The sequence below is a fragment of the Ixodes scapularis genome, unplaced genomic scaffold (assembly GCF_016920785.2).
Source record: "Ixodes scapularis isolate PalLabHiFi unplaced genomic scaffold, ASM1692078v2 PGA_scaffold4__175_contigs__length_147842914, whole genome shotgun sequence".
Lineage (NCBI taxonomy): Eukaryota > Metazoa > Arthropoda > Arachnida > Ixodida > Ixodidae > Ixodes > Ixodes scapularis.
In genome coordinates, this window is record NW_024609879.1 from 51,520,256 (window position 1) to 51,592,344 (window position 72,089).

General features: G+C 46.5%; 1 protein-coding gene, 1 long non-coding RNA gene and 1 other non-coding gene across 3 annotated transcripts; 2 read left to right on the plus strand and 1 right to left on the minus strand.

Moving 5' to 3' along the window:
* The first annotated feature begins 35,261 nt into the window (after nt 1-35,261).
* Nucleotides 35,262-36,073, plus strand: LOC115324379. Its single transcript, XR_005715615.1, has 4 exons — nt 35,262-35,322; nt 35,446-35,658; nt 35,795-35,853; nt 35,975-36,073. It is a non-coding gene; the product is annotated as an uncharacterized LOC115324379 (long non-coding RNA).
* Nucleotides 36,074-59,367: 23,294 nt separating this feature from the next.
* On the plus strand, nt 59,368-59,901 carry LOC121837759 (the record flags this gene model as incomplete). The annotated part of the gene is made up of 2 exons (XM_042293561.1): nt 59,368-59,601; nt 59,848-59,901. Coding segments are annotated over exons 1-2 (288 nt in total), but the record flags the coding sequence as incomplete, so codon positions are not given.
* Nucleotides 59,902-63,765: 3,864 nt separating this feature from the next.
* On the minus strand, nt 63,766-63,838 carry Trnak-cuu. Its single transcript has one exon. It is a non-coding gene; the product is annotated as a tRNA-Lys (tRNA).
* Between the last annotated feature and the right edge of the window lie 8,251 nt (nt 63,839-72,089).

Genomic DNA, 72,089 nt, shown 5'->3' on the forward strand with positions numbered 1-72,089 from the left:
TATTCCAGGCAAAAATATTTTTTTCTTGGGTCCGCATTACTCGTGGAGGTGGACGTCAGAAAATGCGCGATACTTATTAATTAGTTCGCTTAGTAATTGAAAATTACTCATTAAAGGGATAGTGAACCGAACTTTGGATTTCAAAAAAACAATGCAGGAGATGTAAGCGGCGCGCTACAATCCCTACAACACTACTCTTAAGGCGATATCTCGAATGGACTGCCGTATTTTTGGAAAAAGAGGTCGAGATTGAACGAGGCCGACGAGGCGCGCAACGTCAATGTATCTCATTCCCTCCTCCCTTCGCTTCGCCCCCTCAAGGCGGCGAAGCGGAGAAGACGCAAGGCCGTTCCCCTTCCTTCTTGGAAAAAAAAAAAAGACGAAAACATATCTGTCATATGCGCCTCCTTTTTTTAAAAAAATACGGTCATCCTTTCGCGATATCGCTGTATGAGTGACGTTTTCCTGTTTGTAGTACCCCGTTGCTCGTTTTTTCCCGCGGTACTTTGTGGAATCCCGATTTCGGTTCAGCATCCCTTTAACTTTTGAAAGAATGAAAATAAACATATCGTTCCAAGTACAAACTTGCTGAGCGTCATTCAAAACCACTAACTCAATAATTTACAGAAGAACTCTGAGCTCATGAGACGCGTAGTAGTGCACTGAAGCTACCACTCGTGGAACAGCTACAAGAATAGCGGTTGTTGTAAGTCCCACGCGCTATTTTTTCTTCCCTAATGAGAGTTGCAGGCTTGTATGTGCTCCACAAGTGGTAACTTTAGTGCATTACTTCGTTTCTAACGCGCTCAAAGTCTTTATAGAAATGACTGATTTAGTGGTTTTGTGACGCCCAGCAAGTCTCTAATTGGAACCATGTCGATTTCACTAATTAAAAAGTTAATAAGTCCTTTTTCTAATATTTAGCGAAGAAATTAGTAAGTATCTCGCATATTATGACGTCCGCTACCACGAGTTATCTGGTCCCGAGAAAATTATCCTTTTACCTCGAACACACTATTTTTAGGAATTTTTGTCACTTTTACGGGAAACACCCTGTATATATTCTGAAGAACATGAATCCACTTTTCTTTTATCCACCGTTTTTTTCTATACATTTTATAACGCTTAGTGAAAAATTTGATACAAATTTATGAAAATCAAATATGTAACAAACATATAGAGATTATTACAACGTTTCTGTATACCTCTTCCTTAGCAATTATTCCAGTCTCTAAAAAAATCTTTGAACAAAAATTTTGGATTTTTCACTTTGCATTTATGGTAGCATGCGCTCACCACTTTCCTCAAGCACATACGCGGACATCACAAAATACACACGCCACGGAGCACTCGTAACACTAGCAGTTCAGTGGTGTCAATTTTTCCACAGCCATACGTACGCTACACTAACAAATAGGTTGCTTTTTCTCGCCAATAATATATACTCTATGCGCCTTCAAAGGGTGGGTGAACTTTATGTACAACTATCAATCACTGCAAGAAGCGTTAATTATTTAACTCAGTCGGAAATTTCTGCTCCCACAAGAAGGTTACAACTAATTGCAACGACGCTTCTCCAGACTGCATCGTATTATTCTATCGAGCCTAGTCTATATAAATTGTATAATATATGGTGAAAGAAGGTCTATTGCGACGTGGCTATAGAAATAATATAACATTTCTTTCGACTGTGGTTTATAGACTTAATCCCGGGAGCTTCGTCACGACCGTCACGGCTGATACCACGATGTTTTCCTTGTTACAGCTCCCGGTTGCGTGCATTTTTCTAGGCTTCCCATCGCCGTCTAGAGCACTCCACAACACCAAGGATTGCTACACTGTCATCTCGACATCTGCAAGTTATCTACGGGTGCCATTTCTACCGCCAGCGATATGGGCAAGCTATCAGCGCCGCACAATCATGGGTCCTGAAAGGGATATGACGTCAACGGGCTACGCAGTCACGCTCCCTTCTTCTTGCGTACAAATCCCGGCGCTTGCCTGATTCATAGGAGCACCGGCCTCCCTGAATAAAGAAGGTCTCGTGTTAGGGGGCGACTTGCGAGCCTCGACCAGCTCGGGCGCGCGAGCCACCCGGTGGTGAATTGATACTGCGATTGACACTTCGATCGCGGCGCAAGACTCAGGGAGAAGAAAAATCCCCGCCTGGCCACAATTCTTTATTATTCCGGCATTTTTTTTCTGATTCGGTTTTAATTTGGATTAATATTAGGTTTTTCAACAGGGCTTCTTGGGGGTGCTTGAGACTGGTGCATTTGGTGACGGCCTACTGTTACGATCGACATTGCATTCCGGTGCGGAGGACGACCAAGCGAACGTCGAGACGGTTGGCGTGCGATCCGAACCCTTTTCGCACGTTCGACCGAAACCGGAGAAGCGTTTCTCTTGGGCCTCGGCTCAAGGGCATCAGAACCGACGTTCTCGTCGCTGTGCTTTGTCTACGGCGCCTGCCTTGCGTATGCCTTCCCCGAGAACATTGCCGTCGGTGTGTTCTGTCTACGGCGTCTGCATTCCACGGAGGCGTCTGCATTCTACGGGAACGCCAGACAGAACCCGACCCTGAACAGATGGGCAGTCTGTTGTGTCTGCGTCTACCGCATGCAAGACAATCCCCCTCGAGGCGCCTTCGATTCGGAGAAGAACAACGACCGAGCATCGGGGCCGAGAGGAGGAGGCTGACGTCGAGGCCAACTTTGGAATGCGGCACTAACCAACCAATGGCACGGCAGCTCCAGAACACCGATTTTATTATATAAGGACCTATTCGCTGCCCATTCGGTGCTTTCCGACGATGTAGAAACTTCTTTATATATGTAATTAAACAGAGTTAATTGAGAGAGACCCTCACGTCTCCTGCTGATGTCCCTGCCTGGAGTCAGTTTGCAATCCCTGTCTTCGCCTGGCCCTGCCTGAGGCTGCCTCGGGAACCCCTCGGTCACAACACTACTAAGAAGATTTTAAAGAAGACTTTAGCTCAACTTATGCGAAGAATTGACCTCTCCCCGATCACTTCACTGGCCGCTCTGTTCGGCCGGGGGGGGGGGGGGGGGGGGGGTCTTTTTCGTTCGGCTGGCGTGGCGCGGCGGCGGGAGTTGGCGGCGCGACTCTGGGGCAACCACCCTCCTTCTCCATATATCTTTCGCTCCCCCTCCCCACCCCAAAACAAAGGTGACATAACGAGCCCCGGCTCAGCAACACTTCATTTTACTTCCTTCCTCTCAAAACTCTGACTCACTGCCGGCGCGTCAGTGCGCACGGGAGCTTGGTCACGACCGTCATGGCTTATACCACGATGTTTTCCTTGTTACAGGTTTGTAAAGGCTATTCTTTAGATTCTAAGAGGTCTAACAACCTGTACCTCGTAGTCCTCTCGTGCCCAAGGGCGCTTTATTGCATGGCGTGCGAGTTCGCCAGAGTTATTTTATTTTGTCTTTGTTAATGCAATCTGGTGATTTTGAGTCTAACCCTAGCCCGGACACTGTCCCGGACACTGTACCGGAGTTTCAGTGTGAGAAAATGTGGGCCTTTCTAGTGAAAATTGAACACATTGCCAAGAGACTTAGGGAGGGTCAGATGAAAATCAAGTCAGATATTAGAACTCTTCTTGATAAACAAACCCAGTTGGAAAACTCCTTATCAACCATCAATACTATGATTGCCGGAATGGAGAACCGGCTCCAGTCACTTTCTGAAACTAAAGCTGAAGTGTTTAGCATTCGTGGGGCTCTTCCCGATCAGGCAACAGTAACCGCCTCTTTTGAATTCACAGAAGAAAAGTTTGGCACGTCTTTAGCGAGTTCTGATATCGAACGTGCTCATAGAATTGGCAACTTTCAAGACGAAACAAACGACCAATCATGACTTGTTTACGTCATTTAAAACCAAAAGCCAAATACTACAAAGCAGTTTTCGTCTGAAGGGTAGCTCGTTTTCCCTTTCGGAAGATAGTGATGGAGAAAGTGATGGAGAAGCAAAAGGCAATTTCAAACCACGTACGCTACGATGTCAGTATTCTCTGGAAGAAGTCGATTGTGCACGTGCAAATGTGACGCTATTCTTAAAACTAACAAAAACGGAGCTGCAAAACAAAAAAACAAAAAAAGAATTGTTGGATGGTCGTGCACCTTCTACCATTTTCTTTCTTTTTATGTTTGAGGATACGCTACGCCGCCGCGGTCTTTCTTCCTCCTGCGTTTATGTTGCTTTTTTTTTTTTTTCTTGTGTTTACTTGACGTTCGCGTATTTTGCTTAGCCTTGTTTAGCTTAGTTTTTACTTTCCTTCGCTTCGTCGTCTACTACCACCGGTTCGTCTGCTACGCTATGCCCGGACATCTGGATTACCAAAATGATTTTAAAATCGAGTTTCATCCACCGCACTTTGTAAAAGGTGTGAAAAGAAACACAAAAATAGGGAGCCAACAAAAATTATTTGCTATAGAACTTTTAAAAGAAAACTGGACTCTTTTGCGCCTTCTTTCCTTCGCCTTTTCACTACGATGCATCCGCGGAAACGGAGCACGTCAACCGAATCCACTTCGCCTATTGGGTAAGAGCCTACCTCACCAGCTGTGGCGGTAGCGCATGTGACGCCGCTCGGTGTATCGCGGTCACGTGCCTGACTGTTATAAAAGTGATGACGCTGGAATAAACGGGGCTCTTTTGGCTTCTACCCCGAGTTGGAGAAGATCGACGTCATTCCTGCGGCTGCCCACGCGCGCGGCGCAAGCCATAACGCGACATGGTGTCAGAAGTGGTCGGGGCGTTTTTCTAACTCGCTTCTTATCGTCGCCGGCTGGCTGCTCGTCTTCGCCAAGGACTTCGGGATGGCGGAAAGCGAAGGCTGCAAGAGCGGTTACGGAATGTTCGCTGTTCAACCGCCGCCGAACTTCTACTTCGACCGTACGTCTGAATGGCCGACCTGGAGTCAACAGTTCGACGATTACCGCCTCGTGTCGGGCCTCAACGAACGGGGTGAAGAAACACAGGTACGAACCTTGCTCTACACTATGGGAAAGCAAGCGCGCCAGATTTTCCAGACTTTCGCTTTGTCCGACGACGACGCGAAGAAGTACGAAGTCGTCAAACAGCGATTCGACAATCACCGTGTAGCCGCACGGAACCTGGTCTACGAAAGCGCGTGTTTTCATCGCCGCGTTCAAGAACCAGGGGAGTCTGTCGACCAGTTTGTAACGGCGCTTCATACCCTAGCTGACCGTTGCGAGTACCACAAGTTTAAAGAACGCATGGTTCGCGACCGCTTCATTGTTGGTCTCAGCGATTCCAAGCTTTCAGAGACCCTACAAATGGACGCGAGCTTGACACTTGCCAGTGCCCTGGCAAAAGCTCGTTTGAAAGAGACTGTCCATCGGCAGCAGCAGCAACTACGAGACGCGAGCAACGAAACGACAGCTGCCGGTAACCTCGACGCCGTCAGGAAACAAGGCCAGCCGACGGAAAGAGACGGTCCTCCTCGGCGCTTCACCAGCCAAGCCACCGGCCGAGACGGCTGCAAGTGCTCCTTCTGCGGAAAGGATCCTCACGCCAGGACAGCCTGCCCGGCAAGGTCAACGAAGTGCAGCTACTGTCGTAGCGCCGGACATTTCGCCGCAGTCTGCCGCAAGAAAGCTGCCGCCTACCCCAGAAAGGTACGACTTTCGTGTCTCCAAAAGAACAACGATGCGTACTTTGTTGGGTCGGTGAGCGGGGCAGGGTCTAACGCCCGATTCATTCAAGCCTTCATTAACGAAACGCCAGTGTTTGCAAAGGTAGACTCGGGGGCGGAGGTCTCTGTTGTACCGTCAACCTTTCCCGGACTGCCTTCTAGGTTACAGAAGTCCGATATCACGCTGACCGGTCCCAGTAACGAGTGCTTGAAAGTTCTGGGCAAGTTTACTGCCACGATACAGTGGAAACGCCGAACCGTACAGCAAACCGTGTATGTAGTCTCTCGGTTGTACTTCGTTCTTCTCGGGCTCCCTGCTATCGAGGCACTGGGCGTGATAAAGTTCGTCGACTTGGTCACGTCAAAACAATCTGTTGAGGCGTGCTACCCGCATCTGTTCCGTGGCTTGGGTGCCATGGCGGGAGAGTACCAAATCAACTTAAAGCCCAACTCGGTTCCGTTCGCGATCCATACGGCGCTTCGGGTGCCTCTCCCATTACGGAACGCGGTTAAGCAAGAACTGGAGCGAATGGAGCGGAATGGAGCGATACGAAAAGTAAACGAACCGACGGACTGGTGCGCGGGCATAGTACCCGTTTTGAAGCCGTCTGGTGCGGTACGAATTTGCGTCGACTTAACGCATTTAAATAAATGCGTGCGTAGGGAGCGCTACGTTTTACCCACTGTAGATGACAGCATGGGAATGTTAAGTGGAGCAACGGTTTTCTCCGAAATTGACGCAAACTCGGGCTTCCGTCAAGTCAAGCTGTCACGCGACAGCGAACTTTTGACTACGTTTATTACACCTTTCGGAAGGTTCTGTTTCCAAAGACTGCCGTTCGGAATAACCTCGGCTCCCGAGTACTTCCAAAAAAGAATGGCGCAAATACTGGAGGGAATACCAGGGGTAATAAACTTGCTGGATGACATTTTAATTTTCGGCAAAGACAGAGCCCAGCATGATGACCGTTTGCGTCAAACCTTGGACAGACTCGGGCGAGCTGGCGTCACTCTGAACAAAGATAAATGTTGCTTCGGAGTAACAGAAATTTCTTTTCTAGGCTTTCAGCTGAGTCATGAGGGCATTAAGCCAGACCCAGAGAAAGTTCGCGCCATAAAGGAGCTTAAGACTCCTAAGAATGTCTCTGAGGTGCGACGGCTATTGGGAATGGCAAATCATCTTGCCAGATTCATTCCGAACTTGGCTTCGAAGACAGCCATTACGTCAGTTGCTTTTGGAAGATTCCGAGTGTGTCTGGGGGCCTGCTCAGGAACAGTCGCTGGCGTATATCAAGGACGTTATCTGCTCGCCAAGGGTCATGGCAAACTACGATGTTCGATACCCAACGATTCTTTCCGCTGACGCGTAGTCTTTCGGGTTGGGGGCGGTTCTGTTGCAGATTCACCCAAAGAGCGACGTCCGGTTGCTTTTGCATCCAGATCGTTAACTCCAGCCGAGTCGCGATATGCCCAGAGAGAAAAGGAAGCCTTAGCTTTTTCATGGGCGGCGGAACGTTTCGAAGGGTACATCACGGGACTTGATGTTGTGTTCGAGACCGATCACAAACCACTAGTCACGCTTTCGGGGAAGTCGCCTATTGACTTATTAGCTCCGCGCATCCAGCGCTTCCGGATGAGGTTAATGCGTTTCAATTTTGTGGTTGAATATGTAGCCGGAACGAGTGTCATAACTGCCGATGTTTTGTCAAGGGCTCCCCTGCGGGGAACGCCAGCCTGTTCTAATTCGCTTACTGTTAGCGAAGTCACGAAACACGTGGAAGGCTGCGTACCCGGCATCATCGAACATAACCGTTTTGAACGGGTTAAGAAAGCTCAGGAAAAGAATGAAGTCTGTCGGAGCTAGATTGACTTGAGCCGTAAAGGATGGCCGAAGTTTTCGTCAGTGCCAATGGTCTTGAGGCCGTAATGGCAGGAGAGGTCTGCATTAACTGTATGCGAAGGAGTGCTGCTAAAAGGGAGAAGGTTGGTAATCCCTCAAGAGCTCCGAAACGAGGTCCTCCAGCAGTTACACGAGGGTCATCAAGGCATTGGTAAATGCAGAGCTAGGGCTCAAGAGTCAGTGTGGTGGCCCGGGTTAAGCTCTCAGCTTGGAACTTTGATAGCCAATTGTACAGCATGCGCTGAACACCGAGAGCAGAACTCGGAACCCATGATTCCGACGGAAACGCCACAAAGGCCGTGGCAGAAAGTAGGTGTTGATCTGTGCCAGATCAAGGGATCTCACTATTTGGTTGCCGTTGACTACCTCTCTAGATACCCCGAGGTCGCTCTGTTGACATCGTTGACAAGTGCCAGTGTCATATTGCACCTGAAGAGTTTTTTTTCAAGGCATGGCATACCGGAGATTGTAGTTTCCGATAATGGCTCACAGTTTGTATCTGTGGAGTTTAAGATGTTTGCTCGCGAGTACGGCTTCCGTAGCGTGACATCGAGCCCGAGGTATCCGCAGGCAAACGGAGAGGTAGAAAGGATGGTGAAAACGATTAAAACCTTGATTATAAAGGCCCGTGACCCCTATATTTCGTTGCTAGCTTACAGGGACACCCCAGGGCCACTTGGGAAAAGCCCGGCGGAACTTTTGATGGGCAGGCGCCTGCGTACGACGCTTCCGCTGCACCCACGAAGTTTGTAGCCCCGAGAGCTCAACCTGAACAAGGTCCGCAGGCGGGACCAGGCCTTTCGAGAGAAGCAGCGCCTACAATTCAATCGTCGGCATGCCGCACGAGAGTTGCCACCCCTGAGGCCGGGTGTATTAGTATGGGTAAAGGACTATAAGCAAAAGGCAACAGTCCTCCATCCGGCCAAAGGCCAAGGTCGTTCGTGGTAGAGACTCACGCGGGGGTGCTTTTAGAAAGGAACCGCAAGATGGTGGTTCTTTTGTCCCCTCAGCAGACCAGGTCGGGAGGCACACAGGGAAGCTATGAGTTACCAGAGAACCGCGAGCCTAGCGGCGAAGACCGCAGCGCCACTGAAGTTCTGGGAGGGGATAGCACAGGGAGTGATCTATCTGAAATCGGTAGGATTCAACCTCCGTTTCCTACCTCGCCTTACTTGTCACGATACGGTCGCCAAGTGAGAAAACCGGAACGCTACGAAGCAAAGTAGCTGTTGCTCGAGTTGCCCGTTTCTTTGTGACTAAGTTCGCTGTCATATACGTCTGCTGTGTGGGTTTATTGTCAAATATGGTGGCTGTGCGGATTTGTTGTCAATTATGATCCTTGAATGTGTTCAGTGAAAGACCCATTGTAAATAAAAAGAACAAAAGGGGAGATGGGGCGGTAGCGCATGTGACGCCGCTCGGTGTATCGCGGTCACGTGCCTGACTGTTATAAAAGTGATGACGCTGGAATAAACGAGGCTCTTTTGGCTTCTACCCCGAGTTGGAGAAGATCGGCGTCATTCCTGCGGCTGCCCACGCGCGCGGCGCATGCGATAACGCGACACCAGCACCGCGATCGTAAACAATAAATAGCCGGTGAATGTTTTCTAAAAGATTTGTTAAATAATATTCAGATCCACATTTTGTAGCATAATTAGAGATGTGTGGCGAAAATTGCCAAATTTGATAATGCTGAGAGCCAAGCGCCATCTATCGTGTGGTAAACGACGCAACTACTGCGCGTGTGCAGTAGGGCAGGGCCGACAGTTACTTGGGTGGCGGCGACGGACGAACTTTTATTTTCTTTGTTTTCCTTCCTCTCAAAACTCTGACTGACTGAACGTTTCTTTTTCTACGTGTTCTTCTAGCGCGTGCCGACTTCACGCAGCAAGAAAACAGTACTTAAAACAGACCACGACGAACAAGAACGCTGGATTCACCGACTCCGACGAAGCGAGCTGCTCAGAATATAGGCCTAGCAGGCATTCCGACTCGGCGCTGCCTTGCTTCGTCGCAAGACCGTCTGCCTACGACCGACTGGCGTGCTAAATGGAATATGCCCGCGCGACCCTTGTGGACCCTTCCCGTATTATAGTTTGATCGCTGACCTCAATTTTAGATTAAGAGGTGAGGTCAATCTCTTCCCTTGTTTTCCGAGGCACACTCTAAAAAAAAAGGTGTCAAGGGAGAGTAAGTGCCCTAACTTACTCTCCTTTAACTCTATCCGCATGGAAGTTACTCTTTCCCGACCGCTTCTTTCGATACTACTCTCCCTTAACCCTCCCTCGACCTCGAGAGTAACTGTAACGAGGGTTAGTTTCTCCTCGCAATATCACGGGCTGTCGATAGATGGCGCCGCTATGGGTTCGGCGAATGGGTAGATTGCGAGGGCATACTGGGCGAATTACAGAACGGGTTTCGAAAACAAAGAAGGTTGGAGGACAATTTATTTTCTCTAACACAGTGTATAGAAATAGCGCAAAAAGAAAACAGACAGCTCTGGCTGGCATTTCTGGATATCAAGGGTGCCTATGACAATGTGAACCAAAGAAACCTGTGGGACATAATGGAGAACTTAAACCTAGATGAAGGACTAACAGCACTATTAAGGAACATTTACAAAGATAACAAGGTGATTATAACATGGGAAGGAAAGGCGACAGGGAAAATAGAGATAAGCCGAGGCCTTAGGCAGGGGTGCCCGTTATCGCCTTTGCTGTTTATGTTGTATCTGAGAGGATTGGAGGATAGACTAGAGAAGAGTGGGCTTGGGTTCAACCTTTCTTACAGTAAGCTAGGCCAAAAAATTCAGCAATCCTTACCGGGATTGATGTATGCGGATGATATTGTACTAATGGCTAACAACAGGACAGAGTTGCAGGAATTAATGAGCATCTGTGGTAGGGAAGGAGAGGAATTAGGTTTAGAATTCAGTAGCGAAAAATCGGCAGTCATGATTTTTAACGAGGATGAGGTTGAGAGGCTGAAGATACAGAATATTACAGTTGAGAGAGCTAGTAAATACAAGTATCTAGGAGTATGGATATGTGATGGTGCAGAATATCTCAGAGACCATGAAAAGTATATAATAGGTAAGGGCAACAGAAATGCAGCTGTAATGAAAAATAGAGCACTTTGGAATTACAACAGGTATGAGGTGGTGAGAGAGATTTGGAAAGGGGTCATGGTGCCTGGCTTGACTTTTGGAAACGCAGTGCTATGCATGAAATCCGAAGTGCATGCGAGACTAGAAATAAAACAGCGCGGAGTAGGTAGACTGGCTTTGGGGGCACATTGCAAAACGCCAAACCAGGGAGTACAAGGAGACATGGGATGGGCATCATTTGAGAGCAGGGAAGCGGTGAGCAAGGTAGAATTTGAGGATAGGTTGAGGCAAATGGACGGGGAGCAATGGGCACGAAAGGTTTTCAGCTATTTATACATGAGGAGTGTAGACACAAAGTGGAGACAGCGCACTAGGAAATTAAGAGGAAAGTTTTTGGGCTATAGCGAAGATACGGAAGAGCAAGTCTCAGTTAAGAAGAAAGTTAAGGCCACAGAAAGAGATTGGTGGCTAGAGGGAATGCAGACAAAGACGGCTCTGGAAAGCTATAGATTAAACAAAAGAGTTATTGCCAAAGAAAGCATTTATGACAATTCTAGGGGAAGCTCATTGCTGTTTGAGGCCAGAACGGGTGTTCTGCGAACCAGAACATACAGAGTGAAGTACCAGGAAATTGATACAGTGTGCACTGCTTGTGGAGAGGAGGACGAGACGGCTGAACACTTGATACTCTACTGTAAAGGGCTTCACCCTATGCCTACCGAAGACAACATAGATTTAATAAAGTCATTGGGTTTTAGAGACAGCGAAGGGAGAGTGGATTTCAAGACTGTAGAGATTACCAAGCAAAGATTAAGTGAATGGTGGCAGAAATCGAGAGAAAACTAGGTATTTTCTTATCCACTGATGGCAAGGGGGTTTCATAGCCTCACTTTCTTTGCACTGCGGAGTGAATAGATTTCACATTTAAATATTCTAAGCTTAAATGGTAAAACAAAATGGCTAGGTGGCGTAAGCTACCGCCCGATCCAAAGGGCTCAGCCGTATTCATCCATCCATCCATCCATCCGCAAGTTCGACGCTGTTCGGCGCAGGTATTTTTTTCGTTTTCTCGGGGAAACCTTTTTTTCCTATCCGCTTTTCTATTTTTCTTTTTTTTCTTCTTCTTCTTTTTTTTTTTTTGGGGGGGGGGGGGAGATGGGCAAGGATGTTTTAATAAATGAGTTGGTACAGCCTGCCTTGACGGGTTTATATTTCAGTATTTATTAACTTAATTATTACCTGCGGCCGGAAGATCATTTAAGCGGGGGACACTCCTTTATCCAAGCAATAGGAAATTAATGTTTTTGCTACAGATTTATTAAACAATAAACATATAGATCGGTGTGTAAACGGGTGTATGAGCGGATGCTGACGCGCGTGTGCGATTATGTTTCGTTACATAAGTGCCTAGGGTTGTTATATAGCCCAGGGATGTTTTTGGGGCATTGTTATATTTTTGGGGGGTCGTTTCAAGTTACTTCTGAGCCCGACCTCACTGATCGTAGGAACAGGTATATGTATAAAAAAAGTATTTTTTCCACATTCGCATTAAAAGCAAGCAAAGAGGAAAACCTCCCTCCGTGACAGAAGAGGTCGGCTTCGCGCGGTCTATTGCATACGCCACGTGACGACCATTTCATAAAGCGTCGCCCTAAACACGGCGTTCGTTTCGAAGCCATGTATAGGTTCAAAAAACCTATACATGGCGGCAAGCCAGGTTTATGGTACGTGACACTAGGGGCTCCCATATTTTCACCGCCGTGGAGAAAATAAACGACGGAGCCAGAGAGTTTGGAAAGGTTGTTAGCGATGATTTCCAAACTTGTTATGCGGTCTTTGTTTTGAGTCATTAAATAAACCTGGCTTGACTACTACCTTTTTTCAATCTTTACATCTTACTTTCCGATGCTCGGGAGTCGGGCAGTCTTCTGCTCTGTTCAAGAAAAGCTCTGGGGGGTTGAACCTTTTAACTGTGCACAGGTTGCTACATCCTTAGCTGTTTCAACCTCGCCCTCCGAAGCTCCCTTGACAAGAAGGTTTTCGATATAAGGGAACATTCAAGATCGCTGCTCTTTTCCGCTGTTCATCAAACAGTTCCTAATGTACAGCGGAAGCACAGTGTAGCATTCCGGATATCGATATTTGTGGTACGGATCTCACTGGCTTTAAATATAGATACCTTAGTGTGTATTACAGAAGTCTTGTTTCGCTGTCCAACAGAGCCACAATTAAACTGCCATTGACGGGTTCACCTTAATTTCAGTTGATTCTACACAGCAAGCGATAGCTCAATTATTTTGAGAAGAACGTAGACTGGCTCTATGTCGCCCTACGATATGTTAAAAATTATGCTAAGCTTCTTATGTTCAATGTTCCCGAGGTACGAAACACGGACGACAGAAGCTCAGTTAAAATGAATGAGCGAAAATGTCTATATGTTCTGTAACTAGCGGTAGCTTCCTCCATCTAGCATGGCCTTTGAAAAAGCCTGTGTCTAGAGTGCCGTGGTACTCTTGCCAAGCGTTCAAGTGCCCACGTCCGATGGCACTCTAAGCACGCATTGGAGTGCCGTCCGAATGCCCTAAATGGGCTGTACAGAAGACGTGGGTCAGCGCGTCCCGAGAAGCATAGCCTGCCGCATCCGTGAGCTAAAGAAATCCGATTCACAAAAAATATTTCACCATCGAAGTGCTTCGGAAGTGAGAGAAGTGTCGCAAACGAAAATTAAGAGGACCCAGAGGAAATTAGAGAGTAAATAAATTTAGAGGAATTTAGAAGATAAATAAATCTGTCTTTTAGCGACAGCCAAATTTACTGATAAGCTTGGTCTTGGTACCAATCCAGCCAGTTGAAAGTCATGATGTGGAAAGATTGTGAACTTTAATTTGGTCTCCTGTGTTTGTTAGTTACCGAATCGACAACAAACCAGCACCGACCAACCAGCTCTTTTACGACGCAAATATTTTCACGAAAAAACTTAAAAAAAAACTTCGAAAAAACAAATAAATAAACACAAAAAAGATAGTGTGGAATGGGCATGCTGCGGACACTAAAGTTCGTTAATATTTTTTTCCTTTTTTTTTTGTTTTGTTTGTATGGAGCATTAGTGCAAGCTGGGTGCAAGGTGCGCAAGGAACGAGCGAGGCGCCCGTTGAGTCCGGATTCCCTGGATTACCGCCTTCGGAAGCGCACGCTGTCCTCAGTTGCCACACAAAGCCTTTAGTTATGGATCGGGGACTTTATCCCCTGTAAGCTGACAGCGCGGTGGAAACTACGTGCTTGTTAGAGCGTTTGACTGTCAGTCTCGCACCACGTGATCAGCCCTTCCCCGCATACACACGCGAGGCGAGCGAAATCAAGCGATAGGAGTCAGGCCACTGAATGGCTTCACCGCATTGTCAACTTAGAGATGAACGAAATAAGAGCTCACCTCTACAATCAATTTCCGGCCTGTTATCGCCTGACATCACTTTCTGCGCGCGAAACCTCCAACCTTGAAAGCAACAACCCAGGTAGCACACCATGTCGGCCGATACTGGGATTACGTCGGCCAGTACCGGGAGCTGTACGGCGGATCCCGGCCAGGGACGCCGGTGAGAAACCGACGCCGGCCGATATCGGGGACTCGTTGTCTAAACTGGCCAGCACCAGCCGGAAAGTTCCCGATACCGGCCGAAATCGTTTTCTTGCTGTAGTCACCGGCCAGTCTAGCCATGGAGTTTCCGGTGACTGGCCGACATCGTTTTCTTGCTGTAGTCACCGGCCAGTCTAGCCATGGAGTTTCCGGTGACTGGCCGATATCGTTTTCTTGCTGTAGTCACTGGCCAGTCTAGCCATGAAGTTTCCGGTGACTGGCCGACATCGTTTTCTTGCTGTAGTCAGCGGCCAGTCCAGCCGTCGAGTCTCCGCTGACTGGCCGACATCGTTTTCTTTCTGTTATCACCGGCCAGTTCAGCCACTGAGTTTTCGGTGACTGGCCGACATCGTTTTTTCGCTGCTTTCACAGGCCATTCGAGCCATGCAAGTTTTGATATGTAACCGACATTGCTTTTTCGCTGATATGGAAACTATATGATGGTTACAAATGACCGTTAGGTTGGGTATGTCTTCAATATGCTAAAAGGTGACACCTAATATTATCCTTGGCCTAGTATTAACGCCGCGTCATCCTTAAACCACTTAACAAAGGCTTATTTCAGTTTTGTTAAAAAAGACGGGATCAAACATGGCTGTGGAATGAAAATTTAATTTGGTTTACATCTATTAATTTTTTAGAGAGCAGCTCTCAGGCGCCCGTTTCCGGCTTGAGCGGCATCGCCGTCGCAGTCGCCGTCGGCGTAACCGCGCGTTGCATTATGGGAAACGTCCCATAATGACGGCGTGTGTGACGTCACGAGGGTCCCGCGCGTTGCATTATGGGAAGCGCCCCATGATGCAACGCGCGGTCGGCGACGGCGACGCCAACATCGCCGTTGGCGTAACCGTGCGTTGGGTTACGGGAAACGTCCCATAATGCAACGCGCCGTCTCATTTGTGACCCGTGCATTGCATTATGGGAAGCGTCTCATGATGCAACGCGCGGGCCGGCGACGCCAACGTCGCCGTCGGCGTAACTACGCGTTGAGTCATGGGAAACGTCCTATAATGCAATGTGCAGTCGCATTCGTGACCCGCGCATTGCATTATGGGACGTTTCCTATAATGACGTCACAATTGACGTCACGTGTGACGTCACAAGGGTCCCGCACGTTGCATTATGAAAAAAGTCCAATGATGCAACGCGCGGGTCACTCGTGACCTGCGCGTTGCGTCGTGGCGGCGAAACTTGCTTTCGATGAGTTGGGCATTTTTACTGCGGCACTGCGCTTCCACATGTTCTCAACGACAAGTCTCGGGGCTTACACCGGGTTTTAAAGAGCTTCTTCGAGGAATGACTACGAACGAGTAGAAAACGTGTCTTCAGCATGTTGCCGCCAGCCTCCGCAACGCTCCAAAAACGCGATTTTTCAACATGCAAAATCGCCGATCGGTGGCTTCACTCTCGCGCTGCAGCTGCAGCGACCAAGCGGGGATGCGCGATCCAGCCCTTCGCCCAGGCAGATGCCGAGCGCTCCGCGCAAGCGGTCGTTGAGCGGTCGGCCTCAGTAAGCGATCCTCCCAGTTGCACGCGCTGCCACCGCTTTCATAGCGTCTGCCCTCGCTTTTTAACAGTTTCGGTTCCCATTGCTATCTTGCTGAAAGCATGAAGTTGTGATCGGAACTTCATGCTTTGACAAAAAATGTTGATTGTTACTACTTTATTAACAGTGACCCCGACGTTGAGGCAGTATTTATTTTACCTTACAGTTATATAAAGCCGATGAAGACAACTACAAGTATTTTTGTACGAGCCGCAGGATGCAATAGACCCTTTGCAAAAATCCCAAAAGCCCGCGCGCGCCGCGCTTCAAATAATAGGAGTCCTCGGTACGCCCCTCCTCCGGCTACCACGTGGCATACGCGAGCAGGCACAGGTTACCACGGCAACAAAGCAGCCGAGTTGGGCCGTTGGTTGGGCGAGTGACGATCCGACGGCTGCCCCTTTCGTATCTCTCTCCTTTGTACCGGTTCTGTCGTCTGCTGCACCAACGCTTTGTCGAACTTGGTCGAAACCTGCCATGGTTGCGGTGCAAACTAAATGGATTTGGTGGCACTTCAATACGTGAAGGTAAGTTCCGACGGATAACGTATTGGAATGAGTTCACCTGTCGCGATGCCTTTACGCTGCCGCAGATACGGTACGCCGGCAACGACGTACGACTCGGCGGGATGGCTGCAACGGCTGCTGGCGGTAGCTGCCGGGACGCGCGCGCAGTCGCGGAGGCGCAACGAGAAAGCGCGTGCGCGTGATCTGTACCGAGGGTTCCCAAAATTTCCTGCCGTCGTGGTGCTGTACGTTTTGCAAAGGGTCTAGCTATTAAGCAATACCAAACACGTATGCCGTAAAGCGACCGTCATCTCGGAAGGCGAGTTCCATCTGAGGGGAATTTGTCGTATTGTCTTCTAGCAAACGAAATATACCTAGCTCTTCATCCGAATAGGTGCGCACAACGTCTTCGACGTAACGCCATATCTTGGGCCTCTTCGCTGGCAAGGCGAATGAGTCGGCGAAGACTTCGCCGAGAACGGCTGCCTCATCGTCACTCGAGCTGGAGCTAAGCTGGTATCTTCGTCGCTGTCGCTGATTTCGCTGCTACTGCGTTTTCTTAGACCTCCTGAAATTAACTGCAGCGATGTCAGCGCCGCAGTATGCTCGAGCCAGTCGGTCATGACAAGAGGAACGAAAGCAAGCACAGCAAGAGAGCCCACCCAGCAATCGAAACAAAAAAACAGCGAAACTCCTTCATTCCCCCGCGGCAACGTTGATAACGAAACTGAAATGTTGCGAGTGGCTACAGATCGTACTCCCCCGAAAAAGGCTGCGCGGAGAACTACTCCGGGTCCGAGCGGTCTGTCCGAGGAAGACACAGTTCGGGCGGCACATTCGTTTCTTACATCTTTCTGCATGATCACAATCAAAACATCAAGTGCACCCTATATTCAACCAGAAAGGGTCACTACATTTAACTCTTACGCGCTTATTAAAACCAGATCTGCTTCTCGCTACCACTGCTAGGGGATTCTATGGACTACTTCCATAAACCCCTGCGTGCAACACGGCGCACGTTGCTCTTTGGAAACTAGTTGGCCAGGGAGGAGAGTGGCATGGTTTCGCTTTCGATCGGCAGCGTGGACTATTAACGGCCGTGATCTCACGTTTTTTGGTCACGAGAGCATCATTTTTGGTCTCTAAACTAACCTAAATGGCCAGACCTCGAATCTATAGCACAAGCCCGAGACGTATAGCTTGTCTTCACACATGCTTGTAGCATTTTTGTACACCATCGAGCCTTTCTGTTAGCGTTTCGAGATATATGTGAACGAGCCAGGGCTGGGAATCTCGGCGCTTCGTAGCTCGGGTATCTTGCTTGTCTACGAGTCAACAAGCTGTAACGACCAATAAGTTTGCATACATCAAACTCGACCCTTTACAGCTGGTCACGAAGTTTGTTTTGTGCGTCCATAGACGAAATATTATTTTTTGCAACTACTCTTTTTTCTTAATACGCCTAAGTACGTGAGTTAAAACTTGGAGGCGCCATTGAAAAGCTAAATTTGAACACACATCTTATCTCTTATCTGTACTGACCCGCAGCACTGCACGAAGCTAAGTCCCCACCCGCTTGCATTCCACTAATATTCGACATCGCGTACGCACATAAAAGTTTTCTGCAATCATATAGGCACATTCCCACACACAAACCGTTTTAAGAAAGCAAAAGTCGAGCAATTGTGTGAAGAATGTCGCACCGTTCGCCGGAAGTGCGTCGGACGGGCGTGAACCTCTATGCGGTGTGCCAAAGGAACGAAATTATTACAAGCGCATTTGACGGATGCTAATGGCCGTAATATTTATATGTTTGCTTTCTTCCTGGCTGAGTATGCCGAGATATTTTCAAACACACCGTTCAGACACAGATTTTGGGCGTCAGTAAAAGCTCGTCCAAAAGGCTTAGCGAAGAGTAGGAGACGCTTGTTAGAGCCTCTGTCGTAGCTAGCCGACCTCAGCGTTTGCGAAAACCTAATTTCCTATCAGCGTAAAATTTGAGTGGGCGATATATGATGACACGAGGAAGACATCATAGTAATTTGTGTGCAAGGAAATTGCCCCAGTTTTCGTTTTGTTTTGTTCGAGAATGAATGTATTGTACATTCGTGAAAAGTCAGATAATCGAAAACTCAAGCGGCGCATTCGGTCACGGCGTGATAGCATGAAAGGAAGCTGCTCAATCGAAACCGAAACTGAGTGGCCAACTAGTTCCCAGAGGGTACTTCGTCGAAGCGTCGTGTATTTCTTCGTGCCGACGTTTCTTTTTTTTTTTTTTATAGAGTACCACAGTAGCACAATTATATATTTGCGACTTCGTGTTTAGACTAGAACAGACCTCATCCAGCATCGAGCCAGCTGTTGATAGACTTTGCTAGAAAGCCGATCCAGCATCCAATCCAAAGCCGGACAAGGTGAGCGAAAACAAATGGCGAGCGGGACGTTGGCGTGGTTCGCGGCATGGTTCAGGTACGGTGGCTCCAGGGTTGAAAAATTGTATGTGACCGTGGTGGCGAGTGAAAGCGCTGCATGTAAATCTATGCGAGGCAGAAGTCGCATGAAGTTACCGCCTGTGCTTTGATTTTGATGTTCGTGTTCTGTCGGTTTCGTCGTATGTAGGCCTAGTAAACCAACTTCCGCTCAACAACGCTTTCTGGTGGTTGACTCGACGGTGTTGACGGCCCTTCGCCGTATCCCGACGATCGTTTCGTCGGCATGTCCCGCAAGACAGAGTAGCCGTCAAGTAAGAGAAAGTACGAGCAGCAGGAAAGGGATGCGGCCGCGTATTATTTCGTAGTGGCGAGCGGCGGCACTTTTCTGTTTACGTTCGCGTACGTTTTTGCATCGGCTTCTGCCCGTTCGTAGTGTAGATGCCCTTTGCCTTTCGTTGCATCGCGCTGTTTCCACGCTTCGAGTCGCACCTTCGGGGCTCCCGGCCGAGTATGGACGAGTGTCGCGCCGCTAGCCCGGCGAGACGGCGATCGGTCGGCGTTGCATCCGTGTGTTGTTGTAAGCGTTGAAGTAAAATTAAGGGAGCGAGGGGGGGGGGGGGGGGGATAGAGTCAATCGTGTACGCGCGCTAGGCGCATTTGTCACTGACTTGGGGTAGGGTGAGGGGAGAAAAGTGGGGGAGAAGATAGAAGTAGGAGTCGGGCGTCAGGAGCGTCGTCTCACCGTCCCGCTAGCTCGTCATCCCATCGTCGCGCTTAATCCGTGAGTGAGTGAGTGTGTGTGTGTGTGTGTGTGTGTGTGTGTGTGTGTGTGTGTGTGTGTGTGTGTGTGTGTGTGTGTGTGTGCGCGCGCGTGCGTGCGTGCGTGCGTGCGTGCGTGCGTGTGTGTGTGTGTGGGGGGGGGGGGGTTTAGCACTGGTGGCTGGCACCGCGCGGTGTCCGGTGATCAAGGCGGTCTCCGGGGGCGACCGCGCCGTGTTGGTGGAGGCATGCTAGCTCGCCGAAACGCTGCTGGCGGGGCATCGGTTTGTGCCGTCCGCGAGACGCTTGTCCGTTATTTTATTTATCCTTGCATCAGGTTTTAGATTATGACGGTAACCTTGCATTGTTTGCCATACTTCGCAAAGTCGTAACAATGTTTCTGCAGGCGACTCCTAGAGCCGCTCGTCAAATTTTGCGACACGCAATACCACTTTTTTTTTTTTTTTTTTCGACACAACATTTTTTTTTGCGTTATAACTTAGCGGTATATCGAAACTTTCTGCTCGTAGCGCAATCACACCAATGCTGAAAAATTCCGCACGTACTGGCTAACCGTCATCATCGTAAGCTCGGCTCGTTTTTCCGAGTTCACATCTAACAAAACTAGGTTCCTTCTATGAAAATACGGTGTACCGTTAAATACCGGGCAAGCGCGCACTCAAACTTTGGAAATAATAGCAAAAAAATGGGGGATGGGTGCTTGTCCGGTCGTCAATTTTACATATAAATGTACTGTTCGTATTTCCTCAGATCTCAAAATTTTGGTAATGGGCGCTTAATGTGGAATGGGCGGATGCACGGTATTCTACGGTATGTCCAGGCAGTTAGCGGCATCCTATGCCTTGGTAAGCACAACCGCGCATTGTGCAGTCCACCACCGGCATGGCACAGGGCCCCGTCCTTACCTAGCGTCTCGTCTTATGCAAGGAATGTATACTTCGTTCGCCCCTAAGCTGAGACTAGAATCTCCGCCTTCAGTGCGAGCTCGCTGGCTTCTGCAGTGCTTTGGTTTTGCGTGCCTGCATGATCGCACTTGTGTTAGCAAGGGCAGAAAGCTTGCGTTGAAGGCGGAGCTTCTAGTCTCAGCTTAAAAATGAACAGAGTATAGTCGAAATGCCATTGCCATTGCTTGAAAAACTGGATGTAAATAAGCTATTTGCACGAACCCTCGGTATCACGAAACCGTTGCAAGTAAAAAGCTACAAAGCATGGTGTAAACAGACCTTTACGCTAAATGAGCACCGTTTTTCTCTTTTACTGCTACTTTTATTATTTGGCGTTACCGGAATGCGACGCCGTCGTGTTTCATTGTGGCCGTGCATGGGGATATAGCCATGGAGTTATTATAATATATGCTAAAGGTTGCGAAGACGTGACAGTGTGAAGTAACTTGAATGAACATCATGTCTGACCACGCCTTTTATTCTAGTGAGGAGGAGTACTGTTCATCGAAGAGAATGACGAAATAACAGCGACACCCGTCCCTCTGTTGTGGTTTGACGTGAGTATGAAACAACGGCGTGAGGCCAAGCAAAATTTTGGGGCGGACATCTTGTCTCGTGTGCGAGCGTACCGAGCACCAGACCCTGACTGGCCTTCGTTCAGAGCATCAAGTTTGCAGAAATACAGTAAGTATTATTTTGTACTGTTCCTTTTCACCTAAAGTCCTGATAATGTGCTAGCACACATTCTTGATCTGCCCTCTGTTAGCATGCTTGACCAGATTAGCTTGCGTGCTGTTGCTCAATTTAGTTAGCTCCATAATCTTCGTAGTGACACATGCACAATTACAGTAATGACCGAGTCCTTCAATACGCTACTGGGCACAAAACTTTCTCGTAATGCTGTGGGAAAGCATTGCATGCTGCCAAGAACGGCCGTGGTGCTGTCCTACTCTGGAGAGGTTCGACGGACAGCGTAGAGGCTTGTTTTTAGGTGCAGCAAGTTCGCTTCGGCGCCATGCTGTGCAGCTTCTGTTTGTACCTTGAAATGTTGTACTAATGGCCCGATTTTGGTGTTTTGTGAAATTGAGATCTCGGCAGGCTTGTACTGAGGGAGCTGACCTTTCTTTAACAGACACGTTGCCTGCTAACGTGAGTAAAGAGGGAGGGCTTATCTGCCCTAGAGTGTCATTTGCTGCGGGAAACAAGACGCCGTTGCGTCGTCTGCTACCAGAACCGAAGAAAGGTGGATCATCTGTTACACGCTGTATGCTGCTAGTGAAACGATAGAAAAAAAGTTGCATTGGGAACTTCTGCTATTTAACAAGGGGCGCAATTGATGACCTGTGCTTTACTTGGAAGTGCCAATTCATTCTAAAGCGTCATATGCCTAAGTGCGAGGTATCATGTGACCACAGAGCAGCCGCTTGCAGCCAATTTCGTTTTCTATACCAGGGCAAGTGTTCTTAACAGGATTCTCTCCCATCCTTAGACGGTTGATAGTTAAAAAAAAAGGCCGTCCGGAAAGCCCAGAAAATGGCAGTTCCAACAAGGGTACAGGCACCAAGCTAGGCCTAATAGGCACGGACCTATATATCAGATTTTTAAACTGGTGCTTATCGCAGCCAAGCGCAGCGCGTCTTGCGTGCGTCGCCGACGAATCAGTATTGTTATTTCCTTTGATTGTCAAAAAACATCATAAAACTTTGTGGAAGCATTCATTTTGACCGTACAAGCCGAAACTGTGAAGTTCTGAAAATTGGGGCTGTGTCTCCTTTTCAGAAAGTTTATTTGATTAACACATTTTTTTTATTAAATTTATAAATATTGCATACAAAAAATAATTTCTCTTAAATTTTTACAAAAATTTGAAACACTCACTGTGTCTGGCAACCGTTCCAAAGCTACCCAAACCATCCGAAACACCTGAAGGTTCAAGCGTTCTTCTAAAACTTCCCGAAACCCAAGTTTCTGAAAAAGTTTCTTCGCATCATCAGTGCATATTGTTGATCAGCAAAATGGATAATGCTTTCTTATGCTTTGGTTATCTTGCAGCCTTCGACGCTCAGCTGCTTAGGCCGTGATAGACCTGCACATCCAGAATGGGCACCTACAGCAGCAGAACAGGGAACTGCAAGTCTGTTGGGCAGGTGCTCGGGCACGTGGTGTCTTTCAAGCACCAGGGAGAGCAGGCGAGGCCCGGGGAACAGGCGACGCCCCAGGAACTGGCCAGGCCTGAACCACCCGAGCTGTTCCTGATGCCTCTCCGCAACATGGAACAGCTTATGCTGCAGAAGCGCAGCTGAAGAACTTCACCAACAGGACACTGCCGGTATTTATGTGTCCTCTTTTTCACAATATTGACGGGCATAAGGCTACGATTCTTACTTTGTGGTTTAACTTGGGTTATCTGAAGATTTATGCAAATGGGGTTGGAATGTGGACTGAAGCCTTTTACCGGAATATTTCAAATGGATGTCCACCCAAACTATGTTTGAAGCACGGTCGGTGGCAAATTAAAAATGAGTAAGTTGCCCTACCTTCATTACGGGCCTTCTGTTATTTATAACAGCAGAGTGCATGCACAGCCAATGCACAATGGAAGGCTATTTATTGTAAGGGGTACCCTTAAACTGAACCGTGCGATAGAATTGTGTCAAGGTGACGCAACGTCTGCGTAAGCTTTTTGCAATTGTCAAACTGCGTTTCATAGAGGCTACTGAAGGGAGAAATGATGGACGGTGGCCACCAAAAATTAAATATTTGTGCATCATTACATTTTTGAACAGTCCTTTCCACCCGAAGGTCGTATAGACAAGAGGCCTTCATGTGCAACCTCATTGAACGGCATTTTATGTCTTTTTCAACTGCCGCTTCCTGAAATATTTTTAAGTAAAACATTTCACAACGGGGGAAGTAAAATCGCCCAACACATTTGCCTTTGGGTGCTTACAATATGTCGGCCTGCAAATAATCATAAATCATGCTGATTTATATAGTAGTCGTAGCAAATCATGCTGATTTGCTACGACACTTCTGCCCGTTTTATCCTTAGAAGTTAAATTCCGCACCTGCAACAACTCTCGCCGTGAGTATGTGTGTGGAGCACGCACAAACCTGCCTGCGTGCTTTTTGTGTTTAATGCTTGCTTGACAGAAGGATCGAGATGCTGTAGTATATATTGGGCTTCTTTTAGTTTTGTTCCTGTTCTCACTTGAGGCTATAATCAAGAGATCTAAATATTTAGGGCAATAAATTCATTTGTGCTTTCGGCATCTGCTACAGAAGTAAAGGTACATGCTTGAAAATAACTTTTAGCCTGGTCTAAAATCGCTTTTGAGCGTGCCCACCATATGCGTATGCCCAAACAAATTTATAAGGGGTTGCCAGATAAATCTTAATTAATTCCATCTTTACTTTACATTAGTAGTGCATTTCCAAAATCCTAACCGAAGGTCACCCTATGAGAGGAAATCAAATTTTCCAAGGTAAAAGAGTAACTGTCATTGCATCCGCCACTTTATTCAGGGGGTGTGAGTGCATGCGTAGCTGTGTCTCCAGGCATAGCATACGGTAGTCGCACAAGCGATTATTACACGAGGCGAACTTGAGCTGAGTAAGTTAGTTCATTGGCCTACAGGGCCACAACTGAGTCAGCACTAAACAAAAATATGGAAAGGTAACTACTCATACTGTGCTGCTGTTGCCATTTTTTGCAACTAAGGATGACGGTTTTGGTCAATTCCTGCCTTTTTATGCCTTTTTCAATTCCAGTCTTCGTAAAGTCGTAAAATAGGTGATAAATTTGTAGGGTGACTAGCCGGCAGCTAGACTAAGCTTTAACAAAGTCAAGATGCGCAGGGTCTTGAATGCACTGTTTTGAGAACCACATACATTATTAAAATTACTGAGTGGATGCTGATGGGCAAAGAGGATCCATCAAAACGTTTGCACAATTTGAACGTTGCAACGAATTTGACTGACTAATGAGATTTAGCGGAGTATGGAGGGGAATATTTTAATCTTTCTGGTTTCGTCTAAGACAGGTTGAGATGCCATATATTCTAATATTTTTTATTCTCTCTCTAGTAAATATTGTAACATTTTGATGCATGTATAGTGTGGCTTGCTGCATTTACCTGGGCATTCACATTCTCTTACTTGAGACATGTTCATACCATTGTATCTGCATATAAATAACTTTATTGACATATTGAGAACACATTTTGTCTTTCTAGGAGGAGCAGCTCGTGTCTCTAGGAGACAGCAAGAACCTGCAGAAGGTGGTACGAGAGATGGTGGGACGCCTGTTCTCAAAGCAAGTCCAGGAGCAGTTCTCCGGCCCTTCTGGGCTACCAAGGAAAGTCAAGGTTCAAGGACGCCATGATGTGTAAGGTGGTCATCGGTAATGCATATTCTTTACTAGCTATTAAATTTATGGTATCTCTATTGGAGCTCAATAGACAAGCACAATCTTTGAAATATGTTGACAATTAAAGGGAAACTGAAACACTTTTTGACAAAAAAACGAGTTATAGGTGACTTCTGGCGTATTTTTGTCCTGTGAATCTGAATATCGCTTTCGTTTTCCCCGAAGGTGTAACTAGACGCGAGAAAACATGAAAAGCCTCAGAGCAGTCGTGACGTCGTACTAGGATCTTTGGGGCGCCAAGCACGTGTCGCTCGTGTGGGCGGCGCGTGCAATTGCAAGCTTGCCAGTTGTATTTTTCCACACTGATGCCAGTTGTGGCGTCTATTTCTGACCTTTTTACAAATACAAGAGTTCACGTGCATAGGTTTGACAGGAGCTGAAGATGAGCGAGAGCAGAAATTCCGAAAACTCCCAGCATGACGTCACGCCCCGGGAAGGAGGGGCTTCAGCTGTACTTTAGAAATTAATTTCTGCAGCCTCCGTGCACCAGATTGAAAAAATGAACTCGATATTCGTGATCCTGGATGCCATATCAAGACGATTTTGGTGTTCTTCCTCAAATACAGAACAGCTTCAGTTTCTCTTTAAGTCTTGCAATATGTTTTTTTTTTTTTTTTCTTTAATTTTGATTTGCATTTTCTATTATGAATATCTCCTGTGTTACCATTCTCGGAACCTTCATACTGAAAAGCAGCGTCTTGAAGGAACAGTGAAAAAAGGTTTTTGTTGCTCTTGTCTTGTTATCCTGTTAGTTTCCAGGTTGAAAATCTAATGACGACCATTTAGAGGCCTTGGTCTGTAGAGTGTCAGTTGGGGAAGTTTTGCTCTTTTTTTAACCACTCATCTCTGCACCCCACCCCTTCTCGCCTCCCGCCCCGTCTCGCCCCCCATTTCAGATTAATAGGATGTTGCGTGAAATAGCCATATGCCTCCATAGAATCTGCACCTTAGCGTGGTAGCCAAACCCACAATCTCCACCTCTCTGGTGCTCTCTTTCTGTCACCTTTGAATTGCAGGCTAAGTGAGGGACCTATATTTACACAAAGTAAACGCTCACAAACTGCAGTGTGTGAACAGCACCTTGTGTGTAGCTAATATGCAAGATATTGGCTTCCCCTATCCCTCAACTAATCTGTGTGATCTGACAATTCTCTTTACAGGTGCCATACAAAGTTGCACTCGTGCAGCGTGGACGCGGTGCAGAAGTGGCTGACGGGCAGGGAGGCGGGCAAGGGCAATAGAGTTAAAAAGACGGACACTCCACTGGTGGTTCCAACCGCCCTTGACGATGAGGGACACTCTGGCTGAGGAGCTTGCTGCTATGGATGCACGAGTCACAATAAAGAATGTCACGGTAAAAAAAAATTTGTATGTTCCCTTCTTGTACTACCCACAATATGCATCTGGGCGACAGATGAATGGGACATGTCGTCTCAACGAGTATACAATAATTGCCATGAGTATACTGTACACATGGAGAAAGTCAATTGTTCACACAGAATTGTTTCTTAAAATTGCACAAATACTAAACCGGCTTTTTTCAGTTCGTCCGAAAAACATGTTAAAAACGGTCAGCACCTATAAAAGATATGAAAACCAATAAAATAGTTTGGACTGAGAAATTTAGCATTTCCACATTTAAGTCAATTTGATCTACTGAGAAGTTAGCTGTTTAAAAATGCAGTAAAATGTCATTCCTGGGCTTTAAAGCCTGACACAGCTAGATTCTGCTGGTTCTATGGTGGGTACACTGAATGACGCATACGCTGGTGCTGATCCGCAATTTTGCAGGCAATGACCTGCAATTACGCTGGCACTGATCTGTTTTTACGCTGGGACTAATCCGCAATTGGACTGGCTCGGACCCGGAAACACGCTGGCACATTGATGGTTTCCTACCGTACCACCGGTTCCATGCCGGGGATCTGTGTCGGGAGCTCGCTGGGAACATCCCGTATTCCCGGCATCCCGGTTTCCCAATAAGTTCCCAGTACCGGCCGGATTCCGGCATTGGGCCCGGCCAATGTCGCCCCTTGGGGCGTTTCCGGTACTGGCCGGTATCAGTATCCCGGCAGGCCAATACCGCCCCATGCCCAACCCGGCGTGTTGTGCTACTTGGGAAGATCGTTTTGCCCACGAGCAAGCTTCCCGGAACTTTAGAACGGATGCCTTACGAACGATGAAGCTTAGGAAGAGTAGCGCTGCCATAATTTTTTTTTCTTTTAATTCTGTTCTTGATTTCACGAGCGGTTTCGGAATATATGACCGAATACCGTTTTGGCATCTCCACAGAACTAAGATTTAGTGACATTATGAATGTGTCATTGATAGTAGGTATTCCATGCGCAATTATGCATAAATAGATAGGACAACGATAATTTATTTGTTATGTTTGTGAACACGGAAAATACATAAATGAATTAATTAATACATTTATAAAAGTATCTCTTTCACATTTTTGCTCAAGAAGGTCTTTCTCGCGCGCTTCATGGGTAACAACACAATCATTTAAGTACTGACGTGTGCACTTATATGGCAGAATATTTTTTTTTTAATTTTTATACAAAAGAACCTTACGTTAATTTACCTTAATTACTTTTCTCGATAAATTTTATCTATAATAAGGGATGTGCTTAAATGCATATATGCTTCTGTGCAACCCTGCTGTCATTGCTGCCAAAAAAAGCAAACATCTTTTTGATAGGACAGGTCAGGAGTGCTTATATTATAAATTTAAAATAAACACCCGTGCGAAAATCACCGGTGCATTTCCAATGAGAGGGGCCGCCATCCCGTGCTCGCCTGGCGTATAAATGACCAGTGACTCGTCATTTGTAATCTATAGATGGTATTTCGGATGAAAACATTATTTCAAAGCCAATGAGGGCGAAATTACAGTCGATGTGCCATAGTGAATCGTTCATTAAACAAGAGTCCCACCTACACCAAATCTATGACGTCGCGCTTAGGCGGTGGTGCAGCCTGTTGAACGGAGCATGGCCGAACGCTTCACACTTCGGAAAATGGGTACATGCAGCGCGTCGTGCGCGGAGCTCTTGTGTGCAAACACGTGCTTGTTTACACGCAATGAGTTGGTGTACACTCGTTTCAAAGGTCAAACTGTTCGTACATGAGGCACGCGTAGCTAGTGCAGCACGACCGCTAACCTGAGGTCGTTAACGTGCATCACGCGCTATACTTAGTTTCACCTCCGAATGAACCGCAGATGCTGTTTCAGTGCTTGTGCACCCGCGAGCGCTCGTGTGCCCGCCGAGGCGTCATCCAAAACAATTAGCTCGCGCTTTTAGCACGTGTGACCAACAATGGTCCATGCTGAGTTGAGACGAAGTATTCCTGGTGTTCATAGCACGATCTACAGAATGAGCTTGCGCTCCTCGTGCTCCTAGCTCCAACCAGTCAGCGACACGCGCGGGCTAGCGCGAAATCCTCCCTTTGAAACAGAAATTTCTAGCGCAAGCGGTCATTCCGCGAAAATACCTCTGAAGGCTGCACTTTCGTACCGGTAGCCTTCGCTGTTTAAGGACAAGCCTCGGGCACGTGCAGCATTCGGGCGGAAATATATTTTGGTGTTGTAGTATTTTGAAGTGCAGGAGAAAAGCTGGAAGCCACCCGCATCTATTTCACGAGCAGAGTGCTCGCGAAAGTAGCGTAAGTACTTTTAACGTAAGCTACCACTTTTAGAAACAGATTGTAATTGTTTGAATAATATTCTATTTGTTCTTTTTTCCCAAAAAATTGATTCGTGATTGGAGCGATCTCCGAGAATACCGGTCACCAGTGATACCTGTATAGTGCCATATTGGCGTGACATTTGAGTGCTGTGCTCTTGATGCATCGTGTTCCTTTTTATTATTCCTTTTTTTTTTTTTGCAATTTGACAACTGGACTTTTATGTAGTCGGACGCTGTGTTTCTCTATCTGTGACAATCTGATAGTTTATGTACGAAATTAATCCCTAAAATAATGCCCTCTGCTGACTGTAGGCATTTTATAAATAAATAGAACAAATAAATATCCGCGGGAAGGGTGCGCTAATAACTGAATGAATAATTTTCGATTAGTCTTTCAAAGGTTGGTACTTTACGTCAGTTAATCATTCAAATATTAAGCTGAGATCTGTTTTTGCAGTGAAGGCAAGTGGAACCGCTCGCGGGTTTTAGAGATTCGAAGAGCTATCGCTGTAAAATGGTAAACACTCTCCAATGTACTTTTTTTTTTTTTTTTCGGACATGTTGGTTTGAATATATTTACTGTGGCGGATGCTTTCAACGCGTGAGCTCTTGCTTAGTGGGGGCATTTCTTCCGTAGTGCTCCCGCTCACTCTTGCCTCGGTATTACGTATATCAGATGATTAATAACCCCTCCAACTAGCAATCCGGAAAATGGGTTTTATCGACGTGTTTGATCCGCTATGGCAATCAGTTTGTTGGAGGATGCTTCATCGACAAAATCGTCTCGTCGGCACTGTGCTGTCCCATCGACGGTTTCATCAAAACGAGCGTTGTGTCGTTTCACAACATAGCTTGCTTTGCGATAGCATTTATAGGCAAGCCCTGCGCACTTTACGCGTCCGTAACGGTCCGCCGGTCGGTCGTCTGTAACCATACAACAGATTGGAGCCACCACGTAACCACAGTGGAAATAGCGCTCCATATAATAGTCAGAAGGTCACGTGACTATAATCCGTGCGGGCGATGTAAACATCGTCACTGATGAATCCATGAATCCCGAACAAGCTAGAGCTCTGCCGGACAAAAGCTTTTCGATGACCCGTACGGAACCTCAGCACTTTTTTCCGGAGACTTGGATAAAGGTACATCATTTTATGACTACACATGAGCAAAGGGTTAATGAAGAATTTCTTTTATTTTATTGCCGATCTTGATATGGACGACCGTATCTTTGTTTCTGGAAACCGAAAACTGCGATCAGAAATGTCTCGATATAGGCTCATCGGGGCCGCCAAATGGGGCTGCCGATGTCCGCGTCAATGCCTCGTCATTCCGTCGCGACCAAAGCATGGGACCTTTCGCTCCAGATTATTATGTTGACTTTATGACCTCGAGAAAAAAGCTTCGTGCTCTAACTACGGGTTTATGAACTCCATTTCGTGTCCAGTGAAGAACCCCGTTGCGATTGACAGGACAAGAACATATTCTGAAACGTGGTTATACAAGGACGGCTCAATGACTTTACGGCACTACTGCTGCCAGAATAACACGCCGAATGCCTCCAACATGGCACCAAGGCACAAATAGCAGACGATAACGTCGTGTTTGATTTAGAGTTTAGCCGGAAATAACGTCAGCCGCAAAACGCAAAACGCAAAAAAAAAAAAAAAAAAGCGAGCACAAAGAAGTACGAGTGCACACTCGGAGCGCTACTGGCTACTGAATTTTATTTGGAAAACACGAACATATATACAGACATTATTATACCTCACCCCAAATGAATCTGAATTTCTTATTTGATGAAACGAGTGACGACGCACTGATGCAACCGTCATCCTTCTTTACACTGATTTTGAATGCCTCTAAAATTTTCCCCTCTGTTTTCGGTACATACTTGCCCGGAATAGGTATTTTATCTAGCAAAAAATCATACGAACACTTATCACAGTGGTCTGCGATGTTCCACAAGGGAGACCGTTTTACAGGAAGTTTATGCCCTGTGTACGATCTGGTGGTGCACGAAAGCACCCAATGTCAAAAGCCCGTGCCAAATGCCCCACGACTGACACCCCACCCTTTAGCCCCGCCTTTAAAAGGCTAGCTTGATCAGAAGCCCATGACTCGAATCCCCAGATCATACGGCCGGGTCCTCCCGTGACGGTTGAGCCTTCTGCTTTTAATTAAGAGACAGCAAGTGTGCACGCGAGCGTGTGTAACGTAATCTTGCCGTCATTCGTAGACCCTCAACATATTAGCTTAAGACATGGAACAATGCTAGTTGAAGCTCGCACAGGGATTCTGCACGTGAGGCTATAATGCTACACCCGTACGATCGCCCACATGTGGTTGGTATTTTAGACTACCGATCTGGCGCAATCCACATGTTTGCGTGCATGTTCTTTTTTTGTTTTGTTTTGGTGCGCATGTTTTGTTGTTTTGTTTATTTTGAGGCATAACCTAGTTAGCTTCGCTGGTGCTCCGAGGCAACGCGAAAGTGGCTGACGATTTTCTTGAAAATCATATTACCTCTTTTTTTTTTTTTTTTTTCGTTGGGAGACATTTAAGTTATCATTCTCTTTTTATTTTTGACATTAGGCTTCAAGCTGAGTTCGGAGCGTCGTGTCTGCCAGAGTTTTTGTCTTCTTGCTAGAGGTGTCATGCCTAAGCAACCGCTACCACATTGGCTTTTTGCATACCCGGCAAGCGAATACCAGCAGAGAAAAACGAAAGAATTCGACGCGCCCTTCCGCCGCACGGGGGGAAAGGCGCACACACCGACGGCCTCGAAACGGAATGCTTACAAGGTCGCTCGGCCAGGTGCAAGACCTCTATCTTTCCCTGGTAAAGGGCGAGAGAGGGTGATGAGAGAACAGTTCCCCTCCCGTTTTCCCCACACTGCCCTACACCATCACCAATCTCCAAATCTCTTCGTAAGCGGACTCGGCGTCCTTGAGGGAAGACTCCTTTCATTCCTAAGCTGATAGTGCCGGGCGAGCTAAGCGCCCACCGGACCAGTTACCACCTGCCCCGCTCTCTGCGCGCGGTTACAGGAGGGAGCGTGATCACGTGATTAAGGACAGACGTGCGGTTAGTTCACCGGGCACCCAATAGCTTTCTCTACAATTTCAGCTTAGGAGTGACGGAGCACTCTCAGAAAAAAAGGGTGTATGTGGGTGTATCGCGCACCCTTACACCCCCCTTCGACTGGAGACACCCGGCGAGCGTAATCGCACTCCCATCACGCGAATCCTCCTCTCGCAAAGGAATCGGCGGGCGAGGCGAGGGTGTTGCCAGGTGCACCATTACACCCCCCCCCCCTTTCCTTTTTCAAAAAGGGGAGAGGGAGTGCTATCAGGAGAGCGCAAGAAAACAAACAAAATGCGCGCGGTAATAGAGTAGAGCGCGCGTCCTGATTAGCAGTCACTGGTTACACGTCATCCGACTGACAACCTATCGCGATAGCGATCGCGTTTCGCGCGTTATCTGGCCTTCGTGTCGCTAGGAGACTTGACCTCCTCACCTCCTGCATTCCATCTCGGCGTGCTTCGGCGGCCGTACTTTTGCTTCGGCTGGCGGGTGACATCGCCTTTGTTCATTCGCGCTATTTTGAATTGCGTGTTATTTTAGAAGGTGGTTGGACAAAGCGGATCGTGTTCACGAAGCGATGCTTAGTACGTAGCTGCACTGCAGTCACAGACCAAGATGTGCCCGCCCGATAAAGGTAAGTCTGCCGTATACATGCACTCGTTGGATGCTGCGTTTTGCGAGGCATGGGGCCTGCTAGCTGGACGTGCTTTCCTTTTTCTCCTGTTTATGTCAGAGTTTCTTCGCTTTTGTATTTGTGGCATGTGTGCGCGGTGGCGGTGTCCGGTTCTCTGAGTGTACAAACGAGCACGACATCGCAGCTTGGAGACATTATTCTTGCGTGTAGAGCTGGCGTCATTCAGAGCAACGTGTCTCTATCGTTTCGCCCAAAAACACTTTTTTGTGGACAGATGTTTCATGGACTCTCCTTCGTCGACACTACCGTTCCATCGACAGTCGTTACGCGGATTTAGCGTTGTAGGGAGATTTCGTCGCGGGTGTATGCTATACGTACTATCCGGTTCGTGGCAACAGTGTGAGGCAGCTCCTTACAGAAAAAAGGTAGCTTGTGCTGTCGATGAAGCATTCTGGCGATGAATCATCGCGTATCTATAAAACGATCTGTCGGTGAAACGTAGTTCGATTGCAGAGCAACATGCTCGCGCTTGTTACCGGCTTCGCTCGCACGTATGGTTATGCAATGCGATTTTCAGTGGGGATGATGGAACTAAGGTGGCGCTCCGGAACAAGGCAGTTAGAGTTCTTTTATAGGTTCCCTACGGGAGTCAGAGTTGCGCATTCATCTTCGTAGTGCCGTCTTTCCTGCACGGCATGTTGATCCAGCTCCTCACGCGACTTTTGGACCTCTTGGCGAATATGTGCTGCCACCTCGACACTAGGCTAACAGGCGAGAAAACAACGCGCGTGCAGGGCCTCTCCCACCCGTTCCACACCCAAAACGTCAGCTACATCCTGTTCAATCATTGAGGCGCTGTGACCTAGATACTGCTCCCCCAAACTCGCCTTTGTCCCCATCGTGCGTAATCTTCCGCCCCCGAGGTCGACACAACGAAACCATATTCCCTCCCTGCTCGGCCACTACGAAGAGGGAGAGGGTACTGGAACCATTGACTCTCGAACCGACGAGGCGCGCGGCGCGCTCAAAAGCAGGGGTTCGTACGGCGGGGCGCGTGCAACGTTACTTTCTTGCACGGTACGTGGTCGGATCTCGGCAAATAGCGGCGCGGCGGCACGTAGAAAATAGACGCGCAACTCTGGCTCCCGTAGGGAGCCTATACAGGAACTGGTACTCTAGTGCAGCATTGAGATTATAGGCTCCAGCCAGAGTTGCGCGTCTGGTTTCCACGTGCCGGCGCGCCACTATTTGCCGATATCCGATCACGTGAGGAGCAGACTCCAAATGCCGTGCAAGAAAGCCACCGGTACGGCGGCTTCGTCGACGGTGCAAGCGCCTCGGTGTGCATACCCCCGCGTTTGCTTCCTCCTGTCCTGCTTTCCAGAAAATGAGGAGGTAGAGCGCGGCGGCCACTACTCCCCGAACTCAATCACGTAAGGAGCAGACTTGAAGTGCAGGAAAGCCGGAGCTACTGGGATGAACGCGCAACTCCTGACTCCCTTCGGCTGCCATTGCAGGAACTCTAGGGCAGCATGGAGTTCCTGCGTAGGCCCCCTACGGTAGCCAGAGCAGGGTTGCCAAGTATTTGCAGATTAACCCGTCAAAATTTCCTGATATTGTGTCCAAGAATAGCCAAATGTCGGGCTATAAAAATAGCCCAACACATAAAATTTCATACAAGGTATTTACATCTCTTTGGAACACGGGTACTTGATACATGACATAAGACAATTATTTACAGAAGAAGGCAATAAGATGATAAAGCGTCCCCATGTATCTTTTAGTGCAATGAAAGAAGGGGGTTCTCAAACATCTGTTAAGCTGCCCCCACTCCTCTTCCTCCCTTTTTCTGGAAACACGTTCCTCCACCCCTGCTTGCGATATTAAATCGTGCCAACATACTTCAGAAAACGATATTGCACCTCCGCAACCAACACCAATGAGGGTCCACATATTGTATTTGCACGCTTGTGATTTGGATATTTTCCTTTCCTAACCTCTTGAGTTGATTGTTTTTCTCTACCCGGCGCAGAAATATCATGTTTAAGGCTTTGAAAATTGTTGAATATCGGGTATGAAATAGCTTAAGAGCCAACCACCAGATTTTCCTGCCTATTACAAAACTGAGTAGCCCAATTGGGCTGTTTATAGCTCAACCTGTCAACCCTGAGCCAGAGCTGCGCGTTCACCCCGGAGCACCGGCTTTCCTGCAGGGGACGAAATTCTGCTCCTCATCTCACTAGATTGGGCGAATAGCAACGTGCTCCTTCTTTTCTGAAAAACAGGAAAGGAGGAGCAGACAAAAGCAGGGGAACGTACGCTGAGGAGATTGCAACGTCGGCGAAACGGCCGTATCGGCGGCTTTCCTGCACAGTATTTGGATTTTGCTCCTCACATGATCGGACCTAGGCGAATAGCGGCGTGTCAGCGTGTGGATAACAGACGCGCAACTCTGACTCCCGTAGAGAGCCTATGAAGGAACTCTAGGACAGCATTCACCAGCTTCGGTGTGTGTGGTGCTCAGTTTGGCGTTACTTTGAGAGCTCTATTCGGAAACATGTGCAGTGGCTGTACCCGCGGATGCTAACTTTAGCGAAGCTCGAGTTTGGCTAACTTTGAATTGTCATGTTGGTACCCTACTTGTCAGATTCTTTCTTGGGCAAAATTTTTAAAATTAGACTATACGTTTTATTGCATTTTTTCATTTGTGAAGCATACACTTTGTCACACTACAGCAACAATTAGGTGTCGCAGTCTTAATGGTTCAAAAACGCGACTGTCTCCTTGTGCTTGTAGTATGCAAGTCATCTCACGCACCTGTGAAGTGTGAGATAACATAAGATGCTTGGTTAGATCACATGTACTAATGACTCGAATCTCTAACGCACAGGAGTGATGCTCTGCTGCTAGCACAGATGTCGCCATAGTTTCGAGGCACCGTCTGGCAAGGTAAGCGATCAACTAGCCTGCTGATTTTTGTTTTCTTGTCAGATTGTTAAGCATATATTGTGAAATTAGAATAAGTGCTTGCTTAGATCACGTGTACTAATGAGTTTCATCTCTACTGCACAGGCGAGAGGCTCTGCTAGTAGCACAGTCGCTACCATAGTCCCGATGCCCTTTCTGGGTAGGTAAGCAACCAACTATCCTGCACTGTTTGTTTTTTTTTAGTTTGTAATGCATGTATTGTGAAATTAGGCTTGGTGCCTAGCTATGTCCCGTTTACTAATGACCATTTGCACCTATCACTGATGCCATCATTGTCCCGAGGCGCGTTCTGGCAAGGTAAGCATTTCACTACCCTGCTGACCCTATTTTCTTTTTTTCTTCTTCTTTACTTGTCAGGCTGCTAAGTAAAATTGTGTGACTAGGCTAGGTGCTTGTCTAGATCACGTATACTAATGAGTAATCTAATGCACAGGCGAGAGGCTCTGCTTGTAGCACAGACGCTACCATAGTCCCGAGGCTCTGTCTGGCAAGGTAAGCAATCAACTATGCTGCAGACTGTTTTTCTTTTTCTCAGGTTGTTAGCGTATCTTGTGAAACTAGGCTTGGTGCTTGGATAAATCATGTTTGCTAATGCCTATTCTCTGATGCACAGACCAGAAGCTCTGCACCTAGCAGATGCCACCATAGTCCCGAGGCACCGTCTGGCAAGGTGAGCAATTGACTATCCGCTGGACCCTGTTTTCTTCTTTACTTGTCAGACTGCTAGGCTTATATTGTGTGATTAGGCTTGGTACTTGGTTAGATTACATGTACTGATGACTCAAATCTCTGATGCACAGGCTGCCCTCACGGCAAAACAGGTTTAAATTTGGCAGACGCCTTTCGTCAAGCATGGCAAGCAGTCTTTACCATTTTGTAACTTTTTGATTCAACGGGGGTGACATGTTTTCTTTAGCGGCATTAATGATAAAAAAGAGTTTGAAGTAAGGGCAGCATATAAAATGGCACAAACAAGGAGCAAAGCATAGATACCATTCACATGGGCGTACCAACCGGGGGGGGGGGGGGGGGGGGGGGGCAAGGGGGGCGCAAGGCATGTGTTGTCCCCCCCCCCCTGCCACCCCCCTAAAACAGCCGCCACAGGGCAGGTTAAAGACTGGCCGGCGGCGCCCAAGGGATACCAAGAGCACTCCCCCCCCCCCCCTCTTCCTGACTCGAAAACAAGTTGGAACGCCACTGACCGTACATATTCCCCACGAACTACACCCTCTACAATACAGATACAACTACACATTGTATCTGTATTCCTGAATACTTTTTCACCAGTTTCGCAAAAGTGTCTCAGGGATATAGCATTGCATAAAAGACAATACAGATACAACTACACATTGTATCTGTATTACTGAATACTTTTTCACCTGTTTCGCAGAAGTGTCTTGGGGATATAGCATTGCATAAAAGACAATATATCTCAGTATCTGTATTTTTGACCTTAAAGCAGATGTATCTCAGTATTCCCGAATACTTTTTGGAGCGTGTCTGCCCAGCCCTGGTTTATGGCACATTAATTTATTCTATCATTCTTATTATTTTCCAGGTACTTCGGGCAAATCAACTCATCTGAAGTGCGATACAAAAGTGCAACCAGTGGCATTGCACCGAAGTTGCGAACTCTTCAAGTGCTTCGACATCTGTGAGTGTACCGTCCTTCAATTATACTCCGTGTCACTAGTTGTGTGTAGTGCAGGTGAATGCAATGCCATGCGAAGAGAGAAAAGGCGAGCACTAGGAAGGCATATGGGAGGGGAGGGCAGGGCTGGGGGAGAGGGGGAAAGCACTACGAATGTTAGATAGGAGAGGAGGTTACTCTCCTCACCTGCCTTTCTAGCGCTTGCCCTTTCCCATCTTCGGGCATTGCCTTAGCCTGTGCTGCGCGCAAGTAGTGACTCGGAATATATTCACCATTGTACAGATTATGGTGCACTGGCAGGTAATAGATAACTTGGTAAAATTAATCTGCTCAGTGCTTGAAGACGCAGCTCGCGACTTGCTTGAACACGGCCCACAGGAAACCAGCTGCAAGCTCCCGTTCTCATAACGAGCATTACAAATGGCATGCATTAAAATATGTCGCTAATAGACCGATCTCACCAGCTAGTTTGAGTACGCCACCGCTGCCGATATGCATCGTGGGAGCTGTAGTCTTTCTACACGCGCGACAACCACGCTGGAGGTTTGCGCGAGCAGACCACGAGGCAGCATGAGCTTTCGCGTGAACTGGAGTCTGCCTCCTACGAACTACAGTTATGGCGGCGTCACACATACGTGGAACGCTTGGTGGGATCGGTCTATTCATTTACGCTAGAAACGTAGCTATGCTCTTATAGCATATCCACATAGGTAATGCAGTTTCGTTTTTATTTTTCAGGTGTTTAGTCTCTAGTTTTCCTTCCCGTCTTTTTTTTGTATTTAGCACCTGCACGACAACTCCGCTGGTAGGCTCTTTGCCCAAGGATGCACTTTAACTGCATGAACTCTCGCTTGTCAGAAGCAACCACCAAAGATAAATTCATGAGCCCTGGATTCTCGCCTTCAGAAAATATCACCATTAAAATACAAGTATTCGCTCAGACTGGTGCTATCAGAAATTCTCAAAAAAGCAAAAGGAATTCTTTCGAGACATGTTGAGCTTGAATATATCCTGAGTGAAATAAGCAACGGCAACAACAGTGTACTCGTTCTCTTGTCCTCTTACAAAATGCCAGTATGTTGGCGGCAGTACCACTCTAATTCTTGTGATTGCATCAGGAAAGGGATAAGGGGAGCACTACAAATGAATCGCGGCTAAAAATGTCACTGTCAAGATTGCAAGTTACAAAATGTGGAGAGCGCAAGGTCCCTTTAACAAATTTCTTGACCCCCATGCCTTACAGACGCCCTCGATCTTTTGGGGGTGAGCTATCTGGCCTCTACACTCAAATGTGTTAGAGAGCACTGTTTTAGATGGTCCAAAATTTTGTTACAGGAAGCTTGCATTAGGACACCTCTGGTGTTGGCATTCGTTTATCTGGTTAGGCACCACTGAGTACAAGGTTGCTTATGGCATTTTTCGGCTAATTGTGCATTGTATTAGTAAAAAATAAACACAGTTGCGATAAGAAACAGGCTGAAATTGTTGAAAACCGCCAAAATCAGTTTAAGTATATTGAAAACAGATGCTTTTTATCTGTGGTTTCGGTTTTCCAGCCTTGCACCTGTATCTAAAGTGGTAACCTTTCCACCCCACTATTCTGCAATGGTGTGCAAAATATTTATGAAGTTGGCTGAGTTCCTGGTTTTTGGTAATGCTCATTAAGTAAGGTGTGGGGCCTTGACAGTGTCTTATATGTATCTAATCATGGTATACAACTGGGCTTTGCTTTTCAGGAATGCTCCATGGCTCTTTTTGGTGGTCAACACCCAAGGCACACGACTAAAAGATAAGACATGCAAAAAGAAGAAGAAAAGAAACAAGCGACGTTTCTGGTGCAAGCATTCAATGTGTATTTTTGTAGTATATATTTCACCCAGTGTTTATGAGCAATAAATATGTAGGAACAGATACCAATTTTCGTAGCTTATTTTATAAAATATTGCATGATCGTGACAATGTTATATTCGCAGGAGTGGCACAAAAGCTCTCAATTGTATTTCAGGTTGGCAGTTAGGACGTCAAAATGATGTCAGGCCATATAATGAAATGACGATAGAATGTGGGATCGGCAGCTTGATTGTTTTCGGGTTGACAAATGGGACATGAAAATGACACAAAACACCGTCGTTTGACGGTTAAAAGCTTGGAAAAGAGCTCCAAAGACATTTCCTGTCAATTTGATGGAAAATGTTCTAGTGTTAGTTTTGTTGACTTCGCACATGTACACCTAAGAGTGGGGTTTATCCGTTCCCAGTAAGTAAGAATGGTGTGGAAAACGGTATATAAGTACACCTAGCAATGGGGTGTAACTGCATTCCCAGTAAGTGAGAAACGGAATATCTCTGCACATAAGAATGGGGTGTGTCAGTATTCCCAGTAAGTGAGAAACGGAATATACTTACACCTAAGGATGGGGTGTATCGGTATTCCCAGTAAGTGAGAAACGGAATACACGTACACCTAAGAATGGGGTGTATCAGTATTCCCAGCAAGTGAGAAACGGAATATATGTACACCTAAAAATGGGGTGTATCAGTATTCCCAGTAAGTGAGAAACGGAATATGTGTACACCCCGGGGTGGGGTGTGTCTTATGCACCCGCTGAGGTGCACATGTGCACCTCAAAATGAGGTGCATGTATGCACCCCTTTTTGGGGTGTCGCATATATACCCATGGGGTGTCATACATGGGACAAGTCACATACACCCCACTGGGTGCAAGTACTACACCCCTTTTTTTAGAGTGAGTCCAGCCTGCAAGACACACGCTGTAAACAAACAAAACAAAAAAAACAAAAAAAAACAAAAAAAAAAAACAAAAAAAAGAAAGAGAAGGCGCTGAGAGGCGCGCGGCCAAAACGCCGTCGAGGCAAGATCTCTTTGCTTTGGCGCATTTCGCCATTGGAGCGGCAGGGGGAGACGAAAGCCGGCGCACTCAGCTCGCGGACGAAGACGTCCGCCACGTGATGTTTACTGGCCGCACCGTCGACACCGCTGCGTACTCTCGCTCGCGCGGGAACAACCACCAGCTCTTCCATGACTTTGTTGTCGCCGCTTTCACCTGTCAACATTCAACCGCACTTAAAAGGTAAGTAGATCATTTTCGCATGCGGCTGTTCGAGATAATCGAAGTGCAGAAGGAATGAAAGACGCGTAACTTAACGCGATAGCGCGTGTTGTGTCAGAAAACCAACGCAGAAAACGCGCTCAACCTTCTTGCTTCCGCTTTCCCCACTCAGTCGCACGAGGTCAACGCATCCTCGCATCAGACTCGACCCGATTCACGTGTGCAGGACAAGGGCTCATTGCCATGGGAGTTTGGTTTGCTCTGGTTTCTTCTGAACACTTCCTGTTCGTACCTTTTCGCTTTCCGTTGCCGTAAGAACGGAAGAAATCAAAAACACTGAACCGTGCTCGTTGAATAATTATAATGGGCGCTCTCGCGTTCTGAAATTTAAGAGAGCCTGTCATGTTTTCTTTAGTCTATATATCTATATATAAAAAAAGTTATTGTCTTAGGCAGTGGTGTGTTCGTTTCACGTCGCACACCCCCGCTCCGCGAATGCGGCCACCGTACGGCCATGTCACATGTCGAAAAATTGCCTTTTTGGAGCGTTGCGCATGCTGGCGGCAGCGTGCTGATGATACGTGTTCTACTAGTTCGTCGATATTCACCGATGAATTTATTTAAAACCTTGTGTAAGCCGTGAGACTTGCCGTTGATAACACATGAAAAGTTTTACAGAAGCGCAGTGCCGCAGGAAAAAGGTGCAACTCGTCGAAATCAAATTTACCGCGGCGTGATCAAAGCTTCCTTGGCACGCCGAAGCGCTGCGTGTCTCTGCCTTCGCGCGCTTGGATACCGATCAAGAATCGGCGCCGCAGCAAAGTTTTGAAGGTGTGTCACGCGTAGATGTCTTTGCATCATATATCGGGCGCGGAGTTCCGGGTCGTTCAGCTGTTCCGACGAGTTGCTATGAATAAAGGGGGAAAACAATATGGACGGTTGCTCTTATGCACTATTAACCATGGCTATAAATCATGTTCCATATCTGCTCTAATGAATCACATGGCAGCACAAATAAAGCAACGCTGTGGAGCAAGTTTGGTTTTTGAAGGCAAAACTACAAGACAGTGAGAATTAAAATTTTTTAAGCGTGACTCATACGGTCGTGTGCAGTCCCTTGGCCAATCCCAATTAGGCGAGTCGCGCTCAAACGTCAAGTGCAATAAAGTAGGTTTATAATGAGTCAGCACTGGTCAGTGATGAGGAGCTGTTGTGCACAATATTCTGTAAACCGTCTAACGGCGAAAAAAAAAGACTTACTGAGTGCGACACAGTTTGTGCAAACAAGTGATCGCTGGTTTTTCCAGTTTTTCTCTTTGAAACCAAGGGATGTCATTCAAGTTATTATTGCTACGGAAAGAGCTCATATAATGTAAGCAAAAACATTTCGTGTTCACTAATACTGTTTGGAAGTAAAATGTGCCGATGTCGTGTTCGCGCTAACAGATTGCATAAGGCCACGCGGGGCTTCTTTTATAGCACTCTCCTTTCTAGAACATTCTGTACTCGAACATTCCGTACTAGAACATTCTGTTCTAGAATTAACCACGGCCTTCTCAAATTTTCTAGAAGCATCGCCTGAGGAATAAATAAAGACATCTGCCGGTCCCAGGATTCAAACCCGGGACCTCTGCATGACAGTCGGGCGCGGTGCCCCCTGGGCTACCCCTAAGCACGCAGTAATATGCAGTCTACTTTTCCAGCATTCATCCACTGGTTGCATCCCACCCGAGTGGAAGGTTGGGAAGTTCGTTCCAATCTACAAAAGTGGCGACCGTCACTCTGCGGGAAGCTACCGTCTCGTATCATTAACCAGCGTTGTATGCAAGTTGTTAGAACTCAAAATATTTTCTCATGTAGTATCGCATCTGGAATCTACTAACAACTTTTTCTACCAAAATCAGTACAGGTTTCGTAAAAGATATTCATGCTAGAGGCAGTTGCTGTAGTTCACCCGTGATATTCATGTTAATATGAACACTAACTCCCAAGTATGATGCCATATTTTTTTATTACTCCAAGGCTTTCGATCATGTATCTCACTGTCATTTAATATCAAAACTTTCCTCACTAAATCTTGATTCTCGCACTTTTACATGGATTTGAAATTTTCTTCGTGAAAAACAGCACGAAAGGGAAAAGGACAAAAAGGAAGGACGACATAGGATAAGTGCTTACTAACAACTGATTTTTCATTGGAATGTGTAGATGGCACTACGTTCGCTCGGGTATAAGGCGCACCGTGGATTTTGCACTTCCTTCTTCTTCAATGCACACTCCACATGCTAACCAAGATTCAGAAAATGAATCTCACTGTTCGAGTCAGTGAAGGTTGGCTCACTCAAGATGGTCTGTTTTTTATTATGTAATAGGTTTCCTTCATTTCTCTACACATTTGGCCTTGGTGTTTAAACAATACAATGGTGTTGGAGAACTGCAGTTTGCCCCGCAATCTCGACAGTGCACTGCTAAATGCTAGTATGCGGTGCCTTGCAATGAGCTTTGGTGTTCTCAGAGTCCGATGTTCAGGCATCGCCTGGTCACCCAGGTATCCTGGTCACCAGATAAAAATCAGAAACATTAAAAGATATATTTTTGTAATTATTGGAACTCTAAATATTCTTAAGTGTTTTCTGTATGCCCAGTAACCTATGGGGCTATCATGTAATGAATGCTCTAACTTGCCTAATTTCTGTGTCTTGGCCCCTTTCAAGTGATTTCATTTGGGTTTACAGCTTTCTTAAATCACACTGGCACCTGCAGTGCACTTACGTGCAACTCATAGTTTGCAGGTATCGGGTGGTTTAGTTTGTCATTGCATTCTGTTCAGAACCTAACCACATTCCACATTTTTTTGTTTTTCTTTGTTTCGAGGTTCTATAGTTGTTCATATAGACTTGATTGCTGTGCAGGTTACGAACATTGCCTTCCACTTGAAAGCTGGATGTAACCCAGTAATTATTTTTCAAGAATAAAGATACGCACATGTTTTACTCAGTGCTGCATCTTGTGTGCACTTGCTTGAAATTTCTTACTAACACAGTGTTCGAACACCTCTCTCTGGGAGTTGCACTTGGCAGTAACCTCTGAAATTAACTTGTGACAGCAGGCTTGAAGAAACTCATTGAATGTGGAAATTTCATTTTGAAAGGTATTTTTCGAACTTGCCTTGTTAAAATGGTTTCATAGCATAAGTCACACGTTGGTTTCACTGATTAGTGCCTTCCAGAACGAATCTGAGTTACCTGCACTGCGCTTGTGAATAACTCATAGCTTGCAGAAATCGGGAGGTTTAGTTTGTCATTGCATTTTGTTCAGAACCTAATCACATTCCACTTTTTTTTTTCCAGGTTCTGTAGTTTTCCGTATGGACTTGATTGCTCTGGAAGTTAGAGATTACCTTCCACATAAAAGCTGGACATGGCCCACTAATTAGTTCTCAAGAATAAAGGTATGAACAGGTTTTACTCCGTACTGCATCTTATGTGCGCTTGCTTGAAATTTCTTACTAACACAGTGTGTAATTATCTCTGAGAGACACAGTTGGCAGTAACTTCTGAAAATAATTCGTGACAGCATGCTTGCAGAAACTCATTGATTGCAGCAATTTTGTCTTCGAAGGCATTTTCGGACTTCCTTTGTTAATTCGTAACATAGGTATCAAGTTGGTTTTGCTGTCTAGTTCCCGCGAGAGTTAAGCTGAGGCTCTTGCAATGCGCCTACGTGTAACTCATAGTTTGCAGAAATGGGGAAATTTGTTCTGTCATCGCACTCTGTTAATAATCTAATCACATTCTATATTTTCTGTTTTGCTTTTCCAGGATCTGTAGTTCTTCATATGGACTTTATTGCTCTGAAAATCAGAGATTGCCTTGTACATGAAAGATGGGAATGGCCCACTAATTATTTCTTGAGAAAAAAAGGTATGAACATGTTTTACCTAGTACTGTATCTTGTGTGCACTTGCTTCAAATTTCTAACAGTGTTTAAGCACCTGCTAACCGCTGGGATGCGCAGCTGGCGTTAACTCCTGAAAGTAACTTGGGCCCACAACCCAATCACATTTTATGGTCGCTAGATATTTACTTTGAATTGTTCCCGCATCAAAAATTAGTTGGCGTGTTGTCCGTAACTTGCGGCGGCAAAAAGCTGCAAATCTCAATCACTGAGCTGCACGTCATGCGTGACAACGAGAATCATGCAGACATTAAAAATTAGCTGCCGTGTTGTCCATACCTTGCAGTAACGGCTAGAGCCTGTTGAACTGCTAGCTGCAATGATCTAATAAAACGGACGTCTCAGTGAACAATAATTATATTAGTAAAATGCTATATTTATTGTTCACTGAGACGTCCATTTTGTTAAGTTACTGCGGCTAGCAGTTCAACAGGCTCTGGCCGTTACTTCAAGGTGCGAACACCACGCCAGCTAATTTAAACGATTCCCGTTGTCGTGCGTCACGTGCAACTCTGTGATTGAGAGTTGCGGTTTTTTGCCGTCGCAAGTTACAGAAAACATGGCAGCTAATTTTTGATTCCGGAACAATACCCTTATCCGTGCATCATGTGCAATACAGTGACTGAGAGTTACAGTTTTGTGCCAAGCTTCTACCAGGTCAAGTTACGGGGAAAACCGTGGGGCCTCATTACTGTCATGCACGTAATACATAGTTAATGCTGTGACCGTGATGGAAGACAACACTAATTGTATCGGCATCAAAAATTAGCTGGCAATTTTTATTAATTTGACGGAATTTCTTTTTACAGTGAATGTACTTTTTGTCAGGATCCGATGAGCTTGGATTGTGTCTTAACTCTTGACGGGGAATCTCCGACGAGTCCAGCGTGTAATCCACGGCGAAAGGCCCTGTACAGCGCTATTTGTAAGTGCTTTTTATTCTAATAGTCCGTGATAGACGTTATGATTGGTTATTTTTGTGTTCGAAGTCATGTTTATTTCATTTTTGCTGTTAAAATATGGCTGTCGTCTTGGCGGTAATGTGTGCTGTAGTAAAGTCCTCCCAGTAGGTCCAAAGCCGAATGCCACAGAGTGTTGAGTTAGTCCTTATTTGCCAAGATTCGACTTGTTGGGTGCGAGTGGAGTGTCAGTTACGTCACTGCAATACGTGAATGTATTTGCCAGGAACTATCTTTACTCAACGAGTTTTTTGTTATGTGACTGATTTATTTTAAATTCTTGATTCATTCAGATGTCAGGTTCTGTTCAACTGTCATGTTCTTTCGTATAACAGGGTATTTATTGGACTGTTAATTTAGTAGTACATTTGAAACTGGTTACCTGAAGAGGGAGGCTAGCGGTTTGATCTTTAACTTGTAAATAATATGCAGGTAACATGGGTACATTTATGACTACATATTTCTGTGCCGCAAATACCGTAAGTCTTAAAACATTCTCTTTTTTGTTTTCAAATCAACGTAGAAATATAGGTGTGAACTTAAATGGCAAGTTTGTAATTATCAGTTCTTGAAAACACCTGAAAAAAAAATTTTTTTAGGGTCTTGTTGGAGCAAATTGAAGCAAAAAAAAAACATTTTCTTTTAGAGAAATATTGATGGCGCGAGGTGCCTTGTAATTAAGTCAGTAGTCACCTCCTTTCAACTGCTTTTCTCTTGGCATTCGGGCGTGTGGAGGAGAGGTGGATCGGCTTCGCCTTCACGTTGAGGTGGAAAGAGCAAATGACCATTCTGTCATGTCATGGACTTTGCTTGCGTAATTTAAAATCAATCTTTTGCCGTCAATCTTGCTCTAAACATTTTTTTTTGCATAAAATTATTTCTTTTGACACGCGCGTCCCAACCAAACTGCATAAAATTAAATCTTTTTTTAGAGGCCCTTTAAAGCTGAATGAAGGGTTGAGGGTCACTATGATGTTGCAAAAGTAGGCCTAAGCAATTTATAAATTCACCTTCCTACTATTTGAAAAAAAGAAAAAAAAGAGCTCCAAATTCGAGCTTGCGATGCATGTGCCTGCACCTGCATTCAGAGTGGCGCAACCAGTTCATTCACATGCACCAAGAAATTTATAGCGCACATCTATTGTGCAGCTAGCTGCATGATGAAGTGGCACACATGAACAGCTTGCTGACTATCTAGTAGTGTCGGTTGTGGCGGAGCTTAAGCAGGCCACAATGCATTCTTTGTTTTGACACGTGGCACATTTATCAATTATTTTAACTCTTGCGAATCACAACCTGTGTGTTCTTGGGTTGGGCTAATTTTATATATATATATATGTATATATATATATATTTTATAGAATTTGTGCATTTTAGTATGTATAATTTTTTATTTTTTTTATTACGGTTAAATGGTACTTTATAGCAAATTAGCTCCTTGTAAAGCTGAAATTACATTTAGTCAATGGTCTCCCCAAACTGAGATGTTACATGCATTCGGTAGCTTTTTTTTTTTTTTTGTAAAGGTGTAAAATAAACTATAGTATACGGCAGCCAGCACTGAAACACAATAGATTGTTCACACTAATTAATCTATAAAAACTTGGAAGATTCAACTTGGACAAATCCAGTTGTTAAGAAATTGCATTCATCCTACCCTTCGGGAAAGTCTGTATAAATATAGAGCTATGTCTTTCGCCACTGTGGGCAGAGGCCAGCTAAATTGCTACCGTTTGGAAGGTGGAGGGGTGATGTGCAGGGAAGCTGAGGCCTATCCCTCTCTCCCATATTGTCTGCTATAATTGTTTCAAATGTCAGAAAAAAAGGGGGGGGGCAACCGCCCCCTCCCCTTGCACCCTTCTCCCGATTCCACTGTCAGGGGGTAATAACTTGGGGATGCCTAAATAAATGCAACCACTTACGGCTGCCATTGCATACAAAGGAGAAAATAGAGAGAGAGGGAGAGCGATGTGGATTATCTTTCTCTTAGGTATTCATGTCAGAAGGGGTACTAATGGGTTTGGATGGTTGCGGCTGAGCGAGATAGCCATGAGTGCTGCCTAAGTGTTCGGTTCGGACTGTTGTTCAATCGGCAAAAAAGCAAGTCCCAGTCAACTATTCAAGTATATCCTAAGAATGGTTCCTGGGATTTTCGAAAATGGTCTATTGTCTTGCAAATTAGTGTGCTGGTATTAACTAAGGGCACTTAGCAAGCTGTTTACTCATTTTTAATATTGCTGACTTTACATTAAAGCTGGTGAACTTTCAGCTTTCTGCAATGCATAGTTTTGTTTATTAGGTCCAAAAAGTTGGGTATATCTTTCTTGATTTGATTCTGCATTATTGTGATCATTCAGCTGTGTTGAATGAAAGATATGGGTTTCTTATCCCAGCCTTGATATTTATATTTATGCAGTCGGGGGGTGGTGGTCATTGCCTTGATTTCATAGTGTTTTGGCATAGAATTTTAGGAATTATTGCTATATAAGAATACACTTACCATCAGAAAACTAAGCAACCTCATTCTTTGCAGCTCCTGCCATGGAGGTGGTAAAGAACCTGGCAGCCCTGCTGAAGGATTCACCAGCTTCTCTCATTGAGAAGGTATGGTATACCACTCTGATATAATTTCTAACCTCTTAGACGAAGTGAAAACTGGCTCACATATCAATTTCAGTATGCATGGTAACTCAGAACCCTGCTTGCAGGTACCTATGAAGCAAAAGCAGCCAGGGAGGCTGTTCTAAGAGCAGCCTCTCTGGCATCTCGTAGAAAAAAAAAAGAAACCTGCAGTTTAACAGAGATTCATCATCACCAACTCGAAGAACACACAAAAAGCATCGAAAGATATCAGAAGAGTAGCTTTAAAGAGATGAAGTTGCTTAAAAACTCGGTTTGCGAAAAAAATTTAAGAAATATTAGAATGTGACTAAATATAATGAAGGAGATGTTCAAACACTTGCTCTGCATTTGTTGCTGGGCTGACAGGCAGTATTGGTCTTATGCCTTCAGCCTCTATAGAAGATGCTCTAATAAAGCAACAAGCATCAGTGTTTTATATAGGCATGTACTACCTCAGCAGACTCCGAGGATACCGAGATACATAAAATAAAATGCAAATAAGCCTGTCGTGCTTATTTGGTAATTCTGGCAATTTATAAAGACAATGTGGTGTGAAGTGGAGAAAGAAAGTTTAGGCTTCAATCTTTGAGCTAGTTGAAAGGCCAAAATTATAGCAAAAGGCAGGATATGGTGTTGTTGCTCTTATTGTGTGCTGGTGTAACATGAACAAATATTTTCATCTACAAATTCTCACTTTACTGAAGTGTCTTTTTAATGGTGTGCTACTTGATGTGCTATTTGCATTGTGTTGTATTTTTCTGGGCCCACGAGGGGGCCACATATATTGCCGCGCATGATGTGGTGGCCGAGTGGGCACCACTCCTGGGTGTCATCCAGAGGTCCTGGGTTTGAATCCCGGGACCACTGCAGTTGCTTAATTACTCGAGAAACCCGTGGTTCTAGAAATTTCTAGAACATTCTTGTTTGTTCTAGAACAGAATGTTCTAGGACCAAAAGTTTTAGGGGAAATGTTCTGGAATTGGGAACAGACTATAAGAAGAGCCCCGCGTGGTCAGTGTATTGCCAGCGCTCGACTCTGCTGTCACACCCACATTCGATGCCTGCGACGCATGTTCTCCTTTTTTTGTTTTGGGCACAAACTTTTCTTAAACGTCTATTTTCCTCAGTTTATCTTCGCCTTGTCACTTGTTATACGTTACGATATAGACGATTTTACTGCACAAAAGATTAGGAACACTATAACAGCCTTCTAGTTTTTCACCGAGGTGCCCAGCCACTGAAAAGGGCAATAAGTAACCCAAACAAAGTCTGAATTTGTGATGTCTAGAAAGTCAATAACCTATAGTGCGACATGTAAAGTGAAATGAATGAAGTTAAATTAAACAAAATGTGAAGATCAGTTATGGTGACACCTACGCGCACCTGCCTGATAGCATCTCTGTACACTATTTATTTTGGCAGGCACTAATTGAAAGCTTTATATTTGCCTTCTGTAAACTTTTTCATATTCTTTAGATTTCTTTTTGATTGTGTGCATATGCATTTAAGAAATATTTCTGGCAAAAAACATAATTATTTGAAGTGCAGTAATTCTGTAATCAAAACTTGGTAGTATCTTGTAGTAATTAATGCCCTGTGGAGATGTATTTGCTAACTTTTTTTTCTTGGAATATAACGGCAATCAGGTGCTATAAAGGGGCTTTTGAGCCCACTGAGCCCACACCCATGTCTCAACGAGCACTTTCTCATACTTTACAAATGTCTAAAAAGTCAGCACAGGACACTTCGAGTACCCATCCCAGACTGACCATCGAGTTAATTGGGTTGCTCTTCCAAGTTCATCATGCAAAAAAGTGTGAAAAAAAAACGAGGGCGACATAGAAGAAACACGGGAGGAGCGCTGACTATCAACTGACAAATTTTATTATGAATAGATATAAAAATGCCCCTTCAATCTGTGGCAGTGCGATCCCGTGCTAGGATATCACATGACTATTAATACAAGCATAATGACAGTTAATAAAAAGTTAGCCCAAATCTAAAAATTTGATCCCACTTTCTAGCAGTGCCAATGAAGGTTGACTGATGTAGGTGGCTGTTATCTTTTTTATTTGCTAGAAACTGCTAGAAAGTTAGAGCACATTTTTAGGCTTGGGCTAGCTTTTTATGACTGCTCTCGATTCCCTGCCAGCCGTGCAAGGCGCTTGCACCGGCAATTGGGCCGGCGGTAGAAATTTTTTGGCTCACTTGCAAAGCATTGGTGTGATAGGAAACTCTGCAACTGAACCATAAAGTGCTTCTAGTGAGATTGCTTAGAACAACCTAAAGCATGGGCTCATATATGCAAAAATGGCCAGGTTAAACAATTGCTTGGTGAGAAGTCAAGAAAAATTGACTGTTTAGGTGCCCTAATATCTTATCGCAGTTGCCATTATTTTTAGATTCATGCCTTTCTGTCACCGGAAATAATCTCACAGTATAGCTTCAATCATAAAATGGATATTTGATACTGTGATATCTTCCCTTTTTAGCTTTTGTCATAAGTTCATTAGCAAGCCCCTTTATTATAGCTTGTTTATTCAAACAGTGGCATTTAATTGCTTGATCTGTAGCATTTCTAGCTTTGATGTGAGGGGCAAAATGAATGGAAGTACACCTCCTCCTTCTCCCCCCCTTTCCACCCCAGTTTTATTTTATACTATTTTCTTGTCTTATAAATTCAGGGTGTCTAGTGACCTGGAAAACTGCGCATTGTCAGGAAAATTTTAATTACCGGAAAAAATCTGGGAATTGTCGGGGATATTGTCAAAAAGTGAGCCCAGTCAGGGAAAATGAGTCAGAAACGCTATTGAGTGCCCTGAGCAAGAATTTGAGGACTTGGGGGCAGAAAAATAGGCAATAAATTCTGCTTAGACCGGAGCGCAGGCTCTGCTCACCCAATGTAGAGTGCGCTACTCGATGCAAAGGGAACAGCCAACAAATTTAGTCCAAGCCTTGGATTGGATTGAGGGCACCATACTAGGCTATGTCCAGTTAGAGCTTCTAGATTTAGTTACAAATGGGAAAGCCGCAGACACCAATCCAATCCAAGCATTAAGCCGAAAGTATTTGAAAGTGTGCATCTGGCGGCCATGCTGCCATTCGTTTATTAACGGGTATGGTTGAGCGTTGGTGTTTTCATTGTGTTTCCGAAAGTCGCCTCTTACTGAAGATGTCGGCGGCAAGAAAGTGCTCTTTTAACCCGGATTGGAGGAACTCGAATATTTCGGTATACGCGAGTTGGATTAAGCCCCTGCAAAATGATGCTCACAGTGCTCAATGCTCAATGCCTTGTGTTGTAATGGTCTCATATATTGAACCGCCTCTACAGAGGTCAGGGAATTTCACCTGAAATTGTCAGGGAAAATCTGGAAAAGTTGGGGAATTTCAAAATAATAATTCGCTAGACACCCTGAAATTGCTGTAATTACCCCGAGGAGACTGAGTAGACTTTCTTTGGTAATTATCTTTCTTTCAAATACTACAAATTGTCCATGTTTGTTCTTCACAGGAGGAGGATCATGTCCAGCCAGCCTTCCCTGTGATGCAAGTCAGGGGAGGGGCCTCAAGTTCACCACTCACAGTGGTGCTGGAGGACTGCTCCTTCGAGGTAACGGACATTGTGGCCGGTATTGCGCTCATTCTTGCGCTATACTGGGTCCATGACATTTCCTGCTGTCCAAAAGCATCCCGGTCACTTGCTGTGATTGGCAACTTCATTGGCTTGACCTACAAGACCAAGTCATTCTTGGTACTAGATTTAATTTCAAAACTGGAAGATTGAGATCTTAAATGAGTGTATTTTTTACATGTACATTAAAATCTGTTTTTTTAACGAGCACCGTATTACTGTTTTCACTCGACCTTGTATGAGGGCCTGTATGGGCACCCTCTGAAAAGGCTCAAACAACACCTTTCGTGCTGCATTCCACCCGTTCCTACAATCCATCGTCCTGTGAGCACATGCAGAATTCTCTTCGGACATTCGCGTCCGTGCTTTGCCGAGTGTTGTAGCTGTGAACAAGAAATGCCCATATTCGAGGGAAATAAACACCTTGCTTAAGGGATTCAATGTCTTGGAAGCTCTTTGTTTGCCCTTCAATAGAGTTCAGGCACACTGCATGAAAGGAAAAAGATAACACCTAACAGAGTGTACTTTTAGCTCTGACGTAGAGCTTAATTAACACTTCTTATGGAGCTGAAGTTACCCTTTACGAGGGAGTTAAAATAACTCTTGGCATGAGAGTGTAGCCTTGACCACTCATTAGAGTTGTTCTATTAGCGCCTAAGAGAGTAGTCACAACATTTGCTTCGAGGGTACGTACAACACCACCTGTAGAAGTCTATGCTACTCTTCAAAAGTGTTAATTTTACACCTCATTTCAAGGAGTAACCCTTACCCTAGAAGAGAGTAACACTAACTCTCGTCAAGAGTAACTCCTTGTTCCTCCCAAAAGTGTAAAGTCAACACCTCTTTTTGAAGAGTAATTGTAACTCTTGTCAAGAGTAACTCCTTGTTACTCTTAAAAGAGTAAAGTCAACAGCTTCTTTCGAAGAGTAACTCTAACTCTCAAAAAAGGGTGGATTCTGCGACGAACCATTTACACTCCAAAAAGTGTTAAGATGACGCCTTTTTTTTTAGAGTGCAGTGTTGACGAACACTCGTCAAAAAGGGGCTCGTCGATTCTATCTTGTTTTGTGTGATATAGAGCTGAAATAAACGCCTTATGGATTACCTTCGTAACATGGTATGTACACTTTGTTATTGGTATGCCATTTTTATTCTGACAGACTGCACGTCACTGTCGAGCTATAACAGTTCGTGGGAGGTATACGTGCAACCCCGGTCCAACCTTTCTTTGCCGAGTGTCGCGTCAGTATCGAGTTGCAATCGTAAAAGAATGGTCCCGAAGCGCTTACCAACAGCGCGAATACAGCACTTCCATCAAGCGCGCGCGGCCGCTCCGACTGTAAACAGGTATTTACGTGGCTCTTGCTGACACTCGTAGTTCAAACGTATATTTTTTAACGTCGGCTCGCTTCTGCATCTCCGAGGCCGTGTAAAACGCCACGGCAATTTGTTTCCATCCACGTCGCTTTGCAAACGACTGACACGGGCCGGCCCTTTTGCCAACAATGACAGTTGGGTTGACTTCTGGAGTCTTCACCGGAAGACTCGCTGCACTTCCCAACAGGCATACCGGCGTATGGGACTAGTCCCATACTGTCGCTGTAGCGCAACATATCTCATTGAATTTCGCTGAGCTGCGATGCGGCGATGAGAGGCGCCGATTCAGAAAATACGTCGGCGACATCAGCGCAGTAAAACCTACCGGCGCACCCCAACTCGTTGCCGCTAACGCTCCTATTCTCCTACTGCCGAGAGAACATCCTGTTCCGGAAACAGCGTACGTCACGGCTTGTTTTGCGGTCAGTGGGAGAGAAAGAAAAAGCCGATATTTCATTACTTTTTGTGTAGAAGTTACTAAACCGAGAGGAAAACGGATGCCTGTTCGGCATTCAGTGAACATTGACGGTTTAATGTAAAAGTTATCTGGAAAAAGTAAAAGGGTCATTTCATGGTCCCTTTAATGTTTTTTTTTTTTTTTTGGTTTTTTCCCCACTGTCGTCTGTGACAACCTCCTATCTAATCTTCATCTGTACGTTTTTATACCTAATAAATATATTAAAAAATGTAAGTTGGTTATACGTTTCTATTCAGATTTCATTTGAGTATACGCGGTCACGTCTGCTACGGATCATCATTGCTTGATCAACCGGCCGCCTTCGGGCATACACCAGCGCATACATGGAGATGGCAGCCATGCCATGTGCTGCTTACCATAGCGAAAACAAGTTTTTGTGATGTGGTGAGAAATCCTCCTTCCGGCTTCCCGAAGAAAGAACAAACGTGAGTAATTAAGTTACTTCAAATCAAACTGCAAGAGCTATCCAAGTCTGGCTTTAAAATCGCCACTGACGCCTCAACAGACGATTCTGACACTTCACGGAGATCGCTGAGGACTTCACGGACGACAGGCACGATGCACTAGTGAACACCCAGTCATATGTAGCCGGGTGGGCAGCCAGTCAGATTTGTCATCATGCTTGCAATCAGAAACATGGAACACCTGGAAATATATTCCGTTCAAGAACGACAAATACTCGCATGCGAAGATGACACCACCATAAGACTTAGCTTGTCACTCATCCGGTAACATTTGCCAGGGCCTTTGACACACATTTCACTGATATATTTCACTGAACGGTTCTGCGGAAAACGCAGTTGAGGCCGCTGATCGACACTCAAAACAAAGGCATGGTGTGCAAGGATTGCCTGGACATGTACGAAGTGCGTCAAGTACTTGAATGTACTTTCGAACTGCTTCGCCAAGCGAGCAAACAAACAACCTGCCAAAGTCACTGGAAAAATAAATGCGAAGCACAAAAAGGTTACACACTGCTAGCACGGAGGAGATTGCAGCTTGCGACTCTTATTTACCGGGCAGTGTGAGCTGGGACTACGTTATTCCTTTCCTCTGTTTTGCTCTTAGTTCCTAACAACGCCGCTAAAAAAATAAACAAGCGAATAACGGGCAGCTGAAAAAAAGTTAAGTTTTTTTAATAGTTTTGTCGTGTTGCTTTCGTTTTGTTTGTTGTGGACTAAACACCGGCGGCGAACCCCACCACCTAACTTTAAATGCTGCCACCAACGCCCCGTGAAAGCGTCGGCATTGAAGGAGGTCTCTGCTGTGTGATTTGCATCTTTGTATCGTCTGCTGACTTTTTTGTTTCCTTCGCCGTTGTTTGGGACTGTTCCCCATTTCTTCTTATTTTCGTCTGGGATGGGGAGCGCAACTTTTCTGCAAAGTTCGGAAAACGTTTGCACGGTCATTTTTCTGGTTACTTTTTGTTTTTGTAATGCTGCGTATTCTGGTGCGCTTGCTCTGGCAATTTTAACATGTTGTTTACGCACGTGTAAACAGTCACCTATTCAGGTAAGAAATTGTGACAACGCAGTTTGTAACGGATCAACATTAACCTCTTACGACGCAGTTCGAGTAGCTAAACGCCTTTTTTTCCGCTTCCCAGATGCGATTTAAAAGCGCGTGATCCCCCCGAGTGCCGTTTGAGACCTCTAGATAAACTGGTCTATCTTTATTTTTTGCGCGCGTTGTTGTTTCATTGTCGTTGCAGTTGCGATCAGTGGATTGTGCTTTGCAAGCGGACTGACAATAATGAATTGTTTTCTGCTATTAACGTGACGAAACGGGGCTCGCAAAGATCGAGGACGTCGCAGAGCCTATACTTTTCCATTGCATCGTCTGCTTCCGTAGACTCCGAGTCCGCTAGAGGCGCCACTATCACGTTCGCCGCCACTCCCATAGGTCTTCGGAGTAGTTTCCAGCATTGGCGAAGCTATATTGCCTCGCGCGTAGCTGGCCAAGTGGGCAGCGCAGCCGTGGCATAACGGTTATTGAAGATGGAAAAAAAAATAAAATAAAAAATAAAAAAAAGCCTAACGGTTACCGTGCTTGCCTCCCACGCGAAGAGTCAGGGTTCGATTCCTGGGCGCGACACGTCTTTTATTTATTCATGAAATTTACTGTTCCGCTAAATTCGAGATCTTTGTTGCATGTTCGAGGTTAGAATGTTCTGTGCGCGAACCTTCTATGTCGATTGCTCGAGAAGCCCACGCGTGTACAAAAGGGGTTCCGCGTGGCAACCCGCAGGCAGTTTCGCCGCAGCGTTTGATTCTTCTGTCACGCCGACTTCGACGCCCGGGACGCTCTGCTTTCTTTTGTTCCCCTTCTATATTCGGTCACAAGTACGCGACATTAAACGTTTAGCTTCTTCAGTTATTATCGCCTCACCACTTGTCATTCGTGACATTTTGGTGGAGGTACGGGGTACTGCATTCTATTCCCGTTGAGCGTACCCCTCCGAAGACAACACGGCCAAGCGATGTGCTCATCCCCGGAAGGCCACCCTTCGCCAAAGACGCCGAAACCCGAAGAAGTCGACGTTACAAGACTCAGTACCCCAAACTTGGTCTCTTGCCCGAGAAACGGAAGAACAAGATCCCGACCATGACCACACCGCCCGTCGTCGTCCTGCCCATCACTCCGCAAACACCTGCTCCCTTCCTCGGCGAGATCTACGAGGACGTCGAAGGCTGGATTAACCAGTACGAACGCGTGGCTCGCCACAACGGGTGGAGTGACGAACAGCGCCTTCAAAACCTCTATTTCTCGCTCGAAGGAACTGCAAGGCGCTGGTTCGAAAACCATGAAGCTTCGTTGACGTCGTGGGATCTTTGCAAGAACGAGCTCAAGCGAACATTCGCTAGTCAACACCTAAGGGAGAGGGCCGAAGACCCGCTGCAATCGAGGACCCAGGGCCCCAATGAAAGCTTCACGAGCTTTGTGGAAGACGTGCTTCGCCTGAGCTCCCGCACCGACCCTCAGGTCACCGAGGGAGTAAAGCTGCGCACTTTGATGCGTGGCGTAAAGGATGACATCTTTCGTGGATTCGTACGCAACTCACCGATGACCATGCAAGGATTTGTCACGGAGGCGACGAACATCGAGCGTGCTCTGCAGGCCCGAGCCAGCCAGTACCAGAGGCTACGCGACGTCAGCGCGGTTCCGCAGTCCCCTTGCGACCTTGCCCACGGCATTCTGGGCATTCGAGAGCTCATTCGCCAGGTCGTCCGGGACGAGCTCAAAGGCCGACGTACAGCCTCGGTTTTCTGAAGGGAAGATAATCCTCTAAGCGCTCCCCCTCTCCTAAGCTGCGAGGGGAGCCAAGTTGGGGTAAGGTAAAAAGTGGCGAGGATATAGGGAAGGAGGAAACGGGCAAAAGTGGAAAGCGCGAAGTGTACGTCGGGCCTTTAAGAAGCTTCTGCCGACTGCTGAGCGCCCGGCTTCAATCTCCATTGCTGAAGTTCTTCGGCAAGAGGTTCAGCGAGCGTTCCTTCCGCAAGCCTCTGTCACCGTGGCCGCAGCCGATGAGCCGAAGCTGACCACCGCCGCAGTGGCCCGACGAGCGCCGCCACCTGCTCAACATTACACGGTGGCGTCGCGACGAGACCCGCCAACGCAGGCGTACCCCCGACGCGAATACGAAAGACGACCGCCGAGAACAGCCGGCGCCGAGGAAAACCGACGTGTGGATGACAGCGGATCGACGACCCATCTGCTACCACTGTGTTGAGGCCGACCATATCTACCGCCGTTGTCCCTACCGGCAAATGGGCCTGCGTGGTTTTCACCCGAACGACCCACGCCCGAGGTACGGCAAACGCCCTGGCGACACTGAAAAGTACCTCCGACGCCCGCCGACCTGAACACCGTCTCTCCGCCGTGAATCCCGCTCCCCATCGCCGCGACGTTCAGCGCCTCCAGCGCCACACCCCTCCGAGAGAGCCTGTCTCCACTGCGTCGCCGGGGAAACTAAGTGCGGCAACGCCTGGAAGTGGCGTTGCCGAAGACGACAGAAGTAAAGAGCCTCCAAGAACGCCGGAGCGCTCCCACTTTCTCGACGCCACGCATCGGAACGACGCTTCTCAACGGTGTCCAACAACCTAAACGTCGTCATTGACGGCCACGATGCATCAGCACTCGTGGACACAGGAGCAGACTACTCAGTCTTAAGTGGGAGGGCTTCCCACCGGCTTCGAAAAGTCATGACGCCGTGGGATGGACCTCAAACACGAATCGCCGGAGAACACCTCATTACACCAGTTGGAAGATGCACTGCTCGAGTCGAGATCCGCGGTGGGACGTGCCCTGTGAAGTTCGCGTTCTGCAAGACTGTGCGAGGGACGTTATCCTCGGAATGGACTTTCTCTGCGAGTATAGCGCCTTCATCGACCTTGGAGCAAACCAGTTCACGCTGCGCAAGCCTGTTCTGCCCCCGGTGGAAACCAATACAATGTCAACCGCGTCCGAGTTATTGCCGACCATGTGAACCTGCCGCCGCGATCGAGTGCTCGCGTCACCGTCATAACCGACGCAGCGATGCACGGTGAAGCTCTTCTGGAAGGCAGCGTCCAACTGCTTCTTGAAAGAAGAATTGGCGTCGCACGAGGCGTAGCGGATCTCTAAGAAGGACGTACGACTGTTCTCGTGACAAACTTTCGAGAGGAGCCGCAGCACCTAGCGAAGGGCACCACCGTGGGCCACGTCGAAGAGCCTCAGGCGCCAGCCGTAGTCACCGCAATCTCCAAGGAAACCTTGCCGTCACAGCAGAAGAGCAAGTCGCCGCCGCAGCTTGATATCGACCCCGAGCTCCTAGCTCCTAAGCGTCGGCAACTGGTTGATCTTCTCGCCGAATACAGGGACTGTATTGGCACGTCGTCGAACGTTCGCCACACAACAATAGTGAAACATCTCATTATTGCCGACGACAACGCACTGCCTGTCCACCAGTCGCCATTTCAAGTCTCCTTAAAGAAATGGAAGGTGATTCAAGATCAAGTCCTGTGAATGCTCGACGACGACTTCATTCAACCATCAAGAAGTCCGTGGGCGTCCCCAGTCCTCATTGCAAAGAAGAAGGACGGAACCCTGAGATTCTGCGTAGACTATCGTCGACTGAACGCTGTGACTAAGAAGGACGTCTATCCGCTCCCCCGCATCGACGATACGCTAGACCGACTGCGGCCCTTCCGATATTTTTCGTCGATGGACCTGAAGAGTGGCTACTGGTTGATTGAAGTCGACTAACGCGACCGCGAGAAAACTGCCTTCGTCACTCCCGACGGACTGTACGAGTTCAATGTGATGCGGTTCGGACCTTATACGGCACCAGCCACCTTCCAGCGTGTCATGGACACCGTGCTGGCAGGTCTGAAATGGCAGAGCTGCCTCGTCTACCTGGACGATGTCGTGGTATTCTCACGAGATTTCGACGAACGTCTGCAACGACTTCGAGCCGTACTGCAAGCAATCGAGACCGCCGGCCCGTCACTCAAGTCAGCAAAGTGTCGGTTCGCCTAGGGCTTCTAGCTGACCCCGGGAAAACCCGCGCCTTAGCTGCATTTACACCGCAGTCTGACAAGAAGGCCGTGAGAAGATATCTCGGACTCTGTGCCTACTACAGGCGCATTGTTCTGGACTTCGCCAAGCTGTCCGCACCACTGACACACCTCACGAAGGACGCCGTAAAGTTTGAATGGACAGAAGAACACTAGCAATCATTAGATGAGCTCAAACGAAGAATCCAGGGCCGGTTCGCTGATCTTGCGGCCGCGGCTGCGGCTGCGGCCAAGAGGGATTTTTCCGTCACGTGACCAGCTCCTTGGGGACAAGGAAGTACCTAGAGTCCCTGCCTAATGGCGGAGAAATCCGTTTCTCTTCAAGCACAAAAGCCTAATTTCGCTCGGAGAAACTGACTGCAGGGACTTTCAACTGGAGTCTAATTGACCGCCCCCTTATACTGTAGGAGCGGCAGATAAAGTTACGGCCAGGAAGGGTGAAAATGAGCCAAAATAAAGGAAAAACCACTCGAGATGAAAACGGTAGCAGAATATTTATATACCTCCGCCAGCGCCGGCGTCTCGCGCCTTCTACTGTGTGTGTGGGGGGGGGGGGGGGGGGAGGAAGTAGAAGTGATCGTAAGTGGACGCTTAATTTTCGTCCTCTTGAACCAAAGTTATTCACTGGGGCCCTTGTGGCCCTGGATCCCGCGACGAAGAAGGCAACGATCCTTCAACAAGTAAGATGAGCTCCAAGGAGAGGAGCATGACGGTCCTTGAGGACCGGGTTAATGAAGAGGCAACGGAATGCTCCAAGCAGAAGAAGGAATATCGAATCATTCTACCACGTCTACCAACAGGTATGCTCGTCAAAAACTCCCTTTTCTTGCATGCGGATAAGTCCGGAAGACCGTACAAGGCAACAGATTTCAAAGAAGTTCTTTTTTCAATAATTGACCGGAAAGATCTCGTAGCCTTAGGTCCTTTCCAAATGAGTCGTGTTTGGATGGCGGTCTTCGCCAATGGCGCTGCAAAATACAAGGTAAAAGCACAAGAATAACTCGAAATCAAAATGAAGAAGTGCCTCGTGATCGATCCTACAAAGGATGAAATCAAAATGAGACTGATTTGGCTACCGCCTCAGCTACCGGACAGCAAGTTCAAAAATGTTCTTGAACCGTTTGGAACGGTAAAAGAGATAACTAGGGAGAGGTGGAGATTTTCAGATCTCCAGGAGACAGACACCTTGACCCGATTTGTAACACTAGTACTCAAGGATCACCTCTCGGTTGATAAGGTCCCACACATGCTCATATTCTACGTAGTGAATACTCTGGTGGTCATTCCCGGACGACCTCCGCTCTGCCTGCGCTGCAAAGCGATTGGCCACAACTGTCGACAGTGCTCTACACCACGCTGTACACAGTGCTGGTGGTATGGCCATTCCACCGAGGAGTGCGCTGTAACCTATGCCTCCAAGCTCCAGGGTAATGCTTCGCCATCGGCTGATGTATGTGAACACCTCATGGACGTCGATGAAATGTTCACTAAGGACCTGGAACCTCTGGACGATTCTGAGGAACCTCAAAAAAACCTCGACAACTCATGCGAGGTCTCCTCGGGGCAGCAAGAGGAGGCACCTAAACCCTGCCCCATCGATGCCCTAATCCAAGAACCACTAAATGATTCCACATCTGACACTCTACTCACTAAATCAAAGGAGACAAAAAAGCTTCCCACACAGATTACTCCGCCTGCTGCGACGGAGACAGAAAATGAAAGGTCGTTCCAAAAGGCGAAAGTCGACGCCATCGACACCGCCTTAACAGCAGATCCCTGCTGCTCCAAAGATGTCCCCCAGAGCTGGGAAGACGTCCATCCCCAAGAACAACGTGGAAAGGCGAAGTTCAAGGAGCGGAAGAAACCAAACCTTCCCCGATCTGAATCAAATGTGTAAATGGTTACAGTGAGCTTTGTCACCACCCTGATAAGTTCTTTTACCATGTGCTCCTTTAGCGTGCGCGGTACTAATTCACGCAAAAAGCAATACCAACTATATCGTTTTATAGAACCTCACAATTGTGACATAGTCGCACTGCAAGTGACTAAGGTTTCTCAGAATAACGTTGTCTTCTCGGCTAACAGCGTATGGTCAAGCTTATATGATATATACCACTGCCCAGCAACCGATTACTCTGCTGGATGCGCCATTTTGTTTTAAAAAAGTTCGGAATACCGTATCTGCAGTTTAGTTGAAGGTGCAGATGCAGGTAGACTTTTAGTTGCAAATGTCCTCATACATGGTCATCCCTGGCATATAGTTGTTGACGTGTACAATGACTCCGTGCAAAGGCAGAACTTATTCAATCAAGTGAGGATTCACGCCGACACACGATTCGATGTTATTCACCTTGGAGATTTTAACTGCGTATTGTATGCCGAAGATAGAATTCCTATAAAGAAAATCGTTGATCCAAGTGTTGACATTCTTCAAGCTCTCGTTCGGGATTGCGACCTGTTGGACACTTTCACCGCAAAAAATGTTCTTCATTATACGCACTTCCAGGGATCATCGCATGCGCTTTTGGACCGTATACATGTGAGTGGTTCGGCTAGCAGTTCGATTAGTAATTATAGAGTAATTCCTGCATATTTCTCAGATCATTGTATGGTCATGGTTAGTGTAGGTTCGAACCGAAGACGAATAAAGGAAAAGCCGCAATCATGGGAATGCTGGAAGATGAACGAAAGCCTGTTAGAAAATGATGCTTTCCAAACAGCCGCAGAAGGCCTTATAAATGACCTTGGACAAATCAGAACTGGGTGGTGCCAAAAGTGGGAACCGTTTAAGATTAAAATTCGAGAACTAGCTATCAAGATATCTTCAATAAAAAGGTACAGCGAAAAAACTGAAGAAACGCGACTAAATAACGATCTCGTGTACTTATATAATCTCGAATGTCAGGAGCCAGGGATGTACAAGATTAAAATAAAAAAATATAAGGAAGCAAATAGAAGAACACGACAAGAAGCAATATGAAGGTGCGGCTGTGAGGACACGCACTCTACAATTAATTGAAGGAGAGCAGCCCACGAAAAGGTACCTACATGCCGAACAAGAGTATGTGAACAAAAAGTCGGTGTCATTGCTGATACTGAACGACCAGGAACTGAAGAATGAAAGTGATATTCTCCAGGCTTTTGTCTCGCATTACACCAATCTTTTTGCAACAGGCACTAAGGCACCTCATCCATGTCTGCGAGAGATAATATCAACACTACCCTGCTTAGAAGACGACACAACGGAAAAAATTAATTCACTTCTGGATGTACAAGAAATTCTGCAAAACATCTCTAAAATGAAAAGTCACAAAGCTCCTGGTCCGGATGGATTGCGTGCTAGCTTCTACAAGAAGTGTAAAGAAAAATTAGCCCCCATACTTTGCAACGTTTTTGAAGAATCTTACACCACGTGTAACTTATCGCTGTCGTTTCGTAAGGCTCATACAATACTAATTCCTAAATCGAAATACCCTAACAAGCTTACAAAATATGAAGGCTATAGACCTATCAGCCTTCTCAATACTGACTACAAAATCCTGCCTCGATTAATCGCAGGGAGACTTCAAACGTTCATACCCCAAGTCATCGGAGTACAAACATTTGCAATAAGAGGAAGAAATATACACACAAACCTCCACATTGTTCGATCAATGCTAGAGATATGCCAGCGCACACAAGAAGCAGCTGATATTTTACAGCTTTATCTCGAAAAAAGCTTTCGATAGAGTAGACCACTCATTTCTTTTTGCCCTGTTGAAGCACATACGGGTCGGCGAAACTCTTGAAAAGGGCATCACACTTTGCTACAATAGCCTATCGACTAAGTTAATTATAAATGGGTCTCTTTATCAACATATCTCTGTTTTACGCTCAGTTCGCCAAGGCTGCCCAATGTCACTGCTATTTTTAATATCTACTTAGAGTCACTCCCCCGCAGGGGGCACCTGTGAAAGCAGGTGTTTGGAGAGTGGCGTCTCCACGGACCCCGAGCCCCGCAGGGGGCGCCTGCACCTTAGGTGCTAGGTGCTTGGTGAGTAGCGTCACCACGGACCCCAGCCTCATTGGCAACATCACAGACCTTGAGTAAAAAGTGGCTAAGACCCACCCACGTCTGGCTGTGCGTGGCGAGCCCGTGTCCGGGGAAAAGGGCATCCTGGTGGTTGAGCTGAACCCGGGGTAGGTTTGGACCCTTCGGGGCCCCCCGGGTGAGGCAACACACCACTTTGGCCCCCGCTTCTCGTAGACGGGTGTCCTGGCTTGGCCCGACCAGGATGATGCAGTCAGTCGCCATTTCTTCTACTATCCCCTCTCTTCTTTCTCTTTCCTCTTCTCTCGCCTTTTTCCATTTCAACTTCTTTGGCGGCAAGGGCTAACCTTGGGTGGCGACAGACCCCTGTCTAGCACCACACTGGGTTATAGTGCCTGGGCAGCGCTGATAGTGTAATGTCGTCAGCCAAGCCATTCTTGCTATGGCGCATTACCTATCCTCGTGTTGGGCTCCGTGGTGGGTGGCGCACCCGGGGCACCGAAGATCCTCCCATTGTTATGGGTTCCAAACGAAACTTTCTTGATCGGCCTCTGAAAAGAGGCCGCACCGAAGCTCTACTCCCTGAAAAAACACTATCAACGCCTGAAAGATTTTCAAAATTCCTCGTAATGCATTCAGAGACCGAAAAACCTCTTGCCAAACTATCCCCATTCCTCGTCGCGAAGGTGATAGAGGGAGTGGTTGGAAAAGTCTTTCATGCCAAGAAAATGTCATCTGGCGACCTCCTCATCCAGATTAACACTAAGCGACAAAGTGACGCCCTCTTAGCGCTAAACTCTATCTCAGACTTGTGGGCAACCTGGCGATTCCAAGCGGTTGGCCCAGGCTGCCCCTCCGACAATCATAAGTGGTCATCTTGGCCACGAGGGGGCCAAGGGCAACTGGCCACGCGAGCGGCGCTCCGCCGCTGATAAAAGGCCGTCGCAGCGGATGCGCGGGGGCTGTTGGGATCACGGCGCAGGCGATAGCGGTCATTAAATGTTTACGTGTTGTTGAACCGGTGTGCTGTGTCATTCTCCGAGACGGGTAGCAGCAAGGGAAATCCCACACTGGCGCCCAACGTGGGGCTCGAACCCACGACCCCGAGATTAAGAGTCTCGTGCTCTACCGACTGAGCTAGCCGGGCTCAGTCGGTAGAGCACACAGCACACCGGTTCAAATCCCACAGACTATAGGGTCACTGTCACAGCACACCGCACCCTTAACACCGTTCAAGGTGTCATCTCTGAGGATGACCTCCTTGATACACCGGAGAATGAAGTCGTTGAGGGGCTGGCCACGCAGGGAGTGACGGCTGCACGGCGGATCACCCTGCGTCGGGACGGCGTAGAATTGAAAACAAAACAGATTGTTCTAACTTTCGAATCGACCTCTCTTCCCGAAGTTGTTAGAGCCGGCTACCTCCAGTGCCGCGTCCGCCCATATGTGCCGAATCCGCTGCGCTGCTTTAAGTGTCAGCGGTTCGGGCATGGGTCGCGGAGCTGCCGGGGGACCAACTTGTGTGCCAAGTGCTCTAGTAAAGAGCACATTGCTGAAGCATGTGAGAACGAACCTCTGTGTTCAAACTGTGAAGGCCACCACCCTGCCTATTCCAGATCCTGCCCTGTCTGGAAACAAGAAAAAGAAATTCTTGCACTAAAAATTAAAGAAAATATAAGCTACATTGATGCAAAGAAGCGCTTTGCGTTTGTTTCTAAAGGGTCTTATTCCCAGGCCGTGCAGAGGGGTCCGGCACGGTCAATGGTGTCAACGAGAACGCAGACGTCTTCGGACGACTCGCGTCTCCTGTTAGGTCCCCCTTCCTCGGGAGCAGTGCCAGTTGCACTGCCTCCAAACCGCAAGGTGGATGCTTCCTCATCAGCGTCCACTTCGGGAGCGGTGCCCATGGCACCGCCTCCAAACCGCAAGGTGGATGCTGCTGCGTCAGCATCCACCTCAGGGCAGGGTATGACCTCTCCTGCCCCACCTGCTGCTTCGGTCCCTCGGGGCCGGGGCCTCCAACCCCGGACCTCTACTCCTCAGAGGAAGCCTGGGGAGCCCCCCAAGCAGTCGACCTCTGCAGGTCAACCTGAGGCCATTGCCTCCCCAACAGAGGAGCCAATGGATGAGAGTGGACCCAGATCTGACGAGGACTCCCTCCTCTCGGGATCTGAGTCTTCCTCTTGCGCTCCCAGTGGTCCCACTGGGAAACAGAAGGAAGCTACGAAAAAGAAAAATGCCGCGCGTATTAAGATCGATTTTAAGACCTGATGATCCTTTTTGATCAGTATGTTCTTGTCTTTTTTCTCTTTTCGCGTTTTTTAACTTTTTAATATTTGCTCTACTGTTTTTTAAATAATGAGTTTTATGCAGTGGAACTGCAGAGGTCTTTTTAGTAATCTGGACGTTGTGAGGTTCTTGTTACACAAACATGAACCTTCCGTATTCTGTCTGCAGGAAACATATCTGAAGCCATCTAATATAAATTTTCTTAAATCGTATCAGATATATAGGAGGGATCGCGTGACGACCTCTGGCGCTTCTGGGGGAGTTGCAATTGTTGTAGACAGTAGTTTACCTGCCTGCGAAGTCTCCCTTAACACTTCTCTGGAGGCCGTCGCAGTAAGGTTGCTACGAGATCGCCTCATTACCATCTGCTCCATTTACATCCCTCCTTCATCATCCTTGGAACTTTCCCAGCTTGAAGCCTTAGCTGACCAACTGCCTGAACCTTTTATTTTAATGGGTGATTTTAATGCACATAACCCGCTCTGGGGTGGTGATCGGACTGACACCCGGGGTTCTGTTGTGGCACGGTTTTTGTCTCTTAGAGAAGTGTGTGTTTTAAATACTGGAGCACCAACATATTTCAGTTCTCATAACTGCTCTTTCTCTTGTCTTGACCTCACTATTTGTTCATCTGCGATTTTTACCGACTTTACCTGGAACGTATTAGATAACCCTTATGGGAGCGACCACTTCCCAGTGTACCTTACTCCGCTAGAAGCTCTACCTAGGCTTCCTTGTTGTCCTCCTCGTTGGAAGATCTCTTTAGCAGATTGGGAGCTTTTTAAGTCAAGCTTTTCTTCCTCCTTGGATCTTTCACAAATGGTCTCTGTGGACGATGGAAATGCACTAATAACAACAGCAATCCTTGAAGCAGCCCGTTTGTCCATCCCACAGACATCCGGCAACCTGCCGAGACGCCCGAAGCCATGGTGGGATGATGAGTGCAGAGAATCCCGAAAGCGACAAAACTGTTCTGGGGAAGGTTTAGAAGGTATCCGACCTCCAGAAACCTCCTGGCATTTAAACAGTTGCGGGCAAAAGCCCGCTATATCAGAAAACAGGCCAAAAAGAGATCCTTTTGCTTGTATGCATCCTCCATCAATAGTTACACACCAGCCAAGATTGTCTGGGACAGAGTGGGAAGAATGGAGGGCGACTACCGTTCTTTCTCAATCCCCTTGCTTTTAGCTGAGAATGGAGAAGCTTATTCATCGTTATATGAACAAGCCAATGCACTGGGTAAGCACTTTGCACAAGTCTCCAGTTCCGAAAATTACACTGCAGAGTTTCTACGGTTTAAGTCGAAATGTGAGAGAACTCCAATTCGTATGTCAAATGATTGTACTGAAGAATATAACCGCCCCTCTTCTCTTGTCGAGCTTCGTCGAGCCCTTGCTGCTGCAAAACCCACATCCCCTGGACCTGATTCAATTCACCCCACTATGCTTTCCCACCTACCTGATACATTTCTTGTTCCTCTCCTCCAGTTTTTTAACATAATCTGGGCAAAAGGGAAATTTCCCAGCTCCTGGAAACAGGCTGTGGTCGTTCCCATTTTAAAACAAGGAAAGGACAGAAGCAAAGCCACGAGCTACAGGCCAATTGCCCTCACTAGCTGTCTGGGAAAGACCTTCGAACGGCTGGTCAACAGTAGACTCGTCTACGTGCTAGAACGTAAGAAACTTCTAAGTAATTTCCAATGGGGTTTCCGCACTTCCAGGTCTACTGTTGACCATCTGGTGCGCCTCGAAACGACCGTCCGGGAGGCTTTTGTAAATAGGCAGTTTTGTCTTTCGGTGTTTTTTGACCTTGAAAAGGCCTACGACACCGCCTGGTGCTACGGCATACTTCAGGACCTCATCTCGATGGGCATAAAAGGGAGAATGTTTAACTGCATTTCCGACTTTCTGCAGGATCGTGGCTTTCAGGTACGCCTGGGGGCTACGGTCTCTGACCCTTTCCCCAGGAGAATGGCGTACCGCAGGGCTGTGTCTTGAGCGTCACTTTGTTTATTATAAAAATGAATTCTCTGTCTCAGGTGATTCCGCCCATGGTCTCCCATTCTCTTTACGTTGATGATGTCCAAGTTTGCTTTTCTTCGTGTAATTTAGCTATCTGTGAGCGCCAAGTTCAACTGACGGTGAACAAGATGAGTAGGTGGGCTGATCAGAACGGTTTTCGGTTTTCCGCCGAGAAAACCGTGGCAGTCTGTTTTTCTCGAAGGCGGGGAGTATTTTCTGTTCCATCGCTGTTCATCAAAGGTGCGCCCATTCCTGTTAGGTCAGAACATAAGTTCCTCGGTTTAGTATTTGACAGCAAGCTAACCTTTGGCTCACATGTGAAGGCTCTAAGAATTAAATGTCAGCGGAAATTAAACATTCTTAAAGTCCTGGCACACCGTTCTTGGGGTTCAGACCGTCTCTGCCTTTTACGACTTTATAGGGCATGTGTTCGTTCTGTGCTGGATTATGGCAGCATTGTCTACGGTTCTGCTAAGCCCTCTACGCTTAAGATGTTGGACCCGGTTCACAATCAGGGCATTCGACTAGCGATCGGGGCCTTTCGAACATCGCCAGTGCTTAGCTTGTATGCTGAGTCATATGAGTGGTCGCTTGATAAACGGAGGTTTTACCTTAGCGCACAGTACTATCTAAGACTGCGGACTCTCCCTCAACATCCAAATTTTTCTTTCACTAACAACATAAATTATGAACAGACCTTTCAAAGCAAGCCGTCTGTAACACGTCCCTTTGCGCTCCGCATGAGGGATGCCGCAGAGAAGTACAGCTTTGATATATCCTCTCCTGTTATGAAAACTCCACTGAGATTTGCTCCTTGGGATGATATAGCCGTAACATGCAACCTCTCATTAACAAAGTACAACAAGAGAGTTGTCGACTCCAGTGTTATAAAACAGGAATTCTTCGAGATAGCAAGCCGTTACGAGACCGGCAAGTGTTTCTTCACCGATGGGACGAAGGGCATTGATTATGTTGGATGTGCTGTGGTGGGGCAGTCCTTCCAGCGTGTTAGACGAATTAACCCCGAGGCATCTGTTTTCACTGCTGAGCTTCTAGGGCTGATATTAGCTGTCGAACAAATAATTAAACAAAAGTTTAGGAAATCCATAGTATTTTCAGACTCGCTTAGTTGCCTCCTTGCACTTGACTCAGCAACATCCTGGAACCACCCCCTGATTTCTCTACTCCGTGGTAAAATAATAAAGGCCCGCAAGCAAAATATTGATATTCAGTTCTGCTGGGTACCCAGTCATATAGGAATACACGGCAATGAGGAGGCTGACCGAGCTGCAAGTACATGTATAAACAGGTCCATTGAAACCCACGCCATTCCAGCGACTGACTACAGGACTACTGTGCGAAAGAAAATAAAACGTTCCTGGCAAGTGGAGTGGAGCTCTGACTGTTGCAATAAGCTCCATAGTATTAAGCCTACTTTGAGTGAATGGCGCAGTGCCAGACATCGGGAAAGGTTTTACGAAGTTATTCTGTGCCGGCTGCGAATAGGACACACACGCCTAACTCACGGGTACCTCTTAAAAAGCGAAGACCCTCCAGTGTGCGATTACTGCTTTGAAACTTTAAGTGTACTCCACATCCTTCTAGTATGTCCGCAATTTCATAACGAACGCTGCACCTACTTCCCAATCTTTTTTAGAGAGCATATTCCCTTCCACCTGGCACTTTTGCTCGGAGACGAGCCTCTTGTCCCACATACACAAGTGTTCAACTTCTTAAAGAATATTGGTATTTTAAACCGCCTTTAGCAGATTTTAGCAAAGTGAAATTTAGCAATGTATAATTTAGCCGCCGAGTCTTGTGATATTTACTCACCATGTGTTTGGCGCACTATGGCCCGAGTTGCTGCTGCGCCAAAAAACCCCAAATTCATTCATTCATTCATTAGAGTCACTCTGCAGGGTCATCATCAACGACACAAAGATACAAGGTTTTCAACTTCATGCCAGCGAAGTAAAACTTCTGGCGTACGCAGACGACCTGGCCCTTATTCGTTCCAACAAACCAAGCATAGTGACAGCTATGTCACATGTCGAAGACTACTGCCATGTGTCTGGTGCTTCTGTGAATAAAGCTAAAAGTAGTGGATAGTGGTACGGGGAGTGGGGATCAACACCAGCCAAGTTCGCTGACATTGAATGTCAAGAAACAAACCGCAGCTTTTAGGGGTGCCACTCAGTGCGATGGACAATCCAAAGTATATGTGGGATTCTGTAGGCACAAAGGTGAAGTCAGCTTTACGTATGTGGAGCCAACGATACCTCTCTACATTTGGGAAGGTTGCCGCATGCAATATCTTCCTTTTGTCAAGACTAACATACATTCTACAGGTTATGCATTGTTCTAGAATTACAGTTATCGAGTTCAATAGAGTTTTCGCGACATTTATTTGGAATTCGTCGTACGAGCCTATGCGCAGATCTAACCTTTTTCGACGAACGGAAGATAGTGGTATAGGCCTCGGTCACATCTTTGTGAGACAGGTAACCGCGAGATAGAAATTTTTTAAAACTCCCCGACACCCGTTCCTAGAAGCGTGCAAAGATTATTTTTTACCAAAGTATACGCAGGCACAGGTATCTGAAATTCCATCGAATGACGCAATCCGTCTACGTGGATTTTATAAAGAGGTCGCAGACACCATTGAATTTTTGGGAGCCCGTTTCACAAGCGCTTTCTTGGAGTCGTGCTCCAAAAAGAAATTGCAGAAATGTCTACTTAGTTCTCTATTCTCCTGATCCACTATATCGCTTGAGTCCTTTCAATGCTCCTTTAAATTGTATTACGGATGTTTTAAAAAGAGTGAAACGTATGCCTATACCACCAAAGTACAAGTCGTTCTTTTTCCGCTTTCACTCCCGAACGATACCGGTGAAAGAGTGGCGTGAATCCGGGGGATTCGATGTATTTTGGAGCACTAACTGCAGATTGTGTAACACCACTGAATCATTCACTCATGCATTCGTACTATGTGTTGATGCTGTATTTTTTGGGACGTTTTCAAACGAACAGTTAAAAAGGAATTTGAAGTTGAGGAGAGTAACTTTCGTTACCTGCATTTCGGAGGCCGTGTAGATACGGCCCTTGACACATTTGTGGTACTTGGCTTATATAGCCTATGGAAAACACGGAAAGTGGACACGGATGGGAGTGTCGCCAAACCTTCCTGGGTAAACTTTAAGAACATCTCTATATTTGGTGGTCAGAGCTTGTTGGCACGCTCCGAGGACGATGAATGGAAAGAAATTGTAGCAAGTACCAGTCGTTCACCAAACATCATATAATTTTTTTTATGGAAATACAAAGAGTTGTATACGTAGTCATGGACTTAACGACAGAACCGCGTCGAGAAAGATAGCTGTAGTTTCTGCTAAAATCTTGCACTATTCGTACTGAGCTGCAATATTTGCTCTCTAAAGATGTTTACTACAAACGTCCGGAGAGCGAAGAATGTTAAGGCATATTTTACGTGATGATTTTTTCGCTTTGATGATTTGTACATAGTGCATTATACTGTTTTCGTGTATATAAATATGTAACTAAACAATTAAAAAAAAAGCTTTCTATTGTGGTCGAGAGGTTAGAGCGCCGGTACTTATCGTCACGGCGTGAAACTTTCGAGTTCAAATTGCGCAAAGAAGTTTTTTTGTTTTTTTCTATTTGACTGCATTCTCACTAAGAATGTAGACAGGGCCATATGAGCTGTATAAAATCATTACGCGGGTAGTTCTGACTCACCAGTTCGTTGTTCATGACCTCGGAAGAGCGCATACATATCTCTGGCTACCTTTACCAACTTCCGCCACGCCTCCTGCATCTGCGGTACACTCCGCGGAAAGTTGAGAATATCTTCCCATGCCCGTCTTTTCGTTCGCCAGGTAACTGTGCTGCTGAATTTCTCTAGAATTTGTTGTTTACGTTTTCCAGCTGCTCTAATTATTTCCATTTGTTGATCTAAAGTCATTTTAGGTGTTTGCGTTAGAGTAGGGTGACCACCTTCCTGCTCTGCTAGCGAAATGTGGGACACGCGAGGCAGGGGGAGGGGGGGGGATAAAGGAAATTTATTACCACGCACACAGCGACCCCAGGCTCTGTTCACACATTTATTATCCTGTACTGTTTATACACCTGCTAATTTTATTAAAACAATTAGGCTAAAATAATTTCCATTCCCAATGATATATTTCGAATGCCGAACATGTTATTGAATGTGTCAAAGTGGAAAACATAAATATCGACTCTAGCAGAACTCAATGCATCAGATGGAAACAAGAAACAAGAAATCTGATTCCGGGTTATTGTTTTCTTTCAATGTCAACATGGTCCTGCACAAATTTTAAAATTATGTTCTTTTTCCACCATTGCAAATAATGATGTCTTCAATAAAAAAAAAAAATCCAACGCAACCTTTTTGCATTGGCACAGTAATTTGAAAATAATTACAATATTTTTTTATTTTTTTTATTTTGGCGAGCAATTTTTTTTTTACAATACTTTGCGCACACACGCACACAACGGCGCATGTGCGTCTTCTCGCCTGCATGAACGACGGTCGCTTCCCGCAATGCTTGGATAGAAAATTGCGTACCATTTCGATTCAAACGACTACCAGCAATCTCCGCGCTTCCCCGTGCCCCCTTGTTCGGCAGCACCATGAGTTGCGGACTGAATTTTGCGACAGTGTGAAATGCGGAACATTTTGTAGATTTGGGACTTCCTCGGCGGCACGCGATTGCCACAACAAAATGTAAAGGGTAAAAATATGCCTGTTATCACATTCCATGCAAGTAAAAGTATGATCTCTTTTATTTCGGCTTTACTACTTTCTCAGACGTTTGACTTGCTGCCTTGCTTGTAGGATTTCGCTCAATCAATGATTCCACAGCTGTTAAGCGCAGACCGCATGGCGCGTTTTTCTACACGCGAAAAGGCGACGCGCTATGAACGCTCGCGCGGAAGCTGACGCGGGGGCACCCGCTTGCAGACAAAGCCAAGCACCGCCGGCTGCGCGTTATCAGCGTTGCCAGATAACAGAAGTCTCAACACGCGATGTAAATGTTTACGCAAATA